Raw genomic sequence first — 72,089 nt, 5'->3', positions numbered from 1 at the left:
AGTCAAATAAAATTTTGAAATTTTAGTAATAAAATTGAAATTTGGTAAAAAAAAAATTTTCTAGTGCTTTAAAATTAATGCAGCTACTATATTTTATAAAATTTTTATCTTAAGCAACTAATATAACTGATTGTTTTACTAAAACTTTTATACAAATGTTAAATTTACTTATTTGTAATACAGTTTTTAAAAATGTAAATATATAAATACTTACGAGTTATTTTATTTTAACTACAGTAAAAGTTTCGTTCAATCTTTTAATTTGCAAAAGAAAAATTTCATAAATGCTAAATAACTAAATGATTAAAGATTGAAAGTTATAATACAGTGTTAAAAAACAATTCAAAACCAAAACACTTAATTTATCAAAGTTATTCCAAACTGTTTACACTAAATTAAAAACTGTTTAAGTTTGGTTTTATGATTGATAACTTTATATTTCAAAAAGTATTCGATTTTGTTGTTTTTTTTTTTATTACACCAATGTATAAATTAAAAGTAGAAAGCAAACTTTAGTTTAAATTATTTAATATATATATTTTAATATCATATAATTATGTTGCACCTACAAGTATGTTTTTGTATATCTTAAGTTATAATATGTTATGTTATATAATGTGTTTTTATTTAAAAAAACTGAAATTCTGTTAAAGAATAGTTTGCAAATAAACCTGTCAATAAAAATACGCTTTTATTTCCAAGTTTGAAATCGAAATAGTAGTTTTTTAAACTAATTTTGTCTAACATTTTTGCTACTATTTGTATATTTTTTTCTAATAAAGTCTGAGGTTGTCATTAAATTAATATTAAAAAGAGGTCTATCTAATAATATTAATTAATAATCTAAATAACTTATTTATCTAATAATTATAAAGTAAATGATATCACTATAGAAAGAGCTTGAGGTTTCTGAGTTTTGGTCAATACTGATTTATTTAATTTAACTTATTACGGATAAACAATGGAATTTTTAACCTCTAAATTTATTACAGCATTTTTAGTTCATAAATTAAAGTTACACAACTACTACCAATATGAGTCAATAAGAATTGTATCCACAGGATTTAGATGATTCAATTGGAACAATAATAACTGATAACATAGCTGCAGTTATCATGTTAATTTTCAGCTTTTCTATTTGGATTTACTCTTTTGTAAACAATTAATCTTACAACAAAAACAAAGCTTCAAAAATAAACAATATATCTGACTACTTTGAAGAAAACAATTCAGAGATCCAAATCAACAAAAATCAATGCAAAAGTTTACAACTTTCTTGTCTCACAGGATTGGTAATGTTCTCATACGCTCTAACGTTTCTGTTTGGGGGACTTGTTCATAAAAAAGTTCATGATATTTATTTGGAAGATGACAGTAGAAATAATTTTCAATCAAACCAAACTGCTAGAAATATTTTTCTTCCTTCAAGATGCTTGTGGGCAGTCGCTTGTATTTTTGCTGGTTTGACTTCTGCGTGTCTCGTAATTCTTTCATATTTCGTTGTTTCAAATGAAGTTAGGTGGAAAAATATAGAAGAATTGGATCAACCCAGGTCACGAGCTTCGACTGATAACTCACAAATTCGTTTAGTTGATTCAAGAATTCCCATAAAACCAACTTTCTGCTTAAAAAGATTTCTTTCCAACTATCTTGCTGTAGTAAAAGTTTTATTTGTTTTCTGTAGTTTACTTATTTTTTGCGCTATTACTAGCATAGAAATAATCAGATTGTTATCTTACATTGATGAAAACAACAAAAATAATGAATTATTGGAACTTATTATTGATTCAAACGCAACTTTGGAAGGATTTTATTTCTTAGACACAAGTAAAATGTGGCTTATGAAAATTCCTGCAGGTCCAATATTTTTCACGTCACTTTTATACGCAGTCATTTCAACAATTTTTCTTATTACATCAAACAATCCAGAAAACAAGATATCCAACAAACTGTATATATTTTCAACTTCTTACAAAAAAGTAAGGTTATTACAAACAGTCGGATCGTGGTTGTTTGTGATTGGTCCGTTGCTGCAAGTGCTTCTTCAATCATGCGTCACGAGCTGTCCCAATGTGGATTTTAACCACAATGCCGTCTACCACTTGGTCGTTGCAGTGGCTTCAGTTTTAATAGGTGGCGCTGCTGTTTATATGCAAGTGTTGAGCACTAAAATATGCAAATTGAGAATTGTTCATTGTAAAGTAAAAGTTGTTGAATGTTTGTATCATGACAGTTTTGATGTAGTATAGAGTGTTTATTTTTATTTCAAGTTAATTTTTTTGTTTTTATTGTATTAGTAACTGTAGCTCTCTGCTTTTTCAAATTGCTAATTTAATTTTAAAAAGGGTTAGTAATATTTTTAAATATATTTACTTTGAACTTTAATGAAACTTGTTTTAATCTAAAACTATGCTTCTATTAAAATTTTATTTTTGTTTTTTTCTTAATTTACTGCCTTGATTTGATTAAATACTAACTGTGTAATTTATTTTTATAAATTGCAGACTTTTCTCTTTGAAACGTGCGATGCCAAAAACCATATAAACCAAAAAATATTAATTTTTTTTTTTTTAATTCACAAAAATTTTAAATTAAAAAATTCTGCTTGCCTAACTTAATATTGGTGATAATTTCAAAATAAACGGTACCATTTAATCTCTTTAACTTTTTCACATACTTGTATTTACAAAACATAAATTTTGTATACTATCAATTTTATTCAAAACTGTTCTTTTAGCTTATTTTCGTGTTTGTTCCTTTATTATTTACAGCATATGAAGATAAAATATGATTTTTTGGAAACTAAACTAGTACAAAAATTATTATTTCTATAATGTGGTTCATTCAAAAAGTTAATAAGTTTGCTTGAAAATTTTATAAGTTTTTTGATAGATTTAGAAATGTTGCTATATCAAATAAATATTTTAACAATTATTAAAACTTACCAACGCAAGAAAATATTAATTACATTTGATAAAAACTGTACTTTTTTTTTTTTGAAAAATTAATTTAATTTATTTTTATTAATAAACGAAAAACTACCTAAACAACCCTTGAGGACAATCTGTTTAACATAGCAGTAAAATATAAAAAACAATAGTGATTTAAATTAAAGTAACTGAATAAATTTTAGCTATGTAATCATTAGAAATAAATGTTTGAATTATTAAGTACTTATAATGTTGTTTTAAACTGGTAATAGACAACTTCGTAAAAATATAATTTAAAATAAAATTCAACTTAGTTTAAACTCATTACGTTATTTGTGTGTTACGTAAAAAATAAAACAAAAATTATACAAATTATTATTAAAACTAATGATTTTGATAAAACTATTATAAGAAAAATGATTGAATTAAAAGTTTAATTAAAATAGTAAGTATGTTGATTACTTACGAATTGAAGCTATTTATACTTAGTTGTTGTATACCGTTTATTAAGGAAGTACCTTACAATAGAAATGTAGTACTACCAATAAATTCCAATAAAGTAAAGCTTGTAGTTCTTTATGAAAAGTTAAAATATATAAAACATGATGCGTAAAAAATCTTCTAGATTTCTTTATGAACACTTTTAAAACTTATATAAAGTTATTATATGTATATAAATTTATATACGATGTATAATACTTATAACATACAAAACTTATGTAATTAATCTGGTTTACAATTTACGTACAATTGTCAGACTAAAACTTTTCTTTTCTGAAAATTAACTTCTAATAACATCTTTAAGCTGTGTTGAAATAGAATTTTTGTGTGAAATCAATCAAATAAGATTAAGTTTTGTTTTAATTACGTAACATTTAGGTGTTTTTCGAAACAATTTAATTTAATTTGCAAACAGAATGAGAAAATAGTTTTGTTCTTTAATCTTTCTGTTGTTTAATGTGAAAAACTGTTTATTTTACAATTCTTTTACACTAGAGTAGTGTGATAAAAGACGCAGTTTAAGCTTAATCAGGTAATAATTTGGTTTTTAATAAAAAATTATAAATCTGTAAATTTTTAAGCTTTAAAGTGTAAACTGTTTTACGACAATGGGTATAATTAAAACACAACTACAATGTTAAAACATACATTTACAAAATATTAAAGAGTTGGTCAATGTTTGAGTTTAAAAACAATTTAAATATATCAGTCAATTGATAACGTTTTTAATGTTTCACACTTAAAGTTTAAACTAATCACTTATAACGTCATTGCATGATAGATAAACTAAATTTATATTTATAATATAAATAAAAGCTATATTATATATATATTGTATTGAGTTCTTATCCAAATAAACAAAATCCAACTAGCTAAAAACTTTTGTTAATTTTGATAAAAAAAGTTTTTATTTTATTTGCAGAAAAATAAGTTTTTTTTTTTACAAAATATAAGTTTAACACATTATATTTTCAATACTTTAAGTGTAGACTTTAATATTTTGTGGTTATATAATGTTTTTTAGTTAGAAAAAAAACTCTTTAGTAATCATATTTTACATATTAAGGTAGCCCTTGTACAAATACTATTTTTGAATTTTTAAACAGCCAAGAAAAACAAAAAAAATTGCTAAAAAACTTTGAAACATGACTTTTAATATGTTTTTTTAGTTCTTACTGCTAAATACATTGGTTTTAGTAAATTATCTTAAGCTTTTTAAAGCGTAAAACTGCTAAACTTTTTTTGTTACAGATAAAAGTAATCATAAGTTTTTAATTCTTCTGTACAATTTATAATAATATTAACAAAATAAGAGCTCGCTAGCTACTCACGTAGTTTGAGTAAACTAATTGTTTAAAAATCTAATATATGGTTTTAATATTAAAGTCGAAACAAAAAAACTGCTTTAATGATTAGTTTTAAATATTCAAAATATATACTGTACCGGATAAAAAAAAACAAGCAAAGTTATTTTAATTTTAGTTAAAGTTTTACTTACTTCAAAATTAACAATTTTAGAGAAACTTTAAAGTATTTTTTTTTCAGACAAACACTATTTCAAAAACTACTAATACTTTAACATATAAACGTTTTCGTATCCAACCTTAACTAACGCATTTACTAACGTCGCGAAAAAAATTATATATACTTATGTAATATATTTGATAATTAAAACAATAAATCAAGTAATTAAGAAACGTAATTGTTTTTTTTTTACTTACGTTTAATACGACAGAATTAAAATAAGTAACTTAAATATAAAAAACTGTTGTTTTATCAGTTTAATATGTTTTAAAAACAAAAAGCTTTATATTTTCAGATAAATCTATGTTTTGTTTTTGCTTAGAAGAAAGCTTAACTTTTTTAGTTAATTATAAGTAACTTCTTTGATGTTGCTCTTCTAAGGTAGTGTAAAAAAACGTTAAGTCTGTTAAAGAATTGACTTTATAAAGTTTTTTAGTTATAAAGCAAAGTGAAGTTTTTTATATTTTGTTTTTAAGTATAAATGTTACTGACGTTCAAATTCTATTATTTTTAGTGCTTTAAAGCATATTTTGAAACTATTAAAAAACTGCATTTTGTTTATTTTGAATTGTTAGTTTTTTAATTAAAAGTTAGAAATTTGACTAAAGATTTTATCAATTTAAGCGTTAATTTAACAACATAAAAAAATATTTTGTAGTTCAATTTAAAAATTTACTAAGGTGTTATCTGATAAAATGTCTTTTCAAAAAAACTGTTTGCTAAAACTTCTTAAAAAATTGTGGTGATATAAATATTTAATCTTTTAAAAAACTTTATCTATGGAATTTTATCCACTAAACGTTTTATGACGCATTGTTGAGACTTTTATTATCAAAGTCATTTATCAATGTTTAAATTTAGGTGTAAATTTTGTTCTAAAAGAGTTATAAAGACTGGTTAAATTAAAAAAAAAACAACATAAAGTATAATGATAAATGTTTTATATTATACATCGTGTCTATGTTCATTATAATTTTAAATTAAAGTCTAATTATAAGGTTCCTTTAAACCACTGTATATCATTATACTTGGCTATTATAACAATAAAAAGTATAATTAAGCTAAACAAATAACAAAAACTATTTACAAAATTTTTAAAGCTGCTAATTACGTTGATACTTATAATAATCATAAAGTAGAACCAATAATATTTTTATATAACTTTTTTCTAATCTGCACTTATAAACACTTGTTAAGTTTACAAAAAAGTAATTTTATAACTTGTTTGTTAAATACAACTTAAGTAAAATTAATCAGTTAAATTAAAGTTTAAATACCAAAAATTCACAAATTTAAACTTGAATAAAAACTTCACATTGTAAATGCTACAATAAGCAGTTTTAACATTAAACACATCGCTGGATGTAAAAATTAATTATAAACTTAACCTTGTCAATAACAAACAAGAGTAGTTATATTTGACAAGCATCTGCTTTGAATTAATTTAAACAGTTTTGTTCAAAATTAAAGATGCATTTGAAATTTTGTTAATGTTATTTGATACTTGACGTTTTATGGACTTTATCATAGTTTAAAACACATTTAAAATAAGCTTGTTTTCCAAAACAAACTTAAAAGTTTAGAATGAAACTTTAAAAAAATTAAATTAAACAGTGTTAGTTTAAATATTGTTAATTGAGAAACTTATACTTAAATTTATTTTTAATTAATCAAATTGCTTTGTCGAACTCGGATACTCTGTGCGTTAGTAGTTTTACTATTAAATTTAATGTAAGACTTTTATGAATAACAGTTTTAAACGAAATAAAAAAATAGAAAATTTAAAGCTAGCACTATTTGTTGTTTTATATATACATATACTTTTATACTAAACATATACATAAACTTACAAATTGACTAAAATTTTTACGTCAGTTTTTTTAATTTAAAGTAACAATACCGGTTTTGATATGTTATCTATATGATGAGTTCAAACTTGATAAAGTGGTTTTAATTTACAACACAAACTTTGGTTAAAAATTTCACACCTTGTAAATTACAAATTAAAAATTCTTTGTTTCATCAACCACAAATAGTTAACAGTGAAGTTTCAAGTTTCAGTTTATTTTTTAACTAATAATTTTTTTTTATTTTGTTACTTGCTGACATAAAAAAGTTTCCCACTTGTGGTTTAAATCTATAATTAAAGTAATACAAATCATTGTTTTATCTATACGTCTTCTTAATCTTGATATGTGATTAACAAAGTATTAAACATTTTATGTCTTGTTTTTATAATACATCAGAGTCAAGTACAAGTTTGTATATAATTTATCAACATTAGTTGAAGTTTTCGTAAATTGCAGTATACTAAATATTTTTTTAAATAACATTGAGAAACTTTTCTGAAATTTAAAACTTTCAAGTAAAAATATTTAAAGATATTTGTTAAAGTTAACGAAAAAGTAGTGAAAAACTTTAAATAAAAAATATAAAAAACAGTTATATATTTTATGAAAATAATTAAAATTAGCTTATTTTGTTCCAAACACTGCTTGATACTAAATTCTAAAACAAAGTACTAATATGATTAAAATACAAACTATGTATTACACTTAAAGTAATAATACATCTTTTAAACAACCATACAAATATAAAACATTTTAACCAATGACAATCTTAAAACATTTTAGCTAAGCAATAATACAAAGCTGAATGGGACACATCAATACTTATAGTAAAAATAGCTAAAAATGTAAATCTGTTTTAACCTTTACTTTGAACTGTCAGATTAGTGCTTGTAAAATTTTCCAGATGTTTTTTCTATTTCTTAGTAATATAATTGATTTTCTAGGTATTTCAACCATTTAAAAAAATCTTTACAGTGTAATTTAAAACTATTTTATTAAAACTCAATATATATTATAAAATTTCACATTTTTATGTAGCTTTTTCTTAATTAAACAGCTTGTTCAAAGCAATTACTAAGAACTCTTTAAAAACTACACTGAATATCTTTTTCGATAGTTTTGTTGATTACCGCTAAATAAAATTAATTTATAATAACTTTAAAGAAATTAATGCTTTATTACTTACATATATATACATTAAGTTAGATTTATATGTTGTTGTTTATAAAAAATCAATTCAAATAGAATCTTCAAAAATTTTGGTTATAAACAATAAATTACAAAACTAAGTACAAACTTGTTAGATAAAATGTTCATAATAATGTATATGATAAAAAGTTCATCAAATGTTAAAACAAATAAAACTGTTAATTAACAAAACAAACTTATAAGCTATAAATTATTATTTTGACCTACTGCTTTAAAACTGATTAAATTAAACATTGAAAAAAATTAAATAGATTTATTACTATAAACTAAAAGTAAAAACTAATTTTTGAGGAAAATTGTATAACTAGTTCGTAAAATAGTAATCTTTAAAACTTAAACTAAAAAATACAACTTTCTATTTATATTTAGTTACTTGAAAATTTTTTATAATGTATAACTGTTTTTAGTTTTGCTTTGTATTTAAACAAACTTGTTCGAATTCTATATTAGTTGATATTCAAATGTTTAGATAAACAGATTAATCTCTACGACCCTTGATTATGATTTATAATTAAACCTTTTTCAACAAATTAGTGTTTACTAAATAACACAGACAATCTACTTTAAACCACATATTTTATTTTTGAAACTACTTTACCACTAATTGTTGTGTTTGGTTTCTTAAGCTACTTGAACACCGGGAATTTCTTTAAAGAAAATGACTACTTGAGATAAAAATAAATGTTTATCACGGCTCGCACGAAAACAGCTTAAAACACTAAATTTTGTTAAGCAAATTATGTTTATACTATCAACTAAGTACTAAAGTATTATACAATTCTTAAAAAATATGTACAATGATTATATTTAGATAAACTCAAATGTTTCTTAACCTATAATACTCAAATGATTGTTTCGATAAAAGTATTTATTTTTACTATGTAAATACAACAACTTTGGTTTAATAAGATAAGTTTTAAACGAAATAGTTTTAATTGAGTTGTATATATAAACTTATAAAATGATAAGTATTTCAAATATCTAGTACTAGTTTTTGTAAACTTTAAAATCATTACAATACAAGTTTTGCTGATTTAAGTTATACTTATCTTATTTTCCTTACAAAATCAAATTAACAATGGAAATATAAAACAAATGTATATTTTATGAATTTTTGCAAAAAAAAACAAAATTCTAGTTTTAATGTTTTTAAGTTAGATAGATATAATATTCGCTTCTCCGTACGACAACATACTAAAAATTATTCAAGCACAATCAAAACTGTATATCAAGCGACAACTAAACAATCTATTCACCGTATAATTAATTTTTACTTTAATCATATCGCCTGCGAGATAGATTAATATAAAGTGATTAAACTGTTTATAATAAAGAAATTTGATTTAGTTGATAATGAAGTTTGTCTTATTGATTATAAACACAAATAATTAAACTAATAATGAAGCTTGTATTGTTTGCTATAAATATGAATGGTAGTTTATGACAAAAATTTGATTTGATCTGGTTTGCAAATGTTTTAGCTGTCTTTTCAAAGATTAAAGCTAATTTAAAACAATTTAGTTTTCAATCAAATTTTTGCGTGAACTTAAATTTTTTTTTACGTTTTAGTTGGCTAATTTTTGATATAAAATAAAACTAAAAACATCTAATACGTTTAAATGTGGCCTTAGTTCATTGTATTTTTGATGCTTTAAAATAAAAAATTAAATTCTTCCTTTTAATTAATACTTACGTTAAGTTAAGTTTTTATTTTTTAACACGTTTAGTAGCTGGCCTGTTGTTTAATGTAAAATTAAATTAAATGTCACTAATATGTATCTAAATCATACCGTTGAATGTTACACGTGTTTTGGAAGGTTAAATGAATGTAAAAGCAAGTTTTATATGATTTTAGTAGTGCTATTAGTATATTTTTAGAAGCTGATGTTTTTAAATTCAGTAAAAGTCTAAATGGTTTAAATTACAACGAATAATCTAAGCAAACTATTGTTGTGAACTTACTACAGTTTTTAAGTTTTATACTCAATTTAGAATCAACATAAAATTATAAAAAACGCTCTTTACCTTACAGTATTATACTAATTTATAATTTTGGGTTTCAAATTTTAAACCGAAAATTAAGGCATTATATAAATTGATTATCAGACGAAAAAAAAAGTCAAAATTTTAGTGTAAGGAATCGATATATGAATTAACCTTTCGGTTATCGAGACATACATTACTACAGATACAGAGTGATTTATTGTGACATCATAACATAATACTAAACTTCAACTTGAGTGCGTATACTCAGCTCGATATTGCGTAATCAACAATGTTACATTTAGACAGTAATATTAGAATAAATAAGTTTTTGAAACACGTTTTAAGGGGTCGGATTTTAAATGTAAGATATTTCCTCTAAAATTTGCTTAGTCATCAAATTTCTTTTATTTTTTTTTATTCCCTTGTCCCTAACCAATTTTACCCAGACATATTAAGAATTAATCAAAAAATAACTTTGGAATAATTAAAATAAAAAAGTACCCTAAAAAAACTTATTTTTACAGACTCGACAAATATTATGGAAAACCCCGAATTGTTCAATAAGACTCCTTGTTAACTAAACGAGCGTTGACTTGGCTCGATTAATATTTTTGCATTTTTAAAAGATATCCAAAGTTTAGAATTTAGATCCAATTATTTTCCTCATCTCTAATCCTAACTAAGATCTTTTTTTTTCAATTCAAAAAAACTCTTTTTCGCCCCTAATTTGAAAATATCAGTTGGATAGAAGTTTGAATTTAACTTTAGAAAAAATGTGTTTTTTGGAATTTTTACTCTAACGGATGTTTTAGCCAAAATATATAATTTTTTTTATTAATATTCTTAGTTTGCTGTGTTCTCAAATATTGTTGTTTTATTTTCAAGCTACTTATATTTTAATAATATATACAAATATTCCCGATTGTAAATTACAAAGTAAATTTTCTAGCGGTTAGTGTTGCAAAAAAAAATTTATTTTTATACACTTAACTATGGTTATTTTAAATGGTTTAAGCATTTTTTAATCTAAACTGTTTCTACGTATGATATGACCCATGTAAGTTTTACTTAAATTATCATTATATGAACATGAAATCCCTCATATTTCTTATATGTTATTTCTTAAACAAATATATTTTCAATTAAGTTCTTTATTTTAAGCCTGGTTTAACTTTTGATGACTATCGTTACGAATGTTGAGTTTTATATTGTTTAAATTCAAATACAAAATAAAACTAGTTCTATCTATTTTTAAACTTATTAAAAAAGTAAATAGTAGTTTTTTTTTCAGATTTAAAGTGAATATTACTTTCTTAGATAGTTATGCACTTGTATATTTCTAGAAAGCAAAGTTTTCAGTTTTTAATAATGAATACTATATAAAATTGAAATAGAAATTATGTCTTATGTTTTGATTTTAAGAAAAGAAATAAATTTTAGAAAATTTTGTATCTAAACATTACAAAATAGTATAAGTTCTATAGTTTTAACTTTTGTTATTAACTTTAGTATAACTTTACAATCTTCTTGACTAATTTTATTATTGGCAGTTTTTTATTTTTTTGACAGAAAAATCGATTAAAATTGATAAAAATAATATATTACTTATAAGGCTAAAAAGTAAATAATCTTTACAAAAAATAAGATTTTTATACTTTATTTTAATTTCTTTAGCAAGTTTTCTGGTACTTTTGTAAATAAAAAAGATTGATAAAATAAAATTTAAAAGTTAGATTTAAATATTTTTTAATTACAAAAAAAAATATTATTAATTTTTAATTTACTTAAACTCAAATGTTCACTTAAGGTGTAGGATTACAATTTTTTACTAGAACAGAGTTAATATTTATTAGTTACACATTAGGCATTCTTTAATTCAATCATCATTAATAAAAAGTTAGAATTTTCTTAAACTTGTTAATGTTAGTAACTACAATACTTTGCTTATTGAAGAAAGTTCCTTTTTTTTCATCTAAATTTACAAACACTACGATTTTTTTAAACTAAACTATTGTTTCTATAAGGATAATCACACGACAATGAGACTATTAGTTTAATTTTAACTAAAATTTAAAGTTAGTTTTTATATTTACAGAAAAACTTAACAATTTATGTGAATAAAAGAATACATTAGTTAAGATAAAAACATTTCAAGTACAACAACAAACATCTTTAAATAGATTCATGGTAGTAATAATGCATAAATTTAAGTAACAATATTAAATTTCAAATACATTATTCAAATTAATGATTTTTATAATTTTATTCATAATTGAATAGCACATATAACATTTAACACAGAGTTACGACAAACTGAGGCTAGTTTAAACTTTATACAGAATTTTAAATTGTCTCCAGATGGCTCGTATTTTTCTAGGGGTTGTTTTTTAATCTTAAGCTAATTAGATATGTGTTTTAATAAACTTCAAGTTAATTAAATTTATCAATTTAAAAATTTTGAAAACTTTATTCTCTAAAACTATTTTTAATTTCTACATATTTTGTTCTGCTGTTTTAACAAAAAAAAACATGTATGTATATTTTTTAGTTTTTTAACTTGTCTTCTAATATTTTCTTAACTTTTCTCAAAAACTCAGAATGGTTAGACATGTTTGATGTAACTCAGAATTATTTTTTACTTGTAACAAAGATTTTCTTCTAAAAAGCTGCCACCCTTTCAACAACCAGTTCTAGGTTTTAGTATGAATCAGGGTTGCCACACACTCAGCCTAATTGTACTTTTATTAGAAACAAAATCTTACTAATTACGTTTTTTTCTTGCAAAAGGTAATCAAGTTTTGATATTTGTGCTAAATTTCTAAATACATTTATATCTTAATTTTTTTTTGAAATGTATGAATTTTTTATTTAGATCTTAATTTTTATCATAATGTTACTTAAAGTATACTACTTCATAATTTTTCAGCTGTTCTTTGTCAACTCAAAATGACCCAGGCTAGTTTGTTGTAAGTCATGCATAGTCCCACACACTGGTATAACTCCGGACAGTTTAAATCTGATGAAAATCTCGAGATAGTTTTAAGATTTGTTTTTGAATTTTATTCTAGTGTTTCTAGATCTTGTATGACATTTTTTGTTGTAAATTCAATTTTCTTTTTTATTATAACCAATTTTGTTAAATAACTTCGTTTTATAACTAAAAATTAAATAGTTAGATTTTAGATTTTAGGCTCAGGATATTTTTTTGATTCAAAGAGTAACAACCCCGCTTTTGATTTTTCTTGGTTACTCAAGCTGATTTTGTTTTAGTTTTAACAAAAGTAAAATTAACAATTATTATTGAATTACCAGCTAAGGATCTCAAATATTTTTTTATGATATATATAAAGGTAGAAACTTAGCAGTTTTGTTTGAAGATTTATATTATGTGATATAAAAAAAATACTTAATATATAATTGATCCTTTAAATTAATTAAAAGATTGTTTTGTATTTAATGATATTTAACTTTATATTGAGAATTAAAAAATTGACTTTTGTTAAATATCAATTTAACTTTAATTTTTCTGTTTTAATTAAAACTTAATGAAAAAATAAATCGTATTTTTTAAATGTTTCACAATATTTTACAGTTTTTCAGCTTTTTTTACTCTACATTTAAAAAAGAAAAAAAAAAACTTATAATTAATATCTCTTTCAGTATGTTTGTATTATTTAAATAAAAAAGTATAGGTAGTTATAAGATTTTTTGAATCTCTTATTAAAACTCAGACCAGAAAGGATTTTTTTAAATACTCATGTTAATTTAGATTATTTTTTTCCAAACTACAGGCTACTTTATACTTTACATTAATAACCCTTTTTTGAATTAAATTTAATCTTTCAAATTTTCTGATTGTTGTAACTATGATATTTCAGGTAATCAATGGGGTTGCCACACATTCAGGATAATCATAGATACTTTGAAGTTTTTTTAAATCTGAGTATGACACAGGATAACTCAAAAAGTTTTGAATTTGTTTTTAAAATCAGGCTGACACTGGATAGTTTTTTTTCTATCTCAGCATAGTTTTAAGATTTCAGGCCATTAGTCAACTAATTTTAAGTTGAATAATGTTCTGTTTTTTTATTGAACTTTATTAATTTGTTATTTAGTTTTAGTCAACATAAAAATATTCTTAAACTTAAGCTAGCTTAAAGAATTATAAAATGGTTTTTGGTCAATCAGGCTTGCATTTTTACAAAAACTCTAAATAAAATTACTATGTTCAGTTAAAAACTTAAAATATAAGAGTTATATGTAATAAATTTCATAATAAATCTTAGAACATAACTAAATTGGTCATAGTTTAATTTGCAGTTTTTATACTGTTTAACAGAAAGAAGTGACAATCAGTTACAACCCTGAACTTTGTGTAGTGCGAAAACTCAGTGTATAAAAGGAAAACTGTCAGCACCAGTTATACGGAGAGCAACAAGATATACATTATTTTGAATTTAGCTGTTTCAACTCGTTTTTTGTTTTCGTTTTTCTGCTTTTTAAACAACATTTGTAAATACAGATAATTCTCAAAAACAAAAGACATAGAAATAGTTTAAGTATGTATCTAATATTTAATAAAATATTTAAAGAGTACTGTACTAGGGATTTTGTAGTGATTGTGGTGCTGTGTTCAATTAACATGTAAGTTAGACAAAGCCATACAACTAAAGTAAAGTTGTGAAAATAAGGTAAAACAAATAGAGAGGTCAAGTAAAAAGAGGATCAAATAATAAGTTTCACCCTAGTTGTTATATGGTTTGCATGTAAAAAAAAAAACAAAGTTCTGAATTTTAAAGAGAAGTAGTCTAGTAAAAGTGTTTACATAGCTCCACCACTAGCTGCACTTAATAAAATTAGATCATGGGGTGCCCCAATTTTATTTTTTGGTGTTTAGTTTTTTCTACTCGTAACTTTTTTTTAACTTGACGACCACTGATTTAGTTAACAGTTACCATAATAGAGTGGCTAGTAAACAAATTAACTTAGGCTGTTTAAGGAGGGCTAGTATAATTAAAGGTCAGTCTGAGTTTGTATTTTAGCTGAGTAGGCAAAATTAATTTTATTATTTCTAATTTAAACTATTAATACTTCTTTTTTTGATTACTAATACTTTTGAGTAAGATGTGTTAGGGATAAGGCTACAAATGAAAACAATTAAATATAAAAGCTTGAAAACTTGCCTACTCAGCAAATATGCAAACAAGACTGACCTTTAACTATATTTTCCATTAAGGAATGCTAAACTAACTTCAGGCTCAAATCCCCTTATTACATTGGTCGGATCTCTGCTTTATTGCGGGCTACAGGAAAAGAAAAGGTTCAAAAACCTGTTAGCCCAGTGTAAGTTTATAAGTAATTTTTACTTTGTCCTAGATTTGGTGTTTGCTAGAAGAAAAGGCTAACACTAGAGTTTCTTTTAAACTAATATTTTTAAAAACATATTTTTTAAACCTTTAAATTTTTAATCTCAAAACCATTTTGCAGCAGTTGTTTTAAATTTACCTTGCAAACATAATGGACGGTGTTTATAGCAGAGTTGTTCAAAGTATTAACTCGGAAGTCTTCCAAAGGCACATCAGAGGTGTCGTACATTTCGAGCTACCAAAAGAAATTGCTCAAGCGGAACCAGATTTTTCGCGGGAAATCACTCATCCGTCGCCCATGACGTCACAACAGATCAAAAACTCGATCGAGACGAGATCGAGCGAAAATCAGGACGTCAAGTTTCTGGAAAAGAAGGAGTGCGCAGTGTTTCTTCGATCCTGGAGGGACATATTGGTGGATGAGGACCATTTGGTGTTCCTGAAATGCGGGCATGTTTACTGCAGGCAGTGCGCAGTGAAGTTGTTATCCGAACTGAGAGTTTGTTCTCTTTGCAGGAAGGAAATTGAATCTAATCCTCCGTTCAGAAGACTCCATATCCCTCTTGATCCCAGATTAAAGAAGAATCGTTGTAGAGATAATTGATTGTTTTGCATCACTGTTTAAAGCGTCAATAAATTAAACTAAATTTTGTACCTTATTAGTTTTGATTTATTTATTTTTCATCCTCCATGGATTCCTTATTATCCAAGATTGAATAATTATTTAGACCTGCTTTGGTTTTATTAGATTGGTTGCAATGTTAATGTATATTTAATTAAGCGTATGTTTATTTATATTTTATAATGTTTAATTTTAGTTGATAATTAAAATTAGAGTAGTTTTCATGGGTAGATGTCTAAATTGCACGATTGTACAAAATTGCACAAGAGGATAAAATTGCACAAGTGCACAAAATTGCACAAAGATAAAATTGCACGAAGATACTTTTGCACGAGCAGACGATTTTGCACGGAGAATTTTTTTTTGATATTTTTTTATCTTTAATATTCTTTTTTTAATTTAATTTTTTTTACTCTTGCCCCTAACCCTTACCCTCAGTCAGTAACTTTTGTTTTCGTGTTTTATTTTTTTTAATTATGTTTTATTTATTTTTTTTTGTTTTTGTATTTTTCACTCTCGTGTAAAAATGTAACTCATGCAAAATTGATCCTTTGTGCTAAATCGTCTTCGTACAATTTTAATCCCTCGTGCAATTTTGTTCTCGTGCAATTTAATCCCCTCGAGAAATTTTTTCTTCTTACAATTTAGACCCGTTCCCAGTTTTCATAGCCTGGTGTGACCTGTTTCAAACTCCATCTAAAAGTTGTTATAAATAATTTAACATATGAATTGTTGAAATTTATTAACAGCAATTCTTAAACTGGGTAAATTTACTTCTGGGGGTAAATTCCCTTCTTTTAGGGGGTAAATTTTATTTATTACATGTTATGTAAATTAATGTTTATTAATTGTATTTGTAGTTTATTAGTTAGTGTAGAGCTGTATTTTTTTTTAAATAAACAAACTCTTATATTTTTATAATTTTTAAACTTAATAAGCTTAATGTTCAAAAAACTAGTTTTTTTTCCTCAAAATTAAAAACTATTTTGTAGGTTGCGTGTAAATTTTGTAATAATCTTCAAAAAATTAGTAAGCAATGAAAAAACGTTTAAGAACCAAAAAGCTTAAAAAATTCAAAAAGAAAAGTTTAAAAATAAGAATAGTTTTCATAGCCGGGTTAGCTCGCTTCAAACTGTAAAAAGTTGTTATTAATAATTAAACAAATTAAATTCTGAAATTCTACTAAGTAATTTCGCTAATTTGTAGGCTGTAAAAAGCAAGAATTTTTTTAAAATTATTTAGCAGATGTTGTATTAAAAATTAGTTTTAGTGTTTTTAAGTTCAATTTTATAGTTTTAATACTGAAAGCTTAAATTTTACAACCGTCAAATTAAACATTCAAAAAGTGCTGCTTGTATAGAAATATAGACATATAAGTGTTCATTATTTATCAAAATGGAAAAACAAGTCTGTCTTTTACTTTTACGTAATGATTAAAACAAATTTTTTAGATTTGCTCTGACAATATATTTAGTATAACAAAGAGAAAAATGAAGGGACAGTTTTAATCAATGTATTACAGAAATCAATTTTTAAACCTTTTTAAAGTTGTTTTAGATGAATTACTTTTAAACTTATGTTTTAGGTAAAGTTGGACAATATATTTGCATTATTAAAGAGTTATTGCTTTTAATTATGCTGCTTTTAATGGGGTCCTGATTCAACTGTACCATTCTAAACTAATAACTCTACTTTATTTTAGTCGATGAAATTTAGCTTTAAATTCATATAAAATTGACTATGTTAATTTAAGTATAAGAAAGCTATACAGTCATGAAGTGGTACAAAAATACAGCCGAAATATAACTGATTGTCGGTAACTTTCCTGCTAAAGTTGTTTTTTCAAACTTATATATTTGATAATCAAAACATTGGTAATGCTGGAGTTGCAAGCTCAATCTGTGTCATCTGCACCTTAAAAACGTACAAACTTTAGAAAAAATAGTTTTGAATAGTTTAATGTTAGATCCTCAAGAGTTTTGGCATCGGGTGAGTTAAAAAACCATTTCAAAAGTTTTACATTAAACAATGTACTGAATGTAAACAAACTATTAAAAAGAAGCCATAAAAGCGAAATGTTTAAGCGAGCAAACGCGCAAGCCACGCGAGCAAGCGAAGCAACAGGAGCAGGCCATGTAGCAGCATGCCAGCTAGAAGGGGAGGATAGAAGTTTGGCGGCACGAGCTAGCAACAAAATCAGGGTGAAGCTAAAGCGAGGGAACGAGCGCAGTTTACACCAAAAAACCAGCAAAGAATTCAACAAGACGAAGCGCAACTGAATACAAAAGTTTTAAGTTGGGGATTTTTTATGAGTGGTTTTTCGAAATCCTATAAAGTATTATCACTGATACCTATCTGCCGCTTTACACTTTTATCCTGTTTAATAATTCTTTCATTGATATTTTAAAGGTAATTAAACGGGGTTTTAAAGACAATTTTAACCAACTTCCTTTTTTATTATATTAACAACAAACTTACTACCTTTACTTACGAGCTCCGTAGGATAACCACTCTTATACAGCAATGACTTGAAGCAATAAATATCTTCTTGTAAGAATTAAAGCGAACAGATTAAATGTAAACGATGACATAAAGTCCTAATCAGGTATTTTTTTGTGTCTCAGACAACAATGCAACTGAAAATTAAAATATTCGCGAGAAAAAATAAGCGCATTGCTATAACTGTATTTATAGTTATTTCTTTACACGTCATAAATAAACACCATGGTCCAAAAAAGCATTTATTTTAAAAAGAACGTAAAGAATTAACAAATCTTACTAGTTAAATTAAATAATATTGAATTCATAGTTATTTCTTAAAAAACTACAAAAGAATTTCAGCCTAGCGTTGTGAAGTTTATTAACCATGTGAAAAACGGCTACTAAAATATTACAACAAGAATTATGAACTGATTTTGTCTACACTGTTAACAGTTCAATAGAAATAAAATAAAACTTGTAAATTTAACTATCTGATTCTAGTACAACCCATTGCATTTAAAAAAGTAAAAATTAAACTTATAATAAATTTTATTGCAACTTAACTTTTAAAATTTTTACGTTTAAAAATGTACGTGTTTTTATTTTAGTTTTAAAATACGTTTTAAATCTAATTGAAAAAAATTAAATACTTATTTGTACTTCTACATCTGAATATAGTTTACAAATACACTAAAAAATAATTACACATAATTAAGGCCTTATATACAATTTTCTGAGGTTATTTTTATTTACAGTTAACTTTTATTAGAACTATTTGCAACAAGTATATTTTATGTTTTAATGGTTTTACATACATTTCTCAATTTCAATAATAAAGAAACCAATAACTGGAATAATACATAAAAATAGTTCTAATGTATAGCTATTTAGATTCAACTTGCGATTTTCAAAGTCTATAAAAGAGAATTAACTTTTTGTAATGAAATGTTTGAATTGTATTAGCTGTTAATTTTGTCGTAAAACTAATTTGCTGCTTCAAAACTTTCAAAATTGTGTTTAGAATAAATAGTAAAAATCGATTTACCCTTATTAGTTATAAAAATTTACGTTTACTTTTTTTCTTAAATTATATAAACTTGGTTTTTACAACTTTCAAAGTTGAGAACCATTTGCTTCTCAATGAAATACTTTTTTTTTGAATTTGTAATAATTCAATTTTGTTTTGAAGTTTTGTTAGAACGGAAGTCGTAAATAATTAAAAAGTTTATCAAAAAGTTATTCCTAAATTAGATAAAATCAAACCATTTTTATTTAAGAACAGCTTTTTGAACAAGATTAATCTCGTTAAACGATATTTATATATATCGTGTATATATATATGTATACCAATTTTAAATGTTCTTCAACTTTATTTGAAATAAGTAATATTATATATCCAAGATGCGAAGCTTTTTATATTCAACAAATTATAAAATAAGGACAATAAAGACACATTGTTATAAACCATGTTTTATTGTATTGTAATACAAATTACATAATAGAAGGCAAACAAAATTTTATACAAAAACTAACACACTACAAGCTAATCAAGTACATTCACCACACAACACCGACTATCCACACAATTCAAAGAATATTGCAATAACTAGCATACTCCGCATTTCTCAACTCATTTACCGCACACTCCGCACTTCTCAACTCGTTCACCTTTCGAATGATGCCGTCAACGGTCATTCGTTCGAATTCTGAATATGGGCATAATCTTTCTTCGCAAAAAAGCTCACCGTTGATGCGAAAGATGTTGGAACATAGATAGTCCGCTCGTCGGAAGTAGATACGGACTGCATCGAAATCGATCTTGTCGATTCGCCTCGGGACCAGGAAGCCCCAACTGATCATGAACGATGCTTCGCTTTCATTCGTCGTCTCCACAAACTTGATATTGTTTGCTACCAGAGATCTTCTCAATTTAATCTGAAACTTCTCAAAAACCCTTCTAGACTCCGTACTTGCCATTATCAAAACTTAAAACAATAATAATCTTAAGTAATAAAATAAAAATACTATAACTTAATTTATGTTATACATTTATATATGTATTTTTTTCTTTTATTATTAGTTTATTAAATTCAAATTGCAATATTCTAATTTAAGCTAACGTGTTAATTTTTGATGCAGTTAACATTTTAATATAAATAATTAAATATATATACTTAATTTTCAAACAATAAAGTATCCATTTTTTATTACACTGACATATGTTTCTGTGTGTTAATGGGTTAACACAATTCAATTGAGCCATGAACTGGAACACACAAAAACGTATGTGAGTGTAATAAAAGAAGGATACTGTATAATTTGTTATTATTATATATTCCAGTGAACTTGTTTCACTAAGATCTTTTGTTAACAAACACTTTAATTTGTACTTTAAATAGTTATACTTAATGTCCGTTATATAAAAGTTATTGATATGAGTTGTTGAGTTGTAATATCTTGTAAAAATACGTGCAATATAATATTTAAAATAAATACTTAAAATTTTATATTCCTTTACGTATTAATATAAAACAAAATATATTATGTTAATATGTAAACTTTAATTTAAAACTTATGATTGGTATACAAATAGTTTAAATATAAATTTAAAAAACTATATATCAATATCAAAATTGATTAAGTTCTCGTTTGAAAAGGTTTCGATATTAAAAAAATTACCACTTAAAAGGCCATAGGGGGATGGGGGGAAGGCTAATTTCAGCTGGATATTGGTCCAAAATCATTATTATTTCAGGAAATATTATAAATATTTTTTATTTAATGTAGCAAAATTGTTTATGATGGCTAAATTAATAGTTTAATTCCCACATTTGATGATGTGACAAAACAGTGTGCTTGTATTCAACAGGGTTGCCACTTTTCAAAAATTTTCACTGGGTTTCCCAAATTTCTTCCAGGTTTTAAAAAGTACACATTTTTGGGTCTTTTTTAGTTCAAAGTTAAGTTTAATGTAAGAAACTGTGTTAAATAGTGTAAAAACATTGATAAGATATTGTAAAGCTACTTTTTGTGCTTTTAGTTCAAAAACTGTAATGACAATTTTTTTTTTTTTCATGGTAAATTTTTGGTCTCAAATTAAAATTTATCTATTTAACATGCAAAAATTGTTAAAATTCTAAGTTTTTCTAGGTTTTTTTAGTGATTTTTGTTTTTTTGTTTAAGTTTTTCCAGGGTTTTTTCAAAATTTCTCTAATTGCAGGTTTTTACATGTTATGTTTTAAATGTTAAATCAGCTTATATAGAATCCCTGAAAACTATATTGGTATAGTAAAAAATAATTACTTGTTTCCTGTTAGAATTTTTAACTGTTTTTTTTAAATCTCACAAAAAAAAAGTTGACATTTGTGATACAAACACAAGAGATTCTTTAAAGTAAAAAATTATATAATTTAAAGTGGTCAAAATTTTATAAAAAAGTTCTTAAAAAACTAAGGAAATTTTGTGACTTAAATTATATAAAATATTACTAGAAATAAACTTGTTTCTAAATAAAAATCGTAGCAAAATGTTTATACTGTTTCATTTTAAAATTTAAGCAAAAAAAAATCCTGAGTTTATTTAAAGTAAAACAATAACTGGCTTGTCTAGTAAATATACTATAGTTAACTTCTATATACTTAAATGTATAATAAAATGCCTAGTGAAATGACAAGTATTTAAAACATTTTTACTAGAAACAATAAGTCAAATGGCTCTATAAAATAAACATTTTATTGATTATTTTTTTCAAACTTTTTAAGTATTTAAATCTGTTTAAATATTTCGAGAAAAAAACACAAAACTTTTCTATATTAAAAGGCCCACTCATCATCTTTATTAAATTGCCAATGATTTACTTAGACAATAAGCTTAAGTGTAAAAGCTATTAACTTCTATTTCGGACTAAGAACATTTTTGTACAAAAACACAAAAATGGACTTTTTTATCAGTGACTTTTTAATCAAGTTTGGTAAATTAAAGAAAGTTATTGCCACTAGTTGCCACTTGAATACTAAAGAATTAAATTTTAAATTCAAACAAACGTTTATTCAGTATTAACAACTCTTTAATTTAGAATTCTGGCATACAGCATTCAAGTTAAAAAAAACAGTATAAGTTGTACATTTTCACTAAAGGGTGTGTAAATTAATATCAATTAAAATTATTCTCATAAAACAACATTGTGAAAAATACAAAGTTCGAAGCTAATTATTAGAAAAATAAATGAATAATAAATATATAACTTTAAATGTCACAAACTAAATAAATCACTAAATATAAAGCTAAAATTTAATTTTGAAAAAAACATTTTTTTAACAAAGCCAACTATACATTTAATCAAAAAAATTACCATCTAACACAGGCTTTTACATCTTATTAAATTAATTACACGTTATTTAACCAATTTACATCTCATTACATTGATCACCTACTACTATCAAGGTACACTACTTCTATGTTTATTCCGAAATCCCAAATACACTTTTTTTGACACTTTGAGATAATAAACAAACAAAATTTATATAAATAAAATGCAATACATAAGACAACCAAATCATTCAAAAAAAATACTATAAGTCTTAGTTTTTGTAATTTTAATTCAAATCAAGACTTTATGGCATGGTTAAACAAAAATAAAAAGTTCAAAAACTGCTTTTTAAACAACTAATATCATTTTTAAACTTAAATAATCTCAGATTTAACTTTGAGAACCAAACTCGGAATAATTTCACAAAAGTGACAAAAAGTTTTATGAACTTACATAAGTAAATTGCAATTTATGATAAGACTTTAAGTTAAGACATTAAAAACTTCAAGAAAAATTAAACTTTTCAAGAAATGCTTTACTAGGGGTAGGGAGTACTTGGGTGATGTTTGCTGGACGTATTTGGAAATATGAAACGGATGTAGTTTGGCTTCATGAAGAAGAATTAAAAAAAAGAATTGCAAAAAAAAAATGCTGCCAAAAAAACTGATTTCTTCTGCTGTTTTTACTTTCAGTTTCTTTGATTTTCAAATGCACGGAGTCAGTTAACCAGAAAGATGTTTTTAGCATAAAACAATAAATTATAAGAGAGCTTCACACTGGAAGAGCTTTTACAGATGTAATCTGAACAAAAGTTAATTATTGTGATCACCAATAAGCGTGAAAAAATTGTAAAGTAATAAATTCAGTAAAACTATAAATATATTAATAGTGTTAATGACAGCTTTAAAACTCTCTGAGTTGAACTACAAAATTGAAACCTAATGGTTGACACACATAAAAAAAATATTTTGTCGTATCCTAATTAGAAATTGAATCAATTTATTTCATAAGAGCTTTTAAAATACATCTATTATATATTAAGTTTTACTTCTAAGGTTATAATATTGAAACTCAATTTCTATTCAGAGAATATAAGTGATTTTCAATTAATATTAGTAAAAAAATTATATAATTTTTTTTAAACTAATAAAAAATTAATTATAAGGTATATATTTGAAATATAAAAATGAAATAAACATACTTTTGTTATTTAATTATTTTTAATACTTCACAATGCAACACATACAAATAACTTACAGTAATAAAAAGTCACATTCACAATAAACACCACATAGAAAATAATAAAAACTAAAAATAAGTGCTGAAACTCGGTTTGTAGGAAACTTTTTGAATATTTTTTATCATTTGATATTAGCACCTTTCTCTAGCTTGAATTTTTTCGTGAAAGCGCAGTCAAAAAATGACTAAAACTAAAAACGAGCGTGAACTTGGCTTGAATGGCTTTTTTTTGTAATTTTTTTTTAACCGAAGTTCAAAATATACTATTTTCAATTTATTTTATGCTAACTTGGAATTTTTTTTTTTCATTCAAAAGAACGTTCTTTGCTTTGCTTTTCAGAAAATTTCCATCAAATTTGGGTTTTACTTTTATAGTGGGACCCATTTAAAAATATATCGTTTTTTTACTTAATACTTATTTTCTCTAAAAATATATTTTACAAACTTATTTAACTGAGTTTAAAGACGGTATTATTTTTATTTTTTCAGTTCTTTTTTTTGTATGACTTTATGTACCAATTAATTGCTAATAACAAAACTTTTTTCATTTAAACGGTTTATTGAGCAATGCTTTCAAAATTTAACTAATTTCCTTGTCAAAACAAAATAAATACTCACAAAAACTAATTAATCAAACACAATACGAGTAAACTAAAGAAGCGATCAATATAAAACTAATCAAATTAATCATAAAAACTAAAATAGATAATTAGAACAAAAATGGACTATTTAAAAATGTTAATTGTAATTCTAGATCCTTTATCAGGACCTAGATGTTGATTAAGTTTAGGTTTAAGTTTTTTAATCATAATAGCCTCTACTGCAAGTAAAATGTTTCTATTTTTACAAAATTTAATTACCTCAAAACAATTAAAAATATCATTATGATTCTGACAGATTCTACATTGTTCTATATGTGAAAAAACTGCGCTATTTGTAGGTTTTGTATGTTCTTTAATTCTGACGAACAGTTGTCGCTCCGTTTCTCCAATATATTGGGTATCCAGGTCACCTGGACATTGAAACTTATAAACGATGCAACTTCTATAGAGTTTGTTGATCTTTTCTTTCAGTGAAAAATAGTTTCCAACTTTAGATGTTCTGAAAGCTACTTTGATGTTGATTCCAATTGTTTCCAAATTTTTTGTTATATTTTTGCTGAATTTTTCTGAAACCTTTTTTATATAAGGAACTGTTAAAAACTGTTGTTTAGGAATTTGTTGCTTATCTTCTAGTTTTTGAAGTTTTTCTATTTCATTGTTTATGAAGTTAATCGGATAACCGTTTCTCAAAAGAAGATTCTTTATTCTGTTTGTTTCTAGGTTCTGTAGTTCTTCTGACACTAATCTTTTGTTTCTGATGAACAATTGTCTAACCAAGTTTTTCTTCCATGACTTCGGGGTACAAGAGTGAAAATTTAATAGAACATCTGTGTTTGATGGTTTCTTGTAAATTGAGGTAGTAAATTTGTTCTCTTCCAGCTTAACACTTATGTCAAGAAAAGGAAGTTTACCTGATGTACATGTTTCCATTGTGAAAACAAGATCTTGATGTAGAGTATTAAATTTTTGATTGAATTCATTTGCCATTTCTTCATTTGAAAAGATAGTAAAAATGTCGTCCACATATCTCGTGTACATTTTAGGTTGAGTTTCATTTAGAAGACCTGTTTCTAATTTGCTAACGAACCAATTGGCCAAAAGGGGGGCCAAAGGCGATCCCATAGATAGTCCATATATTTGTTTAAATACTTGATTATTAAAACAGAAGATGCTCTGTGAGCAAGTTTTCAGTATGTTCTTGAATACTTTTTTCGTTGTTTTTGATTTTATGAATACTGAAAGATTTTCTTTTGAGTATACATCGTCTGCTACCATGTTTATCGTTTCCTCTAATGGAACACTTGTATATAAACTTTTTATGTCAAAAGTTCTACAAACATCACCTTCTTTTGGCTTTATGGTTTTTAAAGAATCCATAAACTCAATATTTGAGTTTATTATCCATTTACTATTCAGTAAAGGTTTAAGTTGTATTTCTAACCATTTGCACAATCTATATTCAGGTGTGTCTATAGCAGATAGGACTGGTCGAAGTGGACAGCCAGTTTTATGATGTTTGGCCATTCCATACATTTTTCCTGGCTGACTACCTTTAGGAATTAGACTGAAGTAAACTTTTTCATCCACTATTGGTTTACTATATTTATTGATGTAACTATATATACTTTTTTCTTTTTTATACCAAAATGCTTTTTCATAACTGTGATTATTACCATTTAAGTTAAAATCAAGTTTTTTAAACTTTTTTGTATCATCTAGAATAACATTCATCTTCTTAATATATTCAGTAGTATTTAATAAAACTATTCCATTTCCTTTGTCCATTTTAAGACATTTGATCCTTTCATTTTGTGATAAATTTTTCAGTGTTCTGTGCACCGCTTTATTTTTTCTGGTTGAGCAAACTTTCTTGCTTTCAGAGATAAATTTAATGGTGTTAGTTCTAATTTGCTCAGTAACGTCATAAGTTAATGTTTTATTTTCATTTTTAGTAATTTGTTTAATTTGGAATTCGATTGAAGCTTTAATATTAATCTCATCTATAGTTTTTGGTAAAATGGAATGCTTGAGGCCAAACATTAATGCATTTGGTTCACTAATTGTTAGTTCATGACTACTGTTGTTTATGATACAGTTTAGAGTTTTACTTTTACGTTGGTTGTTCCATAATGAAGCTAATTTCTTCTTATGTCTCTGCCTTTTGTCCAATATTTTTTCTTTAATACTTTTTTCCTTAATAGAACTCAAGAGAAGGTGATACTGACTAATGCTAGTTTTGTTGCGGACAACTTTTAGTATTTCATTTCTGTTGTTTTTAGCTATATTATACTGAGTTCTTGCAATTTTTAATTGTTCTAAAAGAACTTTTCTATAGAATCTATCAACATTATCGTACACTAACAATTTTGGAGGTTTGAATTTTAAAATTCTGGAATTATTCCAAGTTCTTCACATTTAGTTAAATATTTAATATCCATAAATCTCATTACTGTTCTAATCATACTATTTTCAAGGTTCCTTAACTGAGACAAAGAAATACCAGTCTTTCGAGCAATTTTTATATAAACAATTAGTTTTATATTGATCGCTTCTTTAGTTTACTCGTATTGTGTTTGATTAATTAGTTTTTGTGAGTATTTATTTTGTTTTGACAAGGAAATTAGTTAAATTTTGAAAGCATTGCTCAATAAACCGTTTAAATGAAAAAAGTTTTGTTATTAGCAATTAATTGGTACATAAAGTCATGTAAACACCTTTCGCCTTACTCTATTTATATAAAAATTGCTCGAAAGACTGGTATTTCTTTGTCTCAGTTAAGGAACCTTGAAAATAGTATGATTAGAACAGTAATGAGATTTATGGATATTAAATATTTAACTAAATGTGAAGAACTTGGAATAATTCCAGAATTTTTAAAATTCAAACCTCCAAAATTGTTAGTGTACGATAATGTTGATAGATTCTATAGAAAAGTTCTTTTAGAACAATTAAAAATTGCAAGAACTCAGTATAATATAGCTAAAAACAACAGAAATGAAATACTAAAAGTTGTCCGCAACAAAACTAGCATTAGTCAGTATCACCTTCTCTTGAGTTCTATTAAGGAAAAAAGTATTAAAGAAAAAATATTGGACAAAAGGCAGAGACATAAGAAGAAATTAGCTTCATTATGGAACAACCAACGTAAAAGTAAAACTCCAAACTGTATCATAAACAACAGTAGTCATGAACTAACAATTAGTGAATCAAATGCATTAATGTTTGGCCTCAAGCATTCCATTTTACCAAAAACTATAGATGAGATTAATATTAAAGCTTCAATCGAATTCCAAATTAAACAAATTACTAAAAATGAAAATAAAACATTAACTTATGACGTTACTGAGCAAATTAGAACTAACACCATTAAATTTATCTCTGAAAGCAAGAAAGTTTGCTCAACCAGAAAAAATAAAGCGGTGCACAGAACACTGAAAAATTTATCACAAAATGAAAGGATCAAATGTCTTAAAATGGACAAAGGAAATGGAATAGTTTTATTAAATACTACTGAATATATTAAGAAGATGAATGTTATTCTAGATGATACAAAAAAGTTTAAAAAACTTGATTTTAACTTAAATGGTAATAATCACAGTTATGAAAAAGCACCTTGGTACAAAAAAGAAAAAAGTATATATAGTTACATCAATAAATATATTAAACCAATAGTGGATGAAAAAGTTTACTTCAGTCTAATTCCTAAAGGTAGTCAGCCAGGAAAAATGTATGGAATGGCCAAACATCATAAAACTGGCTGTCCACTTCGACCAGTCCTATCTGCTATAGACACACCTGAATATAGATTATGCAAATGGTTAGAAATACAACTTAAACCTTTACTGAATAGTAAATGGATAATAAACTCAAATATTGAGTTTATGGATTCTTTAAAAACCATAAAGCCAAAAGAAGGTGATGTTTGTAGAACTTTTGACATAAAAAGTTTATATACAAGTGTTCCATTAGAGGAAACGATAAGCATGGTAGCAGACGATGTATACTCAAAAGAAAATCTTTCAGTATTCATAAAATCAAAAATAACGAAAAAAGTATTCAAGAACATACTGAAAACTTGCTCACAGAGCATCTTCTGTTTTAATAATCAAGTATTTAAACAAATAGATGGACTATCTATGGGATCGCCTTTGGCCCCCCTTTTGGCCAATTGGTTCGTTAGCAAATTAGAAACAGGTCTTCTAAATGAAACTCAACCTAAAATGTACACGAGATATGTGGACGACATTTTTACTATCTTTTCAAATGAAGAAATGGCAAATGAATTCAATCAAAAATTAAATACTCTACATCAAGATCTTGTTTTCACAATGGAAACATGTACATCAGGTAAACTTCCTTTTCTTGACATAAGTGTTAAGCTGGAAAAGAACAAATTTACTACCTCAATTTACAAGAAACCATCAAACACAGATGTTCTGTTAAATTTTCACTGTTGTACCCCGAAGTCATGGAAGAAAAACTTGGTTAGACAATTGTTCACCAGAAACAAAAGATTAGTGTCAGAAGAACTACAGAACCTAGAAACAAACAGAATAAAGAATCTTCTTTTGAGAAACGGTTATCCGATTAACTTCATAAACAATGAAATAGAAAAACTTCAAAAATTAGAAGATAAGCAACAAATTCCTAAACAACAGTATTTAACAGTTCCTTATATAAAAAAGGTTTCAGAAAAATTCAGCAAAAATATAACAAAAATTTTGGAAACAATTGGAATCAACATCAAAGTAGCTTTCAGAACATCTAAAGTTGGAAACTATTTTTCACTGAAAGAAAAGATCAACAAACTCTACAGAAGTTGCATCGTTTATAAGTTTCAATGTCCAGGTGACCTGGATACCCAATATATTGGAGAAACGGAGCGACAACTGTTCGTCAGAATTAAAGAACATACAAAACCTACAAATAGCGCAGTTTTTTCACATATAGAACAATGTAGAATCTGTCAGAATCATAATGATATTTTTAATTGTTTTGAGGTAATTAAATTTTGTAAAAATAGAAATATTTTACTTGCAGTAGAGGCTATTATGATTAAAAAACTTAAACCTAAACTTAATCAACATCTAGGTCCTGATAAAGGATCTAGAATTACAATTAACATTTTTAAATAGTCCATTTTTGTTCTAATTATCTATTTTAGTTTTTATGATTAATTTGATTAGTTTTATATTGATCGCTTCTTTAGTTTACTCGTATTGTGTTTGATTAATTAGTTTTTGTGAGTATTTATTTTGTTTTGACAAGGAAATTAGTTAAATTTTGAAAGCATTGCTCAATAAACCGTTTAAATGAAGAAAGTTTTGTTATTAGCAATTAATTGGTACATAAAGTCATGTAAACACCTTTCGCTATACTCTTTTTTTATAACATATGCCTAAATAAATTTTTCAGAAAAACTGCAAATTTGCTCAATTTTCGTTTTTTTTGGTGCATGGTTTTATTGCCATAAAAATAATATTTCGATGTAATTTTTATGTTTAACGGACTTATATATTTAATTTTTATGACGTACTTAAATTTTTTACCTAATATATTATTATTTTTTGAATATATGACCCATACAAGTTTTACCTAAAATCTTAGCACTTTAGCAGGAAATCCCTCAATTTTCGTAAACAGAGTGCTCAAGTGCTAAGAATTTGGGTAAAACTTGTTAGCTTTTTACAAACTTGTTATATTGCAACTTTAGTTTTAGAGATTTTACGTTAGAAAATTTATGTGTTTTTATTTTAATTTTAAAATTAATTTATTATTAAGTTGCTAAACACTTCTTCAAAACATTTTGAAACAAAAATTATCTATTTATTTAACACTTCTACATATTAATATAGTCTACGTAGCTAGCTCAAAAAAGTTACGAATCTGCAAAAACTAAAACATCTGAAATAACACGTCCTAGTGGGAAAACAGCAATTTAAATTAAACTACCTCTAATACTATTAAATTTAATCTAATCTGAAAATATGCAGTTATGTTAATACATCAAAAAAGGAATGCTGAAGTACGAGTGATAACTGTATACAAGGCAATTTATTTTGCTATACACCCCATATGACTCTTTATGTCATGCCACTTGTGTAAACCCAGAAAACATTCATTAAAAATAAGTATAAAAAAATCACAATTTAATTCAAAAACATTAATATTATTTTCATTCAAACATTTAAACGTATAAAATCAAACATTTAAGGTAGTTAATAGTAACAACAAGTTATGCAAATTTTTGTAACATAAAATTGTATGGTTTTGATATTTGAAGCTACAGCTTCCATTAGATTCTTGTAGCTTTTTGACAAAACAAGGCTTTAATGCGCTAAATGTTACAATTTGGATGTTTTTAATTCGTAGTTTTATTAGAGTTATTTGCAACGAGTATATTTCATGTTTGAAAAGAATTCATTTTAAATAGTTATTAAATCAATTACATCAATTTTTTCCGATAATGCACTGACATATTTCCATAAATTTAAATAGTTCGAGGGATTTCTGACTCAAGTGCAATGAGTTTATGTATTAGTCTATGTGTGAAAAATAGTAACATGAAATTTTTAGAAAAACGCTAAACATTTCAGTAAAATATTTTGTTGACTTAGTCCTTTAAACCAGGATTCAAGAGGTATTTGATTAGCGCTGGCCGAATTTCAAAAATAGAAATATGTTTTAAAGTTTTGTTTTAAAACGTTCCTCATACTATACTTTATTTGTTTATTAATTTTATTTCAAAACTGTTTTGAAGAAACTTCTGATGTGTTTTGACTAATTTCTTTATAATAACCGTAACGTGAACTGTATGAGACATACAAGATTTAACTAAAAAAAAATTACATGTTGAAAATAATAACAAAAACAGAAGTTACGACGGTTTATGGAAAGTTACATAAAGACACATTTTTTCAATTACTTAAAACAAATAAAAAATGACAAAAACAAGAATTTGTAAAACTTTCTTCAAGTTGTCTTTATTTACTTTTTATAAATGTGTTTGTGTGATAAATTCTACGTTCCTGATTTAAAATATTCAAAATGTTCGGATTGAAATCAAGTCATCCTAGAGTTTAAAAATACCCTGAGTTATCCTGATTAAAAAAAAATTATATTTTCTGATTAAAATCGAGTCATCCTAAGATTTTCTACAGTTTCAAAAACTAAGAGTTATCATGGTTCCTGTAATAGGCTCTTTGGTAAGATAGAATTTTTAAAAGTAAGGTTTAACTTATAATGAATAAAAATTAAAATGGGCATAATGACTGTAGAGGTTAAACAACTTTTACATGTTGTACTTAAGTCAAAAGTTTTTAATTTAGTAAGCAGATGAATATCGTTTTTCTGAAAAAATAACATAATTTAAATATTTTCATTTCCAATTATATTTCATCAGGGAAATACTATTGAAACAATAAACTATTTGTGTTTTATCTTAAGTAATTGCTTTAGTTGTATTTCTGTGACGAAAATTTATGAAATATTTTGGGAAAGAAAGAATTTTAGTCTATTTATTTGTTCAGGAACATTTATAAAAAAACCTGATGTTTAGTTTTGTAAAATTCAATTAAGTTTTCGAAATGCGAGGATAAACAGTCTGTATAAACATAATAGGTTTATTATAGAAGGACCAAAGTAAAAAAAAATTAATATAAATCTATTTTCTCCTACTTTTTTTAAGCAATCATTCCGAAGCTTAATCTTAAATAAGTAGAGACAAATACAATTTATAAATATTTTTAGTGTAAACGGACTTTTTTAATTAAATGAACTTAATTTTTTTTTTGGTCATAATATTTTATATTTTAAAATTTGAGGTTACTTCACAAACAATGAAGAGAATGTTATATTTTCATCAGACTTTTCAAACTTCTACAAAAACAACACATATTTTTATTCTTTTGCATAAAAAACTTTTTACACAACGAATATTTCTCAAAAACTGATTAATATTTCTGTGAAAAGTATCTTATAGAGGTTAGTTTCTTTCATATAATGGCTATTATTGAAAAAAAAATTGATCACGTTGGGCCTTAATATGAAATTAGTTTATGAATGTTTAAAGTAGTTTTTCAACAAATACTAGGTTTAATACACTTTTTTAAATCTAAAAGTAGCAATTGAAGAAAACCTAAATAAATATTTGCAACTTTTTTAAAAATTAAATAGCTCAACTTCTATGCAAATTGTAAAATTGTGGAAACATTTAAATTTATTAATTTGATATCAAATTCCTTTAAACTATAACTTTTAAATAGATTTATAGAATGTTGAAAAAAATCAGTGAAATAATTTCAGCTAAAAGGTTAAAATAAGTACAATATTCATATCTTAAAACATAAAGTTAATATTTTTTTGTTTATTTATGCGAATCGAAGATTAAAAACTTTAAAACTCAACTTTAAAATTTAAAAATTAATAATTATTGATAAATAATTTTTGAATTATTAAACTAAACGTTACATCAGTTTGAGAGTTTAAAAATACTAGCAAAATTTTATTTTAAATTAACTTCTTATAAAAACATTAAAATGAGTAAAAAAAAATAAATACGTATAGAATATTCATCTAAAACTTTCAAACTGAATATGAATAGTTGATTACGATAAAAATGAATGATTTTAAAAAAAAGCATGAAAAAAACACATATAAGAAACTTACAAAATAATAATGGCAATTAAATTTGAGGTCACGCAAAAATTAGTATTTTTTTAAAATTTATTTGTAAGTGTTTTGAAGAATATACTACTAAATTGCTATGGATGAATAGTACATTAAAGAAAAAAAAAAGTAAAAAAAAATATCTTTTTGTTCAGAAACCTTAAAAAATTAACCGTTAGTTCAATAATCTGGGTTGCTAAATGTTTTTGATAAATTTCTTACATGTTTTCTGAATTTCTTCCAGGTTTTCAAAAGTTCATATTTTTAAGTCTGATTTTAGTAAAAAATTAAGTTTAAGGTAAAAAATATGTTAAGTAGTATAAGAACGTTGAAAAGATACTGTAAAGCTACTTTAAATGTGCTTTTTCATTAAAAAAAATCACTATGATGACATTAAATTTTTATCTATATGAATTTTTTCTGTGTCAATTCAAAACTGCATTACTTTTCATGTAAAAATTGTTTAAATTAGAGGTTTTTTTGCAACTCTGAATGAAAAATACACTTAATTTTCATCAAAATTTTTGTCAAATAACAAACGAATTACAGCCAACTTTTAGTACAACTTGAAAAAAATTTAGAAGCATAATAAACTTCTTTTACTTCTTTTAAATTCTCCCAGTATTTTTATTTAATTTAATGTAAAGCAATTTAACAATTTTTTTTTTCTAATATCTGTTAAGAATGAGAAAAATTACCTTTTTATTTTTTTAGTTCAAAGTATTCAGCTAAGCTAAAAAAAATTCAAAAACAGCTACAGTTTATTTCAAAACTCTTATTCAAAACTTTTATTTCAAAACTCAAATTCACTGAATTTAACTACTTAAAAAACGTTTAATATTTCTATTTGAAATATAAATAATAACTATATATAATTTACAAAAACCTTTACATAACAAAATTTATAAGTATTTTTGAAACTAAAATACTCCTAGCAACATTTATTTGAATTAATTTATTAAAGTTCTTCAAAATTCTAAAATTAAAAAACATTCCTAACAACATTTATCTGATTTAATTTAAATAATTTCTTCAAAATATTAAAATAAAGTTATTCCTAGCAACATCCCCCGTTTTCAGTTCTGTTCAAACTTCCCAAACTTATTCCCGGTCTACCGGTTTCACTTTCGGTAATTTCCCCTTGTTTGGCCTGGTACTCCGCCGCCAACTCCACGGCGGACTCGAAACACCTCCGCACGTTGGCGCCGTCTAATGCGGAGGTTTCAATGAGGGGTGTTTCCCTATCACGTGAGAAGTTGTCGCTGCAGAATCGTTCCGCTTCGCTGGTCAGCACCTTTTTATTGAGATTACATTTAAATATATTTTAATTATTTTATTAATTTAATCAAAAATAAAAATTGTTAGAACCATAAACAAAAATCATTCTCAGTCTTATACAAGCACTTTGAAGAGATCTTTCGTTTATTAAAAAAAAAACATTTTTAATTCTTTTATATTCTTTAATTATATTCTTTTTGAATAAGAATTAAAAATGTTTATTTTTTAATAAACGAAAGATCTCTTCAAAGTGATTGTATGAGACTGAGACTGATTTTTGTTGATGGTTCTAACCATTTTTAATTTTGATTATCTAAAATTCAATCCTGTCCGGTCTTTAAAATCAAAAAAGGAAGACTACCTTTATCCCATTTTATTATAATAATTTAGTATTTTGACGTTTAGTGCTTGTAATTTTGATATCTATGACTACAATATTAATTAGATTTTATACTTGTTAAACTAACACATACATAAGACCACATAGACAAAAGTTATTTAATAAACTTAGTAACAGAGTGATAAATATGTCTTACTTAGGTGTCACATTTGAACGGAGCGTCATTTTTGCACGGGCTGACCAAAGTTTAAACAAAAAAGTCCAATCTTAAAATGAATTAGCGGTTATTTTTTTAGTGGAAAGTAACGTTTCAAAGAAAGTTTTTAGGATTAAAAATCTTTATTAGAACATTAAAATCTTGTACAAAAGGGATCCGTTCCGTTAACACATGTATTCCAAAAAATAAGTTATAACAAAAATAAATTTTCCTTACTTGTCTACTGTCCAATGAAACGTCAGTTTTGTTGCCGACCACCACAAAAGGGAAATCTCCGTCTGAGATACCCGCGTAGTAAATGAACTGAGAAATTTGAATTTTAAAAACATATAATTAATTAGTAGTTAAATAATGATGGTAATAATAATTAAATAAAGCATTAAAATCATCAATTTAACTAAAAACTGTTTCTGATACCCGCCTAGTAGATGAAGTGAAATTAAATTACAGTTTTAATATTTTCAGTTTCATTTAGCGAACAACTAATTCTTTTCAAGCGTAGTAAAGGGTTGATCATACCAATTAGATCATTTAACCACAAGCCTTCGGTAGACTGAGACCGGTTTCGTCCTGATTAGGACTCATCAGTCAGTCACAACCGAAAAATTCAAGCGTAAAAGATATATTTTCTAAATTCGAGACTTTGTGGTGCTTCATATATAAATATGAAAAAATTTTTGGTGATAATTTTCTATTAATATAGTGGAACGAGCATGAAAAATGTTTAAAGCACTGTTTTTTTAGATTTAGTATATCATAAGTACTTAATGTAAAAGCATGTTTTATTAAATAAATGTGACAACAAAAAAATTACATTTTATGAAAATAAACGTTTGCTGGTTGTTTGTTTATACTAAACAAATCCTGATAAATATAATTTAGAACACATGCATGGAAATAAAAACAACAAAGTTAGAAAAGAAAAAGACACAATTGTCATTAATAAGTTTGAACTTTATTTTAAATCTACAATTAAACAAAACTTAGTTTAAACTTAATATTATTAAACAATATTCACTACAACCTCTTCAAATTTTTTATCTTAAAATTAACATCAAGTTTTTTAAACTCTTTCATAGTTGTAAATCAAAGTTAAGAAAAATAATTTAAACTATGAAATTTATATCAAAATTCTAGACAGATCTTGTCTAAAAGTAAGAAACTTAACAGATAAAACTCAGCACATTTTAGTTTGCTAAAAAAGTTCAAAAAAAAATGTTCTCAATATTTAACAAAGGAAAACTTTTATACTTCTCTCGTACAGAGATCGTTTAAAATGTCAATTTATAAAAATAAAATTAAATTACTTAGTATATTTAAAAAAAAATAAGAATATACCCTTTATAAAAATATTTATTACGACTTCTACTTAATTAAACAACTCATCAACTTTTTTTTTGTTTAATGTTTGATACAATGTTAGTATATGAAAACAGTTATCCAACTAAAGGAGCTATTTAATCATTTGAATCAAGAAATTAGTTATACTTTAACAATGTTTTCCCTAAATTGATAATACTACCCACTGTGGAAAATCTAGGCTTAGTAAACTATATGATTATTAACTAAGTTTTAATATAACCTATGAAGAAAAGAAAAATATGGTAGAAACATTATACTCAATGTAATCTAATATAACAACTCTTTACCTCATCTTTCCATAGGCGGAGATTATTGAATGAGTTTAGATCATCAACTGAGTAAACTAGGACACAAAGATCAGCTCCTCTGTAGAAAGGAGTCCTGAGTGATCTGAACCTTTCCTGGCCTAAAATAAATAAGTATACATTATGGTTATTGTTTTTTGGCCACTTTTGATTTTCTGGCTCAAAAAATAAATTTTGTTTAGGAAATATCAGAAAAACACCCTTTGCAAATTTTAAGATGGTTTTAAGAAACTTTCACGTCAGCTAAATCCATTTTGAAAAACCCACTCCAATGAATTATTTATGGGATCAAAAATATTTGACATTGGTGTTTTAAGCTGAATTTTTTTACTGATGGCTAATTATCACACAAACACATTGTGAATAATTTGAAAAACATTAATGAAAGTTATGGTAGCATATCTTGGTTTTTGAAAATAAAAAAGTCAAGAAAATTTACAAAAAACAATAAAAATTACATAAAATCAAGAAATTCCGCAATAAAATTTTCTTTAAATTGTTATAAACTGTTCAAATTTGTTTGTGTGATAATTAGCCATCTGTAAAAAAATTCAGCTTAAAACTCCAAGGTTGAATTTTTTGGATCCCATAAATTTTGCATTGGAGTGGTATTTTCAAAATTGATTTAGCCAAAGTGAAAGTTTCTTGAAATAATCTAAAACTTTGCATCTGATATTTCTTAAACAAAAAAAAATAAACTGAAAAATCAAATATGGCAGACAAAATAAGCATAATATTTTACATATATTTTACCTATATATATATTTTCAAAAAAATCAACAACATTTGATGATTAATATTACAAATACTTTTGATAGTTAGTTCATCTTCAGATAAACTTAAACTAACTTAAGTATTAACTTAAGCAAAGTGGTGAAATTGTTTGAGAAAGCACATACAATTACATTTAATTTTAAGTTAGACATTAATTTTATAATTGTTGTTTGTTTGTAACACACTTGTGACTATTTGATTTCAGTTTTTTTCTTTAACTTTAATTCTTAAACTAATATAAATCTATGTTTTAATTTATACCAATTTATATTCTATATCCTAGAATTGTGAGTATTGTTAAATATTATTTTTTTAAATATATTAAATGATATATACTTTCCTACCAACAGTACCCCACAATTGCAGAGAATATTTTTGTTTTTTAGTTGTTTATTAATAATGATACTATTATTTATTTCAATATACATTTTCGAACCTGCTGTATCCCATAGTTGTACTGAATATTGTTGGTTGTTGATTGTCATCAATTTTGTAAGGAATTCTACTCCTGGAATATATAAAACATTTGATTGTTTACTTTATGTACCTCTTTTCTTATTATACATTTTAAAAAACAGTTGGATTTAGATTAGGGTGGGTAGGGCACACAACAGAATGACATGCAATCAACTTAAGATATGAACAACTTGTGCAAATGAAATAAATTTAAGACAACTTATTTCAAATAGTTAATATTTGCTTTTAATTTGATTTTTAGTGTACAGTACATTAGTGCTTGTTACAGATACTTATTCACAATTTTTTCTTAAAAACTTAGCAAAAATAAAAAATCATGACAGCTAATAATAATTCTGTGTGCTAACAAGTGTTTGCTTCAAAGCTCCATTGAAGTGTGTTAACCCTAAACACACAGAAACATGTGTCAGTGTAATAAAAAAAAAAGAATACTTTTTATATTTGTAATTATTATATATTCCAATGAACTTGTTTCGCTAGGATCTTTATTAGCAAACACTTAAATTTATATTTTGGTTATTAACAGTTAGTAGTGATTTTCTACAGTATGAATTAAAATTCTTAATGTAAACTAAACTATGTTTTCAATAAAACCCAAACAAATTTCAACAAATTTCATTTGTTTGCATACAATTGCAGTAACACATAAATAAAACAGGGTGGTCACTGGTTTTTAAAAAAAATCTCAGATTTTCTAATTCTTTCCACGTTATTAAAAGTACACCTTTTTGAGTCTATTTATAGTTTAAAGATAAGTTTAAGGTTACAAATTTTGTTAAGTTGTATAACAACATTAAAAACATACTGTAAAGCTTTTTTAATTGTGTTTTTTAATAAAAATATTTTGACAATGACAAAAAACTATTACCTATATGATATTTTTTTTAGTATCAGATCAAAATTTTACTACTTAATTTGTAAAAGTTGTTTAAAATCCCAAGTCTTTTAGTAATTTTTATTCAAAATTCCAAGTTTTTCCTAAATTTTTAGCCTAAATTGTCAAATTCCAGGTTTTTCCAGATTTTGTAGCCACCCTGTTAGAATCATTATTATAAAATGCTTTAACATGATAAACAAAATAACAAAATAAAAAAATGTTCTTGTTATAAAAAGTGTAAACAACTAATAAAAAACAATACGAGTAAAACTCATAACTCAAGAAAATGTGTAAATAGTTATAAATAAAGACTAAATGTTTAAAATATAAATTTTAAGTACTCATTTTCCGAACTTTTTGTTTTTGCTTCAAATAACTTATAAGTGATTTTAATTTAAATACATACAGTCAGTTTTTTACCATTTCACTCTAAAAACTATTCAAAATGCTCTATAATTCATTACAAAATTTAAGACCTCTGCAACAACTACACTTAGAAATTTAAATACTTGTATATGATCGACAATTTTACCAGTTTACTTTGATATAAAATATTTATATTGAAAAATATAATTTAAAACTTTTTTTCTATAAATTGATAGATTTTTGAAATTTTAGGGTATATTTAGGGCAATTTAAAGTTATTTTCAGTCATATAGCTCAAAATCAGAAGTTAAACCCATAATACTTTCAAAGACTTTATAACTTAAAAAAAAGTTTAAAAATAAAAGTGAAAATTCTTTTTTCAGGACCTTATAAAAAAAAATTGAAAAAGTATAAGTTCTTCAAAAAAATCTATTATCTTTAGATAATAAACAACTTACTTTATTTTTGATAGATATTATACCATATTTAAGAAAATTAGTATAGATAAAGTTTTATAAATAAGTACTTAAGATATTTTTGTTTAGCTTTGGCAAGGACTTTTAGACAAAATTTTGAAATTAGTTTTATCAGTCTTTAAATTGAAAAACAAGAAAACTGGTTGCGTTGTAACTTTCATAAATTTTGAAATACTCTTTAGTAAAAAAAAAGTATAAATAATGTTAAGAAATGTATAAAAGCTGACTTTATTTAATAGTAAGTAAAATTTCTTATAAATTTCATTGACATACCCAAGCTATTACAAAACAACAAACCTGTATTGTTGCAAATCTTGTTATTAAATTGGTCATTTATAAATCTATTCATTATTGAATCTCAACTAATAAAACAACTACCTATGGTGTGGTAAGACTCATGGTCAAATTGGTCATTTATAAATCTGTTCATTATTGAGCTTTTACCAACTCCACTATCTCCTATCAATATGAACTTCAAAACTCTTGGTGCCATTTATATATTATTTATCTAAAAGTTCTAAAGAATGGTTAAAAACGATTTATTTAATTTTAACACTAAGTACTTATATTTATTATTTTTTTTCTTAACTAACAATTGTTATAATACTTCTCTTAATACAACTTTTTTTGCAGAGCTTGATATTTTATACAAAAAACTACTTTATTTGAATTTTTTTTCAGTTTGCAGTAACGCAAACAAAACTAAAGTTCATTGAGAGGAATTTTACAAACATACACAATATACAGGTTTGATTGTTGAAAACCAATTAAAAACATTTACTTTTGGCAACCTTAAACTATCCTGACCCTGAGTCACTTTAAGTTTAAGCTCCTTGAAAAAAGTTATTTATTTTGCAAAAAACAACTTTTATCTCACGCATGTATGACTAAACTTGTAAAAAGAGAACAATTATACAAATTATTTTTTCTTTATGATTTTCAAAAAAGTTTTCTCTAAATATTTCAACTAATTGCTTTAGCCACTACCCATTTTTCGTTTTTCCTTTACTTAAAAAGAAATTTCAGGATATTCAGTTTATTATAATCAATGATAAGCTCTTTAAGTGAAATAATATTTACAGAAAAAAACTTTTGAAGAGTAAATATTACATAAACACTATAATGTTTTGAACAAATTTAATTTAACTAGTAAAATTTTCAAAGTACAAATGTATGCAAGTATTTTAAAGTAAAGAAATAAATATTTTCACAATAAAGGTAAGGTTACTAACTTTCCAAAGGTTTTCCAAAGTTGACAAATAGACAGTTTAGCTGCAGCTTTAGCTACTAGCACTAATAACTAGTAAGGCATTAAAAAGTAAATGAGTAATTAAATTGTAAAGTTTTGACTATTGATATCCCAATTTTAATAAAGTTTGTAATTTTCTCAACTTCTACAAAAGAGACAATTCTAAAATTGAAGTCAGCTAACGCTTATATAGACTATCTATACCAGAAATTTCATTTTTTTATTTAAATTTGGCAGGGTTGCCACTCATTGAGTTAAAAAATCTTCGTTGAGTGACCAGAAACTTCCCTGAGTTTCCCTGAGCTTTTACAAACCCTTAAAAAATTTATTATTTATTAAAAATTAGTTGTAAGAATAATGAAGATTTAGCTGCAAGGCTAAAATATTTCTAAATATTCACTCGAAAATAACTAATTTACTTTTTTGAACAACATATTGAAACTGGATTAACTTAATCTCATTCTAGATCTAGAAAAATATTTTTTGAGATTTAAAAAAAATCTTATAACTATTCTAAAATTTTTAGAAAAAATCAAAAATGCAATGAGTTTCCCTGAGTTAAAAAAAAGTCAAAATTCCCTGAGTTTACCTGAGATTTTCTATAATTTGAAAATTTCCAAAGTTTCTCTGAATTCCGTGAGTGTGTGGCAACCCTTACTTGGTAAAAGTGTTTAATAGTTTGTTAAATAGAAAGAAAGAAAAAAGTGAACGCTCACAACTATGGTCAATGGATTAGTGTGGAGAAAGACCTTTTGGTCATCGAGTCTCACACCATATATGTATAATAACTTTGATAAGCTTTATTTAAAACTTTAATAAAGTCTAATTTCAAGTTAAATGTATGATTTTTTTTTAACTTAAACTAATTAAAGAAATTAATTCTTAAAGGAAAAAAAATGGTATGCACTCTTTTTTAAACCCATTACTGCTAATATTAACCATGAAAATCATAGTCTACCATGGTCACCACACCTCCTCCTCCCAAAGATTTCAATTTTTATGATCAAGTACGTTCACATTTTTCTTGTTGCCCTCTCTACAAGAGCAACCCTGAAAAATGCAATAGTTCAATAGCAAATTGTATTTACTGTAAAACAAAAAACATCCTGTTTTTTTCACACTAAAAGTACATATACAGAATAACAAAGGCCCAGTTCTGAAATTCACTTAAAGCTTTATACTTAAGGTTTGAATAAATTGAAACTTGATGTTTTTTTTATATATATTTTTTTTTATTGTATAATACATTATTTTATATACAATGGAAGTTTAATTTAGCACTATAACATATTTTGAGTAATAAAAAGCACGTTGTTTAAATATTAATATAACTTTTATTGATGTAGATTAGTAAAGACAATAACACCTTAATGAGCTTTTATCATTAGAAAAAAAATTGAGAAAAATATAATGGATTTTGTTGAGTCTGGTCAACAAACAATGCATTATTGCATAAAAGCAATTGTAAACAATAAAAATACCCTATAACAGAACAGCAATAAAATTATATAGTTTTATAGTTTCATTCAGGGATACCTTAAAAAAGTTGTTAATGCTAAGTCGAATTTTTTTTTTAATATTTGCCCTTATCCATAACCAACCTTACCTAAGAAAAAAAATAAAAATTATAATTTGATTTAAAGTAACAGGAAAAACATAAATAATTGTTGACTTAGCATTTGCAGGTTATACAAAATTATTTAACGGCTTTACAAATTACCAGTAGATTCAGTATAATATTAGTTAAGCTGGGTGAATCCAACACTGATATCAGTTGAATGTCTTTTTAAGGAAGGACTACAAATTAAAATCACCTTAAAGTCCTAAATAATTTTAAATAAAATTTAAAAATTCTAATTTAAAAATGACAACAACTAACAGTTTATTAAATATAATAAGATAATAGATTTCTTGCTTGACTTAAGAAAAGTTTTTTTTTCTTTGGTTAAGCCCTGTTATTGCTTAAACCAAAACTAAAACTTATGAAAACTTTATATATAATATGAAAAAGAGTACAACTTTGGTCTTGAGTAAAAAAAATCTTTAAACTGTACCATAGTCTTATAAGTCTTCAACACCAGTGGGTTATCAAAGTGTGTATAAAGTATACATATAATGTTTTAGGTAGTTTTTCTATTTATTTGTACCTAAAGATCTGCTCAGGTGTTTAATTTATATCAAACAAACAATTTTATTATATTTAAAAATACAGTATTTGTAAAATAAGTTTTACAAAATTAATTTTCTGTATATTTTTTAGCATGGTAATTAGTTTTTCATATTTAATTTTATCTGTTAGAAGTAATAAAATGTCATGTATTTCTTTATTATTTATATAGTTTTTTCAACACAAGACAGAAATATATATGACAAATAAAAGTATAATTTTTCTTCTTCCGAAACTCTCTTCAAATGTTGTTTAAAAAATTTCAAAATAGGTTATTTTATAATTTTGAAAGTTTAAGCTTACCATCGAGTACTTAAAAGCTTATAAAATTTAAAGTTATTTTTTTTTGAGCTATTTTTTTTTCATTATAGAATTTAGTTATTTTGGGTTCTCAGCTGATTCTTAAGCAAAAGTTTATAAACTTTTAAAATAATTGTGCTTTGCATTGCCTACCAAACAAAAAATATTAATTTGTTCATTTAAATTGCTTATAAAGTGTCAACTTTAATGAAATAAACATAAATATTGTTTATTTGTCTTAATATTTAAAATTTCAATAACTTAATAAGGGGTAGCTGTCTGAATTTCGTGAGCGTACAAAATTGCACGAGGGGACAAAAATGCAGTGTTCACAAAATGCACGAAAATAATTTTGCACGGAGACAATTTTGCGGAGACAATTTTGCACGGGTTATTTTTTTTTTGTTTTTTAATTATTTAGTTCTTTTCATCAGCTTTTTTTATTTTTTTTTATCACTGTTACCCCTAACCTTTACCCTCGGTCGGTAAGTTTTTTTATTTTTATGTTATTTGAATGGTTTTTTTTATTTAAATTTTTATTTTAATTATTAAAAAATAAAAATAAACATTTTATTTGTTAATTTTCTTTTTTTATTTTTAATATCACTGTTACCCTTAACCCTTCCCCTCTGTCGGTAGCTTTTTTTAATTTTTTTTGATTTGTCTTTTTCTTTTATTATAATTTTTATCAGTTATTTTTTTTTTACTATCACTGTTACCCCTTACCCTCGGTCAGTAACTTTTTTAATTAAATAATTTTTAATTTTTTTTCTGTTTAATTTCTATATATTTTTTCTTTATTTATTTACTCACGTGCAAAAATGTAACTCGTGCAAGTTTGTTTTCGTGAAACTTTGTGCGCTCGCGCAAATTTGGCTTTGTGCATTTTTGTGCTTTCGTGCAATTTAGTTTTCGTGCAATTTAGTAAACTCGTGCATTTTTGTCTTTGTGCAATTTAGACCCGTTCCCTTGTAAGGACAGTAAAAATAGTTTTAGAAGTGTGTCTATGTTTAACAAGTAAACATATACAAAAACTCAAGCTTTAGAAATCACTTTTTTTTAATAATAAGAAAATAAATTAATTTTGTGTAAAATAAAGCTATATATTTCTCAATCTAGTTTTCTCTCAAGATATTAAGAATAGTTTTGATTAGTAGCTAACTGTGACAAATTTTAATTCAAATTATTTAAATCAACATTTTACAGTAGTTTTCTAAAGTTTAATTAATTTAATTCAAGCTTATATACATAACACGCTAGTAAGATACAACAAGTTGTATTTCGAAAGTTAATTATGAATATTCATAATAGATTTAAGTTTTATTTTAATAAGGTGTGACCACTCTTTTAGTATTGCATTAAATAAGCTTAATTACTGTTTTTTGTAAATATATAATAACGATTTCAGAACTCTTAATAAAACAAAAATGAAAAACTTAGTAATCCGTAAAATGCAACAAAGAACTCAAAAGAAAATGAGTATAAAAATAGATTCTAATTTTCCAAGAGTTCTCCAAAAATTACTTGACAGCCAAATACTAAGTGACAAAAGGGCTGTTGAACAAGATTTGATAAACGATGGACAGAAGTTCACCATTCAACTCGTGTTGGTGCATTTCAAAAAAGACAGCGACTCGAACTTTAGACGCTCTGAAGCGTACAATTCTACGAAATGTTCCTGGAAGGAGATGAGATTGTACTGCAGCTTCGTATCTTGCATATCGTACGCAAGATGTGGTATCTATCCTTACACTGAAATCTTGAACAAGCTCATGGGTGAAATTTTTAAACAACTGAGTGATGATAAAGGTCACACTTGCAAGTTTTTGTTCAACCTTATTTTGGTGAATGTAAACATAACAACTCAAATTTTAGAAAAGGGTCTGTTGACTTCTGTTTTAAAGATGACTGATCTACTAGAAATTTCAAAGTTTAATAATCTTGAAAAAGCTAAACTTGATGTTAGAAGAGATTTCAAAGTCTGGCTTAAGTTGATACATTCAGTTTTTGTTCACTTAGCAGAACAGCAATCAGTATTACACAACTTTAAAGTTGCAGAAAGATTTGTAATGTTTTATTTGAAACTATATAAAGCTTTCAAAAACAAAACCTACATAGAAGCTGAAAAAGATCTTTGTGACTTTAAACTAGTTCTCCATACAATTGAGCGTTCGGCCTTAGTTTTTCCAAGTCACAAAATAACAATAGTAAAACAATTGACGCATAATTGGCCGTATGCGTTCCACTACCAAGTTGAAACAATTGGCACTTTCTTGTGGGTCTGCGACAGTTTGAGTTTGCACCAGAATGTTTGTGTTGAATTATTTATTTTCAATTGTTGTCGTTCTTTAGTGAACTTACTTTGTGAGTTGAGTGCTCATATTTTTTATACATGATTGCGTTCTTTTTTTACTAGTTTTACTTTTTTATATTGTCTTCTTTGGTACTATTCCTTTATTTTATTGAAGTGATTTTGTTGTGCAATAAATGTTTTGAAAATAATAATAATCAAATTACTTATATTACAAAAATAGTAAGTATTTTCATTTATTAAAAACTGTAAACTATAATTTTATAAAAATATTGAAGCTTAAATGCATAGATATTGTAATTATTATTTAAACAGCTTCTTGAACTTTAAAAAAATGTTCTTTAAATTTTTGTCTTTTGAAGAATTCTTTCGTAATTAATTCTTCTAAACGGCATGGCCAGAACAGATGAATTAAGAATTAGATTATATACCATATAACTAAATACTGAAAGTAATTTTTCACTAACTTAAACAAAATATTAGTCTGTAAAACTTTTTTAGACTGAATTATTTAACACAAAAAGTAGGTTTTAGTATATTTGTATACTATTTGTTCGTTGGTGAGCCAAACTTTTAAAATTTTGTACATAAATGTTCTGATGAAATACTTTAAAAGTAAAGTTTTTTTCACGGTGTTCATGGAAAAAATAAAACAAATATTTAAAAATGTTTAACTAAATAACAAAATTACATTCCTTGAGAACGACGCTTGTATAATTTTTGAGACATATTTTGGCCATTAATAGGAGAACTCGCTGATAAAGATTCTGTGATGTAAGTTTAGGTAATTGGCAAAATGATAGAATTTTTTTTTGACCAGACCTTTTAAAAACAACAAGTTACAATTTTTTATGTAATAATTTTTTTAATGATAAATCATCTTGTGTAAATATCTTCGGATACATTTTGACTACTTTTACAGACATTTTAAAATTATTATAGAAGTTATTTTATTACTAGTAATTCTTGCTGTAATTATTTTGGGTGGGTGTCACTTTTGCACGAGCGTCACTTTTGCACGAGGGGACACTTTTGCACGGCGACTCTTTTGCATGAGCGTCACTTTAGCACGAGGGGACACTTTTGCACGGCGTCACTTTTGCACAAGGGGACACTTTTGCACGGCGACTCTTTTGCACGGAGCGTCACTTTTGCACGAGGATATACTTTTGCACGGCGACATTTTTTCACGATGACAATTTTTTACGGCAGCATTGTTGCACAACGTCACATTTTTACGATGAAACTTTTGCATAGCGACATTTTGGCACGATGACTTTTTCGCACGGAAAATCAATTTTGCATGCAGGCCGATAAAAAGTTTTTTAGCTACTACCAAGTCTGTAACATAAAAAGATACTTAAAACTAAAGTCTTATAATATACTTATATTAAAGGCAAAAAATGAAAGATCTAAAATCTTAAACAGTAAAAGTTAATGTTAGAAACAAACTAGCGAAAAGATAAAATAATATTACTTATAAAAGATTCATACCAGGGACAATAAAGTTAATTTATTTAGAAACTAGGATAAAAAATACTTTAAGTGTAAGTAAGTTGTTCTCGTTTATTTTGAATTTTAATATATTAATCAACAACTATGCCTTTTTATATATTTTATTATACGGTTACGAGTTTATTGTTCTTATGATGAACCTAGGCATCAAAACCTAGACCACTTAAACTGGAAGACACGTAAAGAAAAAATAAGATAACACATACAGTTTATTTATTATATCAAAGATATAAACATAATTTAATATAACATTTATAGGTTAACATAGAAAGCAAAATTTTAACCACAAACTTATATTTATTAACGCTTTGATGTAGAACGATAAACATCAAGTATTTAAATGCATTGACTAACAACAGAAATAAAAACCAAATGGTCCAACGACATTAACGTTAGGCTCTCATTGGCTTATTTCATGATCATGGAATGCTGGTGTAAGCATCTCTTGATACTTATGATGAACATAAGTTCAAACTTCCAAATGTTACTCACTCATTGGCTTAACATGATCATGCAACATTATTGTAATAAAATAATCGAAGTTTAAATCATGAAAAATGCGCTATTTTATTGCTTTTTTTATTCTCACGCTAAATTAAAAAATAAAAATGAACATCAGGTAGAATCTGAAATAACTTTACACTTCATAAACTAACTAAATCTTTATTTTTTAATTTAACGATTTTTTGAAATAAAAATAAAATTAGAATATTTTTTCACGGTTATATAATGCTAATTATAACATCCAGAGAAAATAAGTAAAAATAATACTCAAAATTCGTTTTTTAAAGCCTTACTAAATTTAGTTTTATTTTCTGTTTAAAAAGTGAAAAAGTTCAGATTATTTTCATTTAAATATATTCGAAATTGTTTTTATTTAAAATTAAAAATTTGTATTCAACTAGTTTATTTGAATTAAGCTAATAATTATAAATTTATGAATTGTGGTATGTTATTATATTGTTCTACATAAAACTTCAAATAAAATCTTTAAATTAAATTTTCATTAAAAAACTACCACATTTTATGTATTCAAAACAACTTGCGTTTAAAAGTGCACATTATTTAAGTTAAAAAATAAAATAAAAAAAAAAAATGTCGCCGTGCAAACGTTTCTCCTCGTGCAAAAGTGTCTCCTCGTGCAAAAGTGTCACCTCGTGCAAAAGTGACCCTCCGTGCAAAAGTGACACCTCGTGCAAAAGTGACCCTCCGTGCAAAAGAGCCGCCGTGCAAAAGTGTCCCCTTGTGCAAAAGTGACGCTCGTGCAAAAGTGACCCTTCGTGCAAAAGTGACCCTCGTGCAAAAGTATCCTCTCGTGCAAAAGTGACGCTCGTGCAAAAGTGACCCGTTCCCAATTATTTTACTTAGGGGACTTTTACAGTTTAAGGTGTTTTCATAGTATTTTCTTCTTTCATAAACAAATATATTATTGCATAACTTACTGTAACCAGTCATATTTGAACATGATTATAAAAATTAACTGTAAATTCAAGTTTTATTTTTGTTAATAAACAATTTAAAACGAACAAGTATCATGTATTAGTATAATTATTAATGTAGAATGCTTTTGAATTAAAACTGGTAAATGACTAACAAACAACATTTTTAAAAGTTAGTCTGGTGTAAACATTTTTTAACAAAAATTAAGTATTTTTGAAGTAATGAAGGGAAATATATCTAGTTAGCAGGTTTAACATTTTTTTGTTAGACACATGTTTTAATAACAGGTTTGCCACTTTACTTGGAAAAAGCTGGAATTTAAAAATTTATGCAAAAAAAAACCTGTAATTTTAGAAATTTTGAAAAAAAAACCTGGACAATTTTCATATCTTCAGTAGTAAAATTTTGATTTTACTGAAAATATCTATCATATGTATAAAAAATTTGTCATCATCAAAAACGTTTTTTATTAAAAAACATATTGAAAGAAGCTTTACAGTATTTTTTCAATGATTTTATACTAGTTATCACTGTTTATTACCTTAAACTTAACTTTAAAATAATTATAGACCCAAAAATGAGTACTTTTATAAATGTGAAGAAATTTTCAAAACCTGGAAAAAAATTTTGAAAAAAGGAGTGTAACCCTGTATTAAAAATTATGCTGTATAAGAAAAAAAAGTCACACAAAATCAAAAATATTCATTAAGAATATAATAGTTAATAGTACTGTGTATAAAAAATAGTTTTATAAAAAAACCTTTTTACTTGTATTTACAGTTTTTTTTAACCTAATAAGTATATCAAAGTCGGAAATTTTGCTTGGTTGGTTTAAATCTTGCAAAGTTTCATACAATATATTTTATAACTACAATATAATTTTAAGCTTTTAGTTTTTAAATAAAATCTGAAATTTATAGGCTGTTTTAAGTTTTATTTTATAAGTGTGAAAATCTATTAAATACTCATCAGTTTTGATGTAAAACTACAGAAGACAAATTTTAAATTAAATTGTTTAATTTTTAATTGTTAGCTAGTTACAAAATAATAATATTAAACAAGGAAATGAAAGAAATACAAATTCAATTATTATAGTAAAGAAATCAAGTAAACCTGAGACTTTTTATTATTGTTTGTATTTTGAAAAAAAAAAAATTTTAACAACACATTAAAAATGTCACTGTCTATACATTTTAGTTACTTACTTAAAACTTCCACCTTAAAACTTTTTTAAACTCAAATAATTAACCATGTAATTTTTATGTTTTTATACCAATTTTTTTAACAAAATTTGAGACATTCAAATAAATTTTTATTAAACAAACAAATAAATTGAATATTTTCTGGTAAAACCTTTAACTGTTTACTTACTCAAATTTTTATTTCAAAATTAGTTGCTAACAAAAGTAGTTGGTAAGTGTTAGCTGAAATTGATTTTATATGATTGCTTAATGTTTTTGAATGAATCATGTCTCATGTTTCTGTTTAACATATGTAGTACAAAAAAGTTATATGATGACTCTTTTCAGACACATAATCAAGTAATGTTAACTTGCCAGCAGCAAAATTACCTGATAATAGCAGGAATAGATGTCGGTCTGCAAATTGTTGGATGGTTGATTTCGTACTGTTTTCAAACTGAAAAAATATATGATCTCACTGGTAAGTGTTGGTTTTGTTCTTGTGTTTTGACTACATTTAAACAACACAAGTTTAGCTAAGGTTTTACTTATTCACCTAAAACTTATTAAAAAATGTTTAAGACAGCTGTTGTTATATATACTTTTTTATCTAATAATTAAACTTAAAGTATAGATTAAACAAAATAGAAGTTTTCTTATGATTTTTTAATTGTCAATTATTCTACTATTACAATATATTAAAACTTTTATTACACAAAAAACAACATAGTATATTTTCTTTTTTAGCACTGTAATGAACCAATGACATAAATTTATATTGAGAACAAAAAAGGTTTATACTTAAAACATTTCTTAATTATAATCGCTGTTTGATTCTAAGTTGTCTCATATACTAATCAGAAGTTTATGTGTAAAACACTTTTAAATTATAAGCAATAAAATAAAGAAGATAATTCTACCTTAAAACGTAAATTTGAAAAATAAATGATCATTGAATTGTTAATACAATTGACAAAGATTGCTGTAATTTGTTAGAAGCAAAATAAAAAAATGTTAACTGATATTATCCAGGCAGTCTAACCTACATATCAGTGGCCATATTCAGTCTGAGATGTGGTAATTACCAGTTTAACTATTTTATACTATTTATATTGATTATTGTTACACAGGCAGTCTAACCTACATATCAGTGGCCATATTCAGTCTGAGATGTGGTAATTACCAGTTTAACTATTTTATACTATTTATATTGATTATTGTTACACAGGCAGTCTAACCTACATATCAGTGGCCATATTCAGTCTGAGATGTGGTAATTACCAGTTTAACTATTTTATACTATTTATATTGATTATTGTTACACAGGCAGTCTAACCTACATATCAGTGGCCATATTCAGTCTGAGATGTGGTAATTACCAGTTTAACTATTTTATACTATTTATATTGATTATTGTTACACAGGCAGTCTAACCTACATATCAGTGGCCATATTCAGTCTGAGATGTGGTAATTACCAGTTTAACTATTTTATACTATTTGTATTGATTATTGTTACACAGGCAGTCTAACCTACATATCAGTGGCCATATTCAGTCTGAGATGTGGTAATTACCAGTTTAATGAAGGAAATTGGAGACAGCTGATACTGATGATACTTGTTATTGTGTGGGCTGTTAGGTGTGTTTTATTAAATTAAATTAAATACTTGTTGTTTGAATTTAAAATTATTTTTATTTAAACTATTTATTAAATTTAATATTATGTCATTAAGCTTTCAGTATTGAAAATTTTTAAAAAGTTCAATAACAGCTATTTTCAAATTTTAAATAAAACATTTTTTTAAACAGTCCAACATAATTTTCTTATAAATTAAAGATAAATTACCTAGATGATTAAACACTTTATTTTAAAGTGTTTGTTGACAAACATATAATTATATTTGAACAAATCCAAAAGTTAAATTTTACATATTTTTTAAACAGGTTGGGAGGATTTTTGTTCTACAGGGTTATAGCTTCTGGTGGAGATTCCAGATTTGACAAGTATAAATCAAAACCTTTTGCATTTCTAATTGTGTGGCTGATACAAGGTTTTATATTGAGTTTTACCTTTTTAAGAAAAAACAAAAGTTTTTGATTTATATGAATAAAATATGTTTGCGTTTATAGTTGTCTGGCTTTAGTAATGTTTTATTCGTAGTATTTCTACTATATTAAAGAAAATCAGAAATAGTTTAGTTTTAAAATAAATCAAAACTTTTTGCATTTCTATTTTTGTTGCTTATACAAGGGTTTATTTGTTAAAATTTTACTATCATTAGAGAATTTACTGTAGACTTGGTAAATATACTACAAAACCTGTTGTTAGTTATGTGGGTTATGTAGAGTTTGTTTGTATACAATTAACTATGTTTTAATTATTGAATATAAAGTATAATTATATTAGCAGATTTTTACTTGTTTTTACATATTTTAAAATTTGCATTAAAAATCCACTTGGTTTTACAATTTATTTATAGGTTTAATTTTATACTTTGTTATATTTACACTCATAACAAGATATCTGTATTCCTCATCATTATTTTAAGATTGATTTGTTACTTGCTTTCCAGATAAGTTTAAGTACTAAGATTTACAGTTTTAGTACATTTTAAATTTGTATTTATATATATATGTAATATATTTGTTATAAAAAATAAAACCTTCTCAACATTTAAATAAATGTTTAAATGTTAATATGTATTGTATAATAAACTCTAATAATGTTATTTTTTATAACATTTTAACTAAATTACATTTTATAAAAATAAATTCTTAAAATAAAGTTGCTACAACCATTTAAGAAATGCTGTTTATAAATACTAAAATGTCATACTTATTTCCAAACTAAAACTTTTTTCACAGTAGCAATTTTAGAATTCAATAATGTTTTAGTTTTAAAAGTCCATTTTTAATAAATAATTCTATAATTTAAAATGGAATAAACATTAAGATAGTCCTGCTTTTTTTTAAACTACATTAAAAAACATACTCACTTATTTTATACATATTAGCAACAACTTGGATATTTTATTTCTTTGAAAAAATTCAATACCATTTTAAGAAATCCTGCTTTAGGTTATACTAAATTGAGATACTTATTTTCAATTACAAACTTCTCATTTATATTCACAGCAACTTGGGTCTACTTCACGTTATTCCCAACCATAGTGGCCAACCAGGAAACAAGACCGTTAACACTTTGGTGGCTCGACTACGTAGGTATTGGTGTCTGGGCAATTGGTTTCTTCTGTGAGTGTTTGGCCGATTACCAAAAGTGGAAGTTTAAACAGAACCCTGATAATAGAGTGAGTTGTTACCAATTTAAAAACATTGATATCTATTTTCTATTCATATTTTTACGCACATTAAAACTTGGTTAAATAATCAATGAAAATTCCAACTCTAAAAACACATAAGACACATAAGAGATATTTGTTTATTAAAAAAGAAGTGTACTTCTTCAGTTTTTTTGTTTACAAAAAGTTAGAACAATTATGTTCAAAAACTATTAAACCAGTTTTTATTTTATCTGTCAAATTATTAAAAGCTGTCTGATTCTAATCTAAAAAATGCAGACTACCTTCATACCATTCAATCTAAAAAGCTAGTAACAAGCTATTAATGTTGCTAATGCATTATATTGAGTATAGTTATTAAGTATTTCTGAATACATTTTCCTATGTAAAATAACCTGAATAAAAATATAATTTTTTTTTAAAAGATGCACTACAGTTAAATTTGTGATAGCAAAGTTACATAGAATTTAAATGATTTAAACACATTACTATACTTGAAAATTTATGTCCGTACGATATTATTTACTGGACAATTTAAATTCCAGTTAAGTCATTAAAGATGATATAGAATAGCTGAATAACAAATATTTCGAATATCAAAGCTTGCTAATTTAAATATTTGTATATAATATTATACAAGTACCATTTGCCATATAACGAATTCTTTGGTATGCAATTTTTTCTACTATAAATAAAATTAGTTATGTTTTAATTTAGCTTATTCTTTTTTTAAACATGAATTAAAAAAAAATATATATAAAGTAAAAGTATCATTTAAGTAAAGTATGTGTTAAAAATGTGCTTCTTTTAACAAACTACAAGTAATTTGAAAATTATTTTTGTTGGTCTAGTCTTAATGTTTGTTTAATTACTTGATAAAAATATTTGTTTGTCTAGCTACAATTTCCATAAACATGATAAAAAATACAGTTTCTATAAACATGATAAGTAAAACCATACAAAATTGATGTCATTGTTTACAGATGTCATTTCGTTAAATTTTATTATGTTTGTTAGGTAGTAAAATCTAAATTTCTCAAAAAACCAAAGGCTTTTTGTTAAGTTATACAAGCAAATAACTTGATTAGAATTTAAAGAAAAATATTATTTTTAATTAAAAATATATGTTTTTACAATTTACCCGAAGTGTATTTAAAAAGTATTTTGTTTTCCTATTATATTTTTACTTTTGATATAAAAGTTATTAATCAATTTATTTTTAAATTACAGGGAAAATTCATAAGCACAGGAATATGGTCAATTAGCAGACATCCAAATTATTTTGGTGAAATAACTTTGTGGATTGGGGTTTTCCTAATATGTGCTAGAACTTTTGAAGGTATGTTTTATTAAGAATTAGTATATAATTATATGTTTTTTATATTCATCCAAATTATTTTGGTGAAATTACTTCATGGATTGGTATTTTCTTAATATGTGCTAAAACTTTTGAAGGTACGATTTATTATTAATTCATATATAATTAATACATACAACAAAATATTACTAAAAATATATAACAGAACACATTTCATTTTAAATTTATTTAAGTACTTTCAAATAGGCCTCGTCAGAAATTGTTTCCTATTGAATTTGAATGAATACAAATTGAAATAAAATTATACTGAAGTTTAAAGTTTTAAGATATAAAATGACGTAATAATCAAAAGTTAAAATTAAGTAAGTGCTAATGTTAAACAAATTTGGTATACTAATAAAACTCGGTAGAACTAAAACAATCTAAATAAAAAAGCGAAAAAAATTTTAAATTAAAACTATGCTTAAAAATAAAGTTAAACAAGAAACTAATTACGTTAAAATTACTAATATAAGGATTTAAAAAGTCTAGTTTGGTAAACAAACTTTTTCTGCTTGCATAAACTGGGCTTTAAAGATTGAATACATAAAGCTTCCAGAATATGCAATTGGAAAGAGTTCTCCGCTCTCACTAAGACTGAAAAATTGTCCTTTTTATAATTTTTAACACACTCAGGATTGTCCAACAAATGCTGCCCAATCGCCGAGAAGTATTTTTTAGTTGGTTTCTCAGAACGGCCATCAAACCACTTTTTCAAAACTTTCGGAACATGTTGATCGATTCTTACATGAAACCTTTGAGATGTTTTTCCCACGTAGTCACTACCACAGTGACAACTAAATTTATAGATGATGTTACTTTTTTCATGGGTGGGAGAAACATCTTTGTAAATTCCACTCAGAGGTCGATCAGTATACAAAACTGTTCTTAAATGAACAGAGCTGAAAACTTGGCTTATTTCCTCAGAAATTTTCTTAGAAAACCTCTCAGAAATATTTCCAAGGTAAGGAAGTTTTAAGTATACTGGACACTTCTGAGGGCCAATCATTTTTAAAGCTGTTGAACTTCTAGCTCTTGTTATAACTTTCGAAACTAAGTTACCTGGATAACCAAGCGAAAGGAAAGTGTTTTGAAGTGTTTTCAACTCGCCTTCAAGAAAGCAAGGAGAACAAAGTCTGGTGAAACGCTTCACCATACCCGTTAAAACTCCTAACTTCTGCTTGACTGGACCAAAAGATGCCCACGGAACATATAATGCTTCTGAATTTAATTTACGATGAATTTTTGTTAAAAGTTCCCCCTCAACTGATCGTTGGACACAAACATCTAAAAAGTTTAACGAGTTGTTGTGTTCTTCTTCTTTTGTAAAACTGAGATTTTTGTGAAGATTATTAAGATCATTAAGAAAACTGGAGCTCTCTTGTCTATTTTCAAACATAACAAAAGTGTCATCTACGTATCGAAGATACATGAGAGGACTTTTACAGTTCAAAAATAACTTACTTTCTAGGTAACCAACAAAAATATTAGCCAAGATAGGACCTAAAGGTGAACCCATTGCAACCCCATCTATTTGTTTATACATTTTACCATCAAAACTAAACTCAACACCTAACACAGCCATGTGTAACATTTCTTTGCACACAAATTCCGGCATCTGAGGGTGTTTTAAATCGGAATGATACAATACCTTTAAGCAAATTTCAATAACCTCCACTACTGGAATATTAGTGAACAAGCTTTTGATATCATATGAAATCATATAGCTACTTTTGACTTTGGAACGAGGAATTAGACTAATTTTTTCTATAAATTGGAAAGAATCTTTAAGAGAGTAATTAGAAAATTTGTGGAAAACTGGTGCAAGTGTTTTTACTAAGAATTTTGCCAAATCATTTTGTGGCGAACCTATCATTGATAAAATTGGCCTTAAAAATTTTTATGAACTTTAGAAAGACCATACAGTTTCGGACGTTGTGAGCCTACCGGTCTGATTGAATTATACGTAATTTCACTAATGAATTTATTTTTGTACCAACCTAACATTTTCCTTTGATAAGATAGTTCAATGCGTGCTGTGAAATCAAAAGAGTTTACAGAACCTATATGTTTGAATTTAGTGCAATCGTTTAATATATTTTCCATTTTACTAACATAATCAGAAGAATTTAAAATTACAACACCAGAACCTTTATCCGGTTTTGTGATAATAATGTTTTTGTCATTTTTAAGTTGTTTAAGCTCTTTTATGCAATTCTTAATCATTCTGAAATCACCTAAATCAATTTGTGTACCACTATAACTGTGTGCAAAATCACAAAGTTTGGCATCTAAACTGTTATGAGCTTCAGTGCTCTGTTCATTTAAGAACAGTTTTGTATACTGATCGAACTCTGAGTGGAATTTACAAAGATGTTTCTCCCACCCATGAAAAAAGTAACATCATCTATAAATTTAGTTGTCACTGTGGTAGTGACTACGTGGGAAAAACATCTCAAAGGTTTCATGTAAAAATCGATCAACATGTTCCGAAAGTTTTGAAAAAGTGGTTTGATGGCCGTTCTGAGAAACCAACTAAAAAATACTTCTCGGCGATTGGGCAGCATTTGTTGGACAATCCTGAGTGTGTTAAAAATTATAAAAAGGACAATTTTTCAGTCTTAGTGAGAGCGGAGAACTCTTTCCAATTGCATATTCTGGAAGCTTTATGTATTCAATCTTTAAAGCCCAGTTTATGCAAGCAGAAAAAGTTTGTTTACCAAACTAGACTTTTTAAATCCTTATATTAGTAATTTTAACGTAATTAGTTTCTTGTTTAACTTTATTTTTAAGCATAGTTTTAATTTAAAATTTTTTTCGCTTTTTTATTTAGATTGTTTTAGTTCTACCGAGTTTTATTAGTATACCAAATTTGTTTAACATTAGCACTTACTTAATTTTAACTTTTGATTATTACGTCATTTTATATCTTAAAACTTTAAACTTCAGTATAATTTTATTTCAATTTGTATTCATTCAAATTCAATAGGAAACAATTTCTGACGAGGCCTATTTGAAAATACTTAAATAAATTTAAAATGAAATGTGTTCTGTTATATATTTTTAGTAAGTTATGCACCGGAAAAAAGCACAACAAAATATGTAAATTAATTTATTTTTAAACTGACCTTTTGGCATAAAAAACAATTCATGTTTTAACATTAAAAAGTTTTAGTATAAACTAGAGTAATTTTGTCTTGTCAAAACTATAAATACATTTTTGTACCATATATTTGATTAAGTTCTTTTAAATGTATAGGTTTGTAAAGTTAAACATTACAAAAACTGTATATACATGGTTATTGTGCTTATTGGTAAATTTATTACAAAATGTTAATTATGTGTTTAATGGTGTGATCAATAAAATTAATTAGTCACATAAATATTCATAATTTTAATTTGTATGTAAGTTTATAGCAAAGTTGTATTATTGAAGAACATATTTTTTATTATATGAATCTTAATTATAAGTATATACACATGATTTTATATGTAAATGTTTATTCAGACTATTATGATTGTAGTTTAAGATTTTGAGTATTAAAAAAGGAGTTTCTACTTTTAGAATTGTATAAGTATAATCTATAATACTTAAAAAGTTTTTTTTGTTAGTTTTTAGAAAAAAAATTAATATCATTCATTTTAAATAAAATGTTTGATATTAAATCGTTTGCTTAAAATAAAAATACACTTATTTTAATCTAAAGTAAAAGTTACATAAGATATGGTTGATTTCATTACATTTTTAAAAAGCAGTCTAGAACAATGTAAGCATTTTACTAGAAAATAATAAATTGAAATATTTAATGATGTAACGCGTTATTCGGGTTGTATAACTTGTGAGCAAATATTTGTTAAATATCTCACGATTTTTAGTAAATAGCTGTTGTGGTTTATTTATTATAGTAATTTTACAAGTATTTCTATGTTTGCGTGTTGCTGATTTCTTATTGTAAATAGTTGTTGTCTAGTTTTGAATTTTGGTAGCTTTGAAAATATTTTCTAGTCGTTCTGCTAAAACTTATAAATTGTATAAAAATGTTAAATGTTAAATTATGCAAATGATATTTTTTGTTATATACAGGGTTGCCACACACTCAGGGAACTCAGGGAATCTCAGGGAATTTTCAAACTGTAGAAAATCTCAGGGAAACTCAGGGAATTTTGGCATTTTTCTTTTAACTCAGGGAAACTCAGGGAAGTTTTGATTTTTTCTCTAAATTTCAGGGAAGTTTTTGAAAATCTCAGGGAAATTTTTTTCTAGATCTAGAATGAGGTTTAGTTAATCCAGTTTCAATATTTTGTTCAAAAGTAGTAATTTTTATTATTTAAGTGGTTATTTGGAATTTTTTTAGCCTTGCGGCTAGTTCTTCAATATTCTTAGTATTAACATTGTACTTTTTTTAAGTTTTAAATTTATACTTACTCAAGTAAAATCAAACAGTTTAGAGAAATGAAAGTTGTTGTTAACTATTCATTGAAAAGTTCTAATAAACTTTTTATTTTTAGTTACTTATGTAGTTTAAAAAACACTATGTTGTATTATTAGTTCTTATTTTTTAAATAATAAAGTTATTTGTTATTTGTTTACAACTACTTGTTTTCAGTAAAAAAAATTAAAATGAATACAGATTAGTGTTGTATTACTTATGTTAAAAAAATAGAGGTTAAATTTTTGTTTATAAACAATAATTTCAAAAGTAGTAGCAGTAATGGTAATTAATTTTTTAGTGTGAATGTTTTAATATACTTTACAACTTTTTAGCAGATTTAATTTAAAAGCTTTTTTAAGTATTATGAGTAAAGTACAGTTTAAAACCTTGTTTAAAAAAAGTTGGCTTAACCATGAAGACTTCAAAGATTGGTTATTTGAGGATGTAGACAAAGAGAAGTATAAATGTAAGTGGTGTGGTGATGATACACCAATGGCCTTATCCAACATGGGTATAAGGGCATTGAAATCGCACAGTATGTCGAAAAAACATCTTAAATTGAAAGCTTCTAAGAGTAAAAATAATGCAATTACTTCTTATTTTGGTGGGGCTAATAGTTCAACTAGTATATCAGCTGCAACTTCTTCAACAGCTGCTGAAATTTTAATTTTTAATTGGTTTAAACCTTTTGAGATTGAGTTTTTGAAAACAGTTTTTTTCATAAATTTAATGCAGAAGCATACACATACAACATTTCTTTACTTATTAAAGAAGAAAATGAGAATGAGGTATTAATAATTTGTGTTAGAAGAGAAATTTTTTTTTTAAGATTTGAAAAATACTCAGGGAAACTCAGGGAAATTTAAGGTTACTCAGGGAAATTTTTGGTCACTCAGGGAAGATTTTTTGGCTCAAAGAGTGGCAACCCTGTATATACTTGATTTTTGATAAAACTAATAGTTATAAAAAGTATCTGGAAAACATCATTGATAATTATTAAAGTCTTTTAAATTTGAGTATAATTAAGTACCAATAAACTTAAATAAACTTGTTTTTAAAGCATATCTATATTTTGTTTTTTAAACTAGTAAAAATTTTATAATGTTTAAATCAGTAAGTTCTTACAATAAATTAAATTAATTCGTTAAAAGTAATTAAAACACTTATTTACTTTTATATCACAATTTTAAACATAGTACATTTTTCTAATGAAGCATAAACAGATTCTAAATATTTTATGATTCATTACAATACGGGTTAAGATACTTTAGTTATAAACTTACAATAACAAACTGTGCTCATAAAGTACAAGAAACTATATAAACTTTCTTGTACTTTATGAGCAAAGGAAAGAAATTAACTTTTTAAAATGTTTCACCATTTCCTTTTTGCGTGACTAAACTCATAAATGATTCATTGAAAATTTTTTAAGTTTTCCTAGAAAACATTACTTACTCATTTTGTAAAGATTTTGTAAATGTTTAAAAACAGATAATGGCACATACAATTAACTTAACGTAAAACTCTTTTCACTAATTAAAACAAATAATTTTTATTAAGTAATGTTTATTTGCGTTAAGTAAAATAATAAAAAAACTTATAGATTGAAAATAACATGTCTTATCGAAATACATGAAATTTTATTAAACTGTTAGCATTCTATTCAGGTTGGGTATATCTTGATGTCCCTAATATTAAGAATTTGTATTAAAATATAACTTAAGTAAAATTCTTTTAATCATTAGCATTCTAGGATGGGTATGAGTATCAATTCTTTTTCCTCTTTTCTTATTTTACGTGATTATATAAAATACTATTTGATTTATATAAACAAATAGTAAATAAAAATTAATCATTAAAAATACTAGTAATTTAATAGTAATTTGTATAACTATATTAACTGAATATATAAATAATGTAAAAAATTGCATGTTTGCAAAACAATAGGTATCAGTATTATCCCATATTTACATAATTTGTTTGACATTAATCTGCATATATATATATATATATATATATATATATTATATTAATAAAAATAGTGAATAAACCCAGTTGAAGTGTGTTGATTCGTTGACACACAGAAACATATGTTGGTAGAATAAAGGAAGATTACTGTATAATTTGTTTATATTATATATATTTATATATATATATATATATATATATATATTAATTAAAATAAAGTATATATTTTTACTCACAGGCTGGGAATGGGTGTCAGTTCTCTCCCCGTTGTTCATAATCTGCCTGATTTGTTTCGTCTCGGGGCTTCCCCAGTTAGAAACCAGCGGTCTGGAGCGGTACGGGGAAAGACCCGAATATCAGGAGTACCTGAGAAAAGTTCCTGTGTTGGTTCCGTTCGTTCCGAGCTGTTACAAGGGCGAAGTTGAAAATAGAGAGAGTGAACAGGTGTTGAGTGATTGATTAAAAATATTTTAATTTTCTTGTAAATTTTTTCTTGGTTTTTTGTAAATGTTAATCAGGGAGCAAATAATGTATTTTTAATATTTTTAAAAAAATACACCATGACAAGTTTAAGAAAAATACCATAAATTAAAAAAAAATTAAAAAGTTACTAGAAGCTTCAAAAATCAGTATGTTAATTAAAAAAAGTTTTTAAAAAATTCAACAATTACTTCATAATGTTAAACTTTGAAATGTCAAAAATTATGTTTTCGCAATTTGAAAGTCATGTACTCATTTAATTAGGGAACAATGTTTTTTTGTTGGCATTTAAGCATAAATTTTTTGAAATTTTTTCAATTGGAACATACTTAGTAAATACCTTACAAGCCTTTTATATCATAGGATTTTAAAAATCATATAAGATTATTTCTTATGTAGATGTTATATTCACGGAGATGTTCTTATTTTAACAATGAGTATTTTTGTTTGTTAAAAATGGTCTTGAAATTTTCATAATTGTTTAGAAGCATGTGTACTTATGAATTATCATAAAGGCCTTGAAACATTTTTTTTTATAACTCTTGTTTTGAAAACTTAAAACTAGGAATTTACTTTAGTTCATTATATTTTGTACAAAAGTTTAAAGATAAATTTCGTTTTGAATTTGAAAAATCATCTTAATTCTATTTTTATAAAAACTGTTTGAACCAAAAATTACTGTTACTGTTTTTCAACCAAAAATTAGTTCTTGTAAAAGATAACTTATCAAAAAAACATTTTATATTTGAATATTTGTATGTGATTTAGTTGCCTCAAACTCTTTATTTGCAGTATTTGTTTTGAAGAATGTAAAATTCATATTACTTTTGTTTGAGATATTATTTTTATTGTCTTTTTTTTGTTGTTTTCTTGCAATATAAGCGTAACATTTTTGTTCTAAACACAAAATCTTGATTAAAAGAACAAAATGTTTTTGGAGCAATTTAAAAACTCACTTAAGCAAAATTTTGTTATTAAATTGAAAATAAAAAACACAGTTTATAAAATTAAATAAGTATACATATTAATAATTTGATTTTAATATTAGATTTAGCAGACACAATTACAAAGTTATTTTTTCTTCTTGTTTGACAGTTACTCAACCCAAGCTCTTGTAAATAATAACAAGAAAAATCGTTGAGAAGCAATTTTTATTCATAAAGAATTACCAAAACTAAATACACAGGCTGAATTCTTCAAGAAATTAGCCCAACAAACTATTTTCTATCTGCTTTAAATTTTATTTATCGTGGTTGGATCTTGTTTCTTTTAGTGTTATACTGTTTAATTTACAAGAAAATAGATTTGTTTCATAGTTTTATTAATAACTTTGTTTAATTATCAGTTATTGCTAAAATAATTCTACACTTATATATTAACTCAACTGTTTCATTGTACTTTTTAGTAGATTTAAAGTTGGCCATATATTCTTGAAAACTTTGTTCTCATGATTGGTAAAACTTATAAAGTCATTATTTTGATAAGCACAAAACAAAAGTAAGCTTTAAAACTAAAACTTACTTAATTTTTGTTGCCGTAAACTTTATATTTGCAGTGTTTTATATATATATTATACACAATATACTTATTTTATTAATAACTTTGTTTAATTAACAGTTATTCCTAAATTAGTTTTAAACTTATACTTATATATTTACCTTACTATTTCGTTTTATTTATATAATACTTATTTAGTAGTTTTACAGTTAACCATATATTCTTGAAAGTTTGATTTTAATGATTTGTAAAACTTTTTAAGTCATTATTTTGATAAGCACAAAACAAAAGTAAGCTTTAAAACTTACTCAATTTTTGTTGCCTAAAACTTTATATTTGCAGTGTTTTTCTGAAAATCAAAAGTGAACTTTATTATTGTTTGAGATATTTTTTTTTGTATGTATTTTTCTTGCAATATCTACATAAATTTTCTGTACTAAAAACAAAATCTTGATTATTAATAGTTTAAAGTTTTTGATTTGTAATTAAAATCTCACCGAAGCAGTATTATTATTTGCAGATTTTACATATCTAATTGTTAATACACGTATGCTGTTCAAAAGAAAGTTGATAGGTTATTTAATTTTTTAACTCAAGATAAATATTTTTAAAAACTGATAAGAAGAACTGCTGATCTTAGAAGCAATTCTAACTCACAAAGAACTACCAAAAAAAACAGTATCTTAGATTTATAGCCCAACTAATAGTTTACTTTAAAGTCTGAGTTTGTAGTGGTCTTTTTTGTTTCTTAATCTGTTTGAAAATTTGTAAAAAAACATAATTTTGTACACTTGTTAATAACTTTGTTTAACTATACCTATTAATGAAAAATTTAAATCTGATCTATTCGAAGTTTGAAATATCTGAAAATAATTTACGCTTTGTAATTGTCACTTAATCACTTAAAACTATTTGTTTGGCAGAAACAAACTTGTTCTAAAATCTTCACATGATAAAGTAACTGAAAATCATTAACTTTTTATTAGTGTTTTTGTTAGCTTATGATATATTAGTAAAATGCAAATATTTTTTTCCCAAATCATTAAGCAAATTTCAAATGTACAGATTTTTGTATCATATAGAAACATGTATATATTGTATTTTTGTTGTCCAAAACTAGGTTTCAGTTTTAAAGATTATTTAAAACCGCAAAAAAAATCAGGCAAAAAAATCTGTATTATAATAGCAAGAACCTTAAAAATTTTAAGAGCTCATTAATGTTTGTTTTTAATTTTTACAATATTTTTTACTAACGAACAACTTTGTAAGTTATTGAGAGACCTTAATATAGCGGTCGAACGTCATATTTGTTAATTATTGATGTAAAAGATGTGAAAATATTCGCTTGTCTTGAAACTGAAATGTAAGTAAGTGTTACTTATGTAAAGTTTTCAAAATAAATGATTTTAGCGATTAGATTACTGTTATAATTTGTAAAAATATAACAAATAATGATGTTAAAAAAACTAGTTACTGTCGTTATATGAGATCATTTTATACCTATAGTTTATTCCTTATGTAGAAAACACGTGTAAATTTTCAGTTACTATAATATCTAATTTGATAAATGAAGTCGTCAAAAATATTTATAGCTTTGAATAAATTTGAAACAACTTTAGATCAAATTTAGTTAAGAGTTTTATATATAAGATTTTTAAAGTTTAAGGAACGTGTAACTTCAACATCTTGTTTTTCATTTTATTGAAATCTAGTATCTACTAGTACTTCTATTTATTTGTTTATGTTCAATAAAATAGTAATATTTTATTGGCTGAAAACAAATTAAGTGTAGACTTAATTGATAACTTAAATGTGTTTGTAAAAAGTTTTAAATATAGTATAAGTTGTTTTGTCCTGAAAATTACAGTTCACTACTAATTTTACATTATTTTCTGAGTTGTATAAAACTTTAACCAAAGGTTTTTTACATTTATTTTATTTATGTGTTAAATATGGGAGCCGCTCAGTTTCAATTTCCACCTAATCCGAACCTTTTCCGACCCGGATCAATTCCAACCCGAATTATTTCCCATTCGATCACTTTTGCACGGAGAGTTATTTTTGCGTAGGTGTCACTTTTCCACGACTTATAATTATTTTATGACTGCACTTTGCACAAAGCGTTCGGTTTGCATGGCATCAATTTTTTACTGGCGCCATATTTTGCACCAGTCGTCATATTTTGCGCCAGTCGTCACTTCTGCACAGCCAACTTTTTCAAAAATTTGGTAAAACTAACTTGAGGAATTTTATCTATATGCATATGTAAAAAAAAGTTAAACTAAAGCGTATTTAATGTAAACCTGTTTAAACATTAATTACGTACCAATGTAAAACTAAAGTTGAATATAAATAAAAATAAATTTCACATAAAATAAAAATAAATTTCACATAAAATAAAACTAAATATAACTAAAAGTTTATTGAAAACTATTTGTAGTAAAATAAAATATAAATTAAAATATATTGTTATACAAATACGGACCATTTAGAAAACTAACTGTTTAATTTAAGTTTTGTGTTTTTGGACCAATTTTTCTACATTTATTTTGATATATATTGCTTTTATTTTACCAGATCCAAATACCCACAATTAATTGTTCGCTGTTAAAGCAGCTACTTTTTCAAAAGAGAGTCTGATAAATTTTTAAGTTAATTGCTGACAATAAAAGTAATACAATTTTTTTAATTTCATTCAGAGTTTAACCTACAAAGTTTATACCATATTTTAAACTTAGTTTGAATTTCAATTTTTAGATTACTACTTGCTAAAATAGCTTGAAAACTAGAATATAAATATGCTTAACTAAAATTAGCCTATCATTTTTAATTTTTTTTAATATGTTTAAGCATGAATAAATTAAAAGTTACATCAAGCTTCATGTAAAAGAATAAAGTTGAAAAGTAGAACAAGAATCAGTACAAACATTCTACAAAAAATAACTTCTAAGTTGTACGGTAGATTGGGCTTGTAAGACATAAAGAAATTATAATAAAAATGTTTAACAGTATCTACACACAAATCTTCGTAAAAATTATCAAACAATGAGTAGTTTGTTTTATTTGTTGCTTAAAAACTGCACTCATACACGACGCGGGGCAAACAGTTATAAACTAAAATACGTATTATTTTAAAAAGAACACTTTATTTTTATGTTAAATTACTAAAATTCACTAAAAGTTTAAGTAAAGTACATTAACATAAAAGTTTAAGTAAACTTTTAAGCAGAAAATGAAAATACTAAAATATTAAAAAAGATAAAAAGAACAAAACTACTATTCTGTTAAACTCGCTAATAATAAGTGAAACTAACTAAATGTTGTTTTATTTTACCAAAACAAAGTTTCAATTAGAAAATTTTATTAAAGACTTATGAAATTTTCACAAATAAATTTAAATGAATATACTTTAACTTCATTGTCAAAAATCCTGATTCGTGCGTGTTTTTATGCGCCTATGTATTTTATGTTGTATTTTTGATTTTAAACCAAGTTTAAGTCATCTTTAAATTGATTTATAATGAAAAAGGTAAAAACGTTATACAAAAAAAGGATTTTATGGTAATTGAAATAATTTTTGAATATTTTCTTCAAAATGAATTTTGATGAGCATTAAAATTTTTCATGCTTAGTTAAATTGAAAATAATTTGATCTTGATTTTGAAGTATTTTATTCTAAACAAATTAAAGTTTTTGTACAACATAAATCAAATTATAATTTAAGATTTATTTGATTTTTTTAAAGTTTATGAATCTTAAATTAAGCTCAATTTAATTTAATTTAAGTATAGTTATATATTTATAAATTTTAAACTGTCCAAAAATGTCATCTGTGTAAAAGTGACGACTTGTTCAGAATAGACGTCACGAAAAGGTGGAACTTGTTCAAAAGTTAGTGCAAAAATGAGCCCCGTATGAAAATGACGCCTTGCAAAAGTGGCAAATTACTTGGGTTGTAATTAATCAGGTGGGATTTAATCGGGTGGGAAATGACTCAGGGGGGAATTGATTTAGTGGGAATTGATCGGGTGGGAAATGTTAGTGAACCAGTAATGTATATTTTTAAAAATTACTTCAAAATAGGATGATTGAGTAAATCCTAAATCCTCCTCAATTAAAAAAAACTTGTTAGGTCTACGCTACAACTAAAAGCCAAAAAGAAGTTATTAAAGAATCATTATAGATTCTACTAAGTTTTACTTTTTAGTAAGAAGATAAAAAATTGTGAATTTCTTTTATAGACAATTTTGTAGATTGACTTTATGATTAAAAATCATTTTTTCAAGTGAGTAATTATTTTTGGTGAGTTGATTGTTGTTTTGATGGAACGATAAACGCATTGAAACTAAAGTAAATCATTCGGAAACCAGTCGTTTCATGTAATATATAAAAAACATAATTTAAAAAAATTGTGTTTTTAATAGTAAGTCTTGGGTGGATTTGAAATTGTAGAGTATAACAGAGCTGCAATAATTAAATAAGTTACTCTGATTACTAAATTTTTTTTTGTCTAATTTAACATTAAAATTTTTGCTTTAGTATTTCAGTGGTAATTTTCACATATAAACCAGGTAACTTGAGCGCATAAGATAAACTTCAACATTGATCTAATGATTAAAATGATGAAAAACAATAGTGAGGTTTAAAAACTTTGTAAAACTTTTTAATTTTCTTTTATGCTTTAAAGCGCAGTTTTAATCAAGTAGTTCAAAAAACTTAGTAAAACGATTTAATTTTTATAATTTAAATGTCCCTAAAAATAATTTAGAAATTTTTAAAGCCAAAATATTCATATGAATTGCAAAAACACCAGTAATTAGTCTTTAAGATTTCTGTATCAACTTGACTATATACATGACCTATATTGTACTTGCTGGATTGGTTACTTCTAAAGGTATCAAACCTCAGGCTAGTTATGCCTGTTTTTGGAAGTAATTTTAAGAAATTTAAACTTTTTGCTTTTTGATTTTGAAAAAAAAAATTTTAAAGTTATCTAATATTTTCCAAGTATTTAGTTCTTTTGTTTTAACAAAAAAAAAAAAAAGATTTGTCTTTTACTAACTGTGTACTTTCCAATTTTTGAACTTGTCTTCTACTATTTTTATTTATCCAAAAAGTCAGGATGAACTCAGGTCAGTTTGAAGTAACTCTGACTAGATTTTTTTTTACTCAGATTAATTATTTTAACTATAAAAATGGCAACTCTGTTAATATCAGGTTTAACTATGAGCCGGGGTTACCATTCACTCATGCTAGATAAAAACCTTTTAAATGCAATCTGACTGAGATTGTCTTTTTTTTTTTTAACTTAAGGTAGTTTTGACATACTTGTCAAATCTCCATATGGTTTCATGACCCAGGTTTGTAAGTTCGTGCGCGTCAGGCTAAATCAGGCCAAGTCAGGCTAAATCATTTTTTTTGAAAAAAGTTGAAAAACGTCAGGCTAAATAAGTTTTTTTACTTTAAAATTTGAGAATATCAGTTTTTCTCAGTTCAAATGCTTGAAAATTTTTGATTAAAAAAAATTGAGAAATCTTTTTAAGATCAAATTGAGATTGAATTTATTTCTAAATAAAGATTTAGTTATTAAAGACAAGTATTTGTAAAAATAGATGCTTAAAACCTTTTGTTGAATCTCTAAAAAAAATTAAAAATATTCATTATTTAGTTTTGAGTAGATTATATACGTCATGATTATGAAAGTTCATTAAAGAAAAATACAGCTTAAACATTACAGTTTAGTTTAACAACTTAGCTGTTTGTTTGAATTTGTTTAAATCAGCTATGTTTTTCAGAGCTTAGTTGGTTGAACTGTTTTAACTTCTAATTTAAAGGCTTTATACCAAATACTTTTTAGATTAAAACTCTGAGCAGTTTATTCATATATTTTACTGTTTGTTTTAAGTTATTAGAGATATTCTCAACACTAAAACTTAACTTTAAGATATAAGTATCAAGTTTGTGGGAGTACAAATTTTAAATACAATTCTTTTTTCTTTACAAGAATAAAATAATAAGGGTTTTTTTAATTTAAGTGTAAACTTTTAAATCTGATACGACATAAACAATCACTGTATTTATTTAGAGTTTATAATTATGTATTAGTATTAAGTATGTATTAGTCAAAATACTATAATAAGCATTTTTTACTTATTTTAATACTCCTGTAAGCGTTTCATTTTAAATTTAAATAAAACACAACAATGCACGTCTTTTATTATAAATCTTCTGGTTATAATGTTTTTTACTTAGTGCTTAATTTAATTGAACAATCGTGTTTAGTAATATGTATTAAATTTTTACACTAGTAATAGATTAGATATAATATTTATTTTAAAAAGTATCACTGAATTTATTATGTTAAGGGCATAGGGGGGTCAATCATCTTTTTCACAATTTAGTCTTATTTCATTAAGTTGTAACTAAGCTATGAGTTGCTTTTTGCAGATTTTTAAAGCTCAAAATATTTTTGAGATAAAGCTGGTTGAAGTCGGAGACTGCAATAATACTAAATCAGACAAAATTTTGATGAAAATCTCAGCATAGTTTCAAAAATTTTTGAAAGTTTCTATGTTTTTCTAAATATTGAATGAGATTTTTTTATTTATAAGTAGTTTATTTTAAAACTTTGTTTATAAATTTATATACTATATCGAAGAAATATATATTCAACATTCAATTAATTGGTTAAAATTTAGATTGACTCCGGACCGGACACTTTAAAACCATTTAAGTTCGAAAAACTAGCTTTTGACTCAAAAACTAGCAACCCTGCTCATGCTTGTTATTTGCTTATCAGATAATAAGTAGGATTCTAAATTTTTATTTCTACTTAAACAAATATTTTAACTTTAAAAATGACAACTCTGTTAATATCAGGTTTAATTATGAACCATTCACTCATGCTAGTTAAAAATTTTCTTTAAAATGCAATCTGACTGAGAATGTCTTTTTTTTTAAACTTAATGTAGTTTTGATATTTTCATTAACCCCCCAGATGCTTTTATAACTCAGATTTGTAAAATTTGTATTATTATTTCATGTCTAATTTATCTTATTATAATAACGATAGTTTTTGGCATTCAGGATTGATAAATTGTTTTATCATTTCACGTCTAACTTATCTTATTATAATAACGATAGTATTTGGCATTCAGGGTTGATAAACTTGTATTATTATTTCACGTCTAACTTATCTTATTATAATAACGATAGTATTTGGCATTCAGGGTTGATAAACTTGTATTATTATTTCACGTCTAACTTATCTTATTATAATAACGATAGTATTTGGCATTCAAAGTTGATAAATTTATATTATTATTTCATATCTGACTTATCTTATTATAAAAATTATATTAATTTTTGGTATTCAGGCTTGATAAGTGTTATACTTATTCAGCTTTTGACATTTTCTTTTTTTGTCAAATTTTAAGATGCCCCATCCTAGTTTGATGTTGGGTTGTCACACACTCAGGATAACTATGGTTGATAACTCAGTTGAGTTGACTTCATGTTGTTTCATTTTACTTCTTTTCATTTTAACTCTTAATAATCAATAAAATTGTATTAAAATCAATGGATTTTATTAAAAAAAATTAAACTGGTCTGAGTTATTATGAGTGTTTTTTCTTTTTTAACTGGTCTAAGTTAGCCTAAAATATATTAAGTCATTCGAAAATATTTCAAAAAAATTTCATGTGTTTGTTATTATCTCTATGCTTTTTAGATGTTAAATTAGCCATATATAATAAATCTTAAGACAGTTTGGAAAATTAAAAATTAATTTTTTCTGCACGGACAAACAAGACACTTTGAATGTATACACTTATATACACAAAAAGTTTTAATTTGTTTTTTGGTCTATTACACCTATGTATTAGTTAACAAAAAATGTTGTTAAATAAAGTTTTATGTTATTTTGTATGGGAAAATTTAATTCCATACATAAATAAAGGAATTTATTGAAAAAGATGTTTATAATTTTATTTTTCTCTTTGTTTTATAGTTATTATCACATGTCTAAAATTTTTCTATGAAAACTTTCTTAAGAGTTTCATAAAAAAAAATTGCTAATTTGTTTTTTGATAAAATAAATTTGATTTAAGATTTCAGTTTCCAAATAGTTTTATTTTTGTTGAAATTATTGTTTAGTATACAAAATATAAAAAAGTTTTAGCGTTTAGAGTGAATAAACTGGTGTTTTTGTACTTATGTGTATTTTGAAATAAACTAATGCTAACTTTATTTATTATATATTCAATCTGTAGCTAATTTAAATATGAATAAAATTAAATCAACATAATCATTATACCTAATTATAATATGTTGTTACTTTAAACATTAATAAATGTAAATTTGAATTGAAACTTAAGAAAAATTTTAATTACAAATTTATATAGATATATATAAGTAAGTTTTTTAATATGTAATTATTTTACTTACAAACAGCTAATATTTATGACTCAAGGTTGAAATCAGTACAACAATAATTGATGCAAGTATTTTAATTTTTTATAGTTCAAATACTATGTTGTTTTAAAAAAAGTTACATAGATCATTAAGATAATTTCAGCTTTCTAGAAAGAATAATTCTTATGACCTAACGCGTAAAAGCTATACTAATTTATACTTTTGGCTTAAAATTTATTTATGATAAGAAAATGAAAAATTTTAAAGAAGAGTTAAATGTATTTTAATTACATGGAAGTTAAAATTCAAGTTTAATTAAAAATAATATTTGAAATGAAGTTTCTTGATCTAAAACTAAATAAATTTTTAAACGATGTTTTATTTTAAACCTCCGCGTTAATTTTGAAAGAATACCCGTCGATTAAAAAAAAACATGCTACTTTTTTAATTAGTATAAGTATAGCAATATCATTAAAAAAAATTTACATATCAATACATAAATTAATATTTTTAGTTAAGTTAAAAAAAATTATTAATAAAACAAACTAGAAAACAAAAATATATTGCTAATTTAACCCCAGGGTCAGCTGTAGTTGAGCTCCTTTTTTTTCCACTACTATTTTCTTTTGACAATGAATTTTTTTTATCAGTTTGAGATGGCGTTATCGTTTTTATAGTGACGTCATAATAAAAAGAACGGTGGACAGAATAACTTGTTTTT

The 72,089-nt window shown here is 25.0% G+C and overlaps 2 protein-coding genes across 2 annotated transcripts; one reads left to right on the top strand and one right to left on the bottom strand.

The window, feature by feature from the left end:
• Positions 1-34,222: 34,222 nt before the first annotated feature.
• Positions 34,223-40,276, bottom strand: LOC145834526 (ras-related protein Rab-9A-like). The gene is made up of 5 exons (XM_082941972.1): positions 40,137-40,276; positions 37,999-38,070; positions 36,771-36,889; positions 35,338-35,424; positions 34,223-34,580 (listed from the first exon to the last, which is right to left on the bottom strand). The coding sequence occupies exons 1-5, from the start codon at positions 40,249-40,251 to the stop codon at positions 34,344-34,346; spliced, it is 630 nt and encodes a 209-aa protein (XP_082798098.1). The 5' UTR covers positions 40,252-40,276; the 3' UTR covers positions 34,223-34,343.
• Positions 40,277-50,273: 9,997 nt separating this feature from the next.
• LOC145834231 (uncharacterized) lies at positions 50,274-62,382 on the top strand. The gene is made up of 6 exons (XM_082941608.1): positions 50,274-50,402; positions 51,444-51,561; positions 51,867-51,973; positions 53,058-53,230; positions 54,452-54,560; positions 61,218-62,382. Exons 1-6 carry the CDS (start codon positions 50,285-50,287, stop codon positions 61,436-61,438), a joined length of 846 nt encoding a protein of 281 aa, XP_082797734.1. The 5' UTR covers positions 50,274-50,284; the 3' UTR covers positions 61,439-62,382.
• The last annotated feature ends 9,707 nt before the right edge of the window (positions 62,383-72,089 follow it).

The sequence above is a fragment of the Thalia democratica genome, chromosome 4, assembly GCF_965202585.1.
Source record: "Thalia democratica chromosome 4, ktThaDemo2.hap1.1, whole genome shotgun sequence".
NCBI classification, from domain to species: domain Eukaryota; kingdom Metazoa; phylum Chordata; class Thaliacea; order Salpida; family Salpidae; genus Thalia; species Thalia democratica.
This window is presented reverse-complemented; position numbering and strand designations above follow the sequence as displayed.

Bases quoted from the DNA above. Each gene is read 5' to 3' on its own strand.
- LOC145834231 (XM_082941608.1), top strand. From the start codon at position 50,285: ATGTTAACTTGCCAGCAGCAAAATTACCTGATAATAGCAGGAATAGAT. The intron at 51,562-51,866 runs GTGTGTTTTATT...TTTTTTAAACAG, and splicing joins GTTATTGTGTGGGCTGTTAG to GTTGGGAGGATTTTTGTTCT. The intron at 54,561-61,217 runs GTATGTTTTATT...TTTTACTCACAG, and splicing joins ATGTGCTAGAACTTTTGAAG to GCTGGGAATGGGTGTCAGTT.
- LOC145834526 (XM_082941972.1), bottom strand. From the start codon at position 40,251: ATGGCACCAAGAGTTTTGAAGTTCATATTGATAGGAGATAGTGGAGTT. The intron at 35,425-36,770 runs GTAAAGAGTTGT...CAAATTTCTCAG, and splicing joins TCCGCCTATGGAAAGATGAG to TTCATTTACTACGCGGGTAT. The intron at 34,581-35,337 runs GTAAGGAAAATT...CTCAATAAAAAG, and splicing joins TTTCATTGGACAGTAGACAA to GTGCTGACCAGCGAAGCGGA.